Raw genomic sequence first — 72,089 nt, 5'->3', positions numbered from 1 at the left:
CTGTACTGTACATTTCTATCTTTCCCTATATATCTCAATTTCTCTAAGTCCACAGGCCTTACAAGGTTAGAAACAAGAGAGAGACCTCTGTTTATGGAGAAAAGTGAAACTCTTTTGTTCCCCCACAAGTCCTTGGTCCTATTTGACTACAATTTTGCAGCCCTCGTATATGTACTTTTCAATGGAAGATGACCCATCTGATGATGTGGACTCCACCCCATAAACCTTTCCCCCCCCTGAAAAAGTCAGGCTCCTTTGGGAAGGGGAACAGGTAATAAATAAATAAACAAACAAATAAATAAAGCCATTATTGTGCCAAAAAGGTTTATGGGGTACAGTCTACTTTATCAGATGCATGAAGTGTTAGCTTCAGTTGGAAAATATATATACCGGGGTTGCTAAATCAGTCTTTATTGTGCAACAAGACTTTACTTTTCATGGTCGAGTCCATATTTGATCCTAAAACCCCCAAATCCAGCCTGTTGCCCCACTGCCCCTCATGCCTAAACAGTCTATTGATTGACTGGGCATGTAATCTGCGTGCAGGTTTCATTTGTTCCACGCTGCTACCTCGTACTTATGAAACATGACGAGGCATGAGGAAAACAAAACAAATGATACAATCCAGTATACAACTGTATGTACTCTTGTAACTTTTATACATAGTGAGAAATATTTTTATTGTAGTGGTTCAGTTTCCTTTTGGTTTATGAGACCATAAACTGCACCTTCGAATAAATGCCACGGCTGGAGCCCAGGAGAGAGAGGATGCAACTCGGAGCACTTGCAAACACTTTACTGCCTCATAAACCCCAAGCCCAATGAAGTTCTTGTAATGTTACATTTTGCATATGAAATGCTGCATACATCTTCCTTCCTCCTTGTGAGTTTTACTCCTTTGCCACTCAATGGGCCTCCTCTTTGCTTGTACCCCATCCTTTTCTCCAATGCAGGTCTATGCACAGACATTTTGCTCAATAGCACTATAAGCTCAGTGAGTATTAAACTTACAAGTAATGCACAAACATTTCCGATAGGACTTGTAGCTCAGTGGTAGAGCATCTGCTCTGAAAGCAAAAGGTCCCTGGTTTGACTCTCCGCATTTTCAGGGAGGACTTTGAAGGATTCCTGGCCTGAAGCCGTGGGCAGCTGCTGCCAGTCAGTGGAGACAGTATTGAGCTACATGGACCAAAATAAGGCAGCAGCTTATGCCCTCAGTTTTGCTATGGAAACTGTCAGTTCACCAGAGAAATGGAAGGATTACCACCAGCAAGCCACCCACTTTAATATAGATGATCATCATAAGTGGCTTTTTCTTTCTTTTTAAAAAAAGACTATGAGAGTATAAGGTTTTTGGCATGTTGTTTCAAACAGGAAAAGGGAGCGATGTCTTGAAGTTGAGTGAAAGGAAACTTTCTTATTCCTTACAGTAAGCTCTCCTGAGTTACAGCATGGCAGCTAGCTAGAAATGGTGGGGATTGGAGCCATTTAACACCTTGCAATATATTGCAGGGTGTACATTTGCCCCCAAGTGAAGGAGACAGTGTTCTAATGGCCTCTTAATCTTTCAGTTTTATGACTGTTCATGGTGCCCCATTAATTACTTCAGAGTGTGTGACCTGACAGACCTTTAAAGCATAAAAGTATTTCATGCCTCCTGCCAGATCTGTTGCCATTTCTCTTACGGTCGGCAACTATTGTGCTGCCGTTGCACAAGGAGTCTGCAACGTTGTGGGCAATGCCTAGCTAACTCACGTTGAAAAAAGAGCGTTCTTGATAAGAAGTCACAAGGACATTGACTAGCATTTTTGATGACCTGGGCTTGGATCTGAAGGACTTTGTGAGAGGTTTCTGCAGTGTACTGGGATTTCAAATCTTCCTGTAGCATGCCAAGGTGAAAGCCAAATGTAAACATTATGGTGGGCATGCTGCTTTTACAATTAATTAAGCTTTCTTTTTTCTTTTTAAAAAGTCATGTTATTTTAGCACATGCATTCCAAAGCGCTCCACTCCCAAGGAGAACTGGATCAGCTGGTGAGCCAGATTACACAGGTCAAGTTGGACCGGAGCGTGGGACCACCCACCTGTCAATCACTGGATACCACCAAGAGACCCATTTGGGCCCGCATGATATTCTGACATTTTGCTGAATGTGTAGGTTGGCCCTGAAATTTGGCCTAATGTGTCACAAGACAGGTATTCACAATTATAATTCATGCTGCGTACCTGTTCTGTGCCAATTAGTAATTTTAGCACTGAAAATCCTCATCAACTGGCTATAGCTGCAGCACGCTTTGACTTTAATATCACAGCTTTATGTTTAAATGCTCCTCAGAGATATACATAAAAGTGTTATATAAAAGAGTAACTTGTGGTTTCAGGGTTTTGTTCTTTTTGCAAACAAACGCCAATTAGCATACTAAATGAACTTCACTGAATGCTCCAGGAACATTTTTTACATGTGTTGAGAACAGTTTGAACAAATCTGTTTTCTTCTGTTTTCTGGCAATATATTGTTTATCTATTTAAAATGGACTATTTGATTTATATTGTGCTCTGTCCATTCTAGAGTTTTAAAAATAAAGCTAGCTATGATGAAAATTAAAAAAGCATATACACACACACCTTGTTTAAAACACAATACTTAATTACTTAACAAATTAGTATGCTTATTCACACTTACTAAATGTTTGCCTCAACAACATTATTTCTTTTTTACTTCCTCTTCACTACCTTCCTCATCTTTCTTGGTGCCCACTCTGGCAAGCAGGGTCTATGTAATCTCCATCCACCCCATCATTCCTTTCACCTTCTCTTCAATTCTCTACGGCAGGGGTGGGGAATCTCAGTCCGTACCCATCATCAGATGGGTTGTTTCATTCTTCCCTAGCTAAAGTTTCAGAACCTTGAAAGGCAGCCCCATACAGAATGTATTGCAATAGTCTAATCTGGAAGTCACTAAATCATGAATGGCAGTGGCCTGATCTCCATCTTCCAAAAGTGAATGTAGCTGATGAATGTTGTTGTATCCAAGAGCCCATATAGAGTCCTTACATAGGTTCCCTATTGGTAGGAGAAAATAACAGAGGCCAACCAGAGACTATTGAGAAGCAAGGCAGCTAGTAAGCTTGATCTTTATTGATCTGTTGCAACAGGGTGCTCCCCTCACACGCAGGAGAGGAAGAGGACCCCCAAAATTGCTGTGCAAGGGCTTATAAAGACTTTTGAAATTCCCATTCTCTAGATCAGGACCACCCCCAGAAACATTATGCATACATCACAGAAATTTAAATGTTGTTTTTCTCCTCTCACAGTTTATCTCCTGTCTGGCAAGTTACTTGATTGGATTTGCCTGGGGTGCCTGGCCATTCTTTTGTAGTGCTAAAATACTTATTTCCTGGGCCAGGTCACACCTTATTCAAACAGACCTATCTTGTTAGGAAAGAGACAATGGGGAGGCTTTTCCAGTTTAACCTTGCAGAGAAAAGGATTTGGTCAGTTTAGGAATCAAAATGGTTCCAGGTTGGTCTTCCTGTGTTGATCTGTGTATGTGCAGTTATGTACATTACCATCTATCTAATACCATGAAATTCCTATCACAATGTTGGCACTTTGGAGCAATGCTGGGCCCAGTACTATCTCTAGGCTAGACACCTGGTCCTGACAGGAGAGTGATGCCACTTGGAACAGGTGATATTTGCACTCCATTATTCTGTTGCCCGAGCATACAGTGTCTGCAGAAGCTCAACAGGCGAGCTCTCAGTTTCTTCATGTGATTCATCCTAGACATCTCTCCTTTTTTTATTGTGTCCATGACGTGCCTTCATGATAAAGTCAAAGATATTGCAACTGAGTGCTCCCTCCATCCTGCTTTCTGAAATATGAATGAAGCTCAGTCAGCTAAATGTCACAGGTGTACTTTGATCGCGTTTTACACACCATTGAAATGCATAGCCATGATTGTGTGCAATGAAGGAAACCAAAGCATACAAAGAAAGAGCTGCTGGAATTAAGTATATTAACTTCGGATGCAAATGAATCTGAAATCCATGGATAATCCCTTTGTCTTCACCCCAGTGATTCCAAAAAATGAGAAATACGCCTTAATCCATTGTTGGCATCTGGAGAAGCACCCGAAAATAATGAGAGATTGTTAGCAGCACCCAGCTCTTTTCTAGAATTCCGTTTTAGGCTGGCACATTGATGAAACACTTGACCTAGGACAAAGCTCTTTCACAAAGCACTCAAAAGGCAATCTTGGCTAATACGAAGGTCGCCCGAGACATCGTCAATTGTGTTGAATCACTGTGGCTGTGACTTCCCCAATCCTCATTTCCAGTAAGCGGCAATTTGTCAGGTCAGATTATCTTTTCTCTGTGTAATGTTCTGTGTACTTGGTCTTCTTAGAGCTCTAGAAATCACAATGAATCTGCTTCAGAGAACATTTGCCCTTTGATGTCTGTTTACATTCTCTGTGTCAAGCTAACGGTGTACACTAATTCGCCACACACCTCTCTGTCTCATGGGAGACAAGGCCACTGTCACAGGGGATTAACCGCTGAGTTAATGTGCTGTCTGCTTAAATGACAACTGAGAGACATTTGACACCAGCTGTGTTTTGGAGGTTAGACAGCAAATGGATGTAGCACATTTTGTTCTTACGTTAGGTCAACCCTGGGTTGTTAACAGTCTACCGCAAAGAGAAGTAATGCAATGAGTCTGTTGACATTATTAACCCAGATTATGGTCCACTCAGTCATGTCAAATACCACATCAAATCATGTATGGAGATATGACAAATGGCCAAGCTGTGGTCAGGCTTAAGAATGGCCTGTAGAGGTTCTGTGTAGTCTAATTTAGGCCACACAGAATCTGTTTAAAAAGAAGCTGGATAGAGTTTTTGCAGTCTAAATTACATTACACAGAATGTCTGTTCAGCTTCTGGTCAATGCTAGGAATGTTCAAGGCAAAAGAGCCAGGTAGAAGGAGTATAATGGAAGTTCCTGATGTTTAGCTTCTCAGGACATCCTGATTATTGAACATTCATCTTGATTTGCTTGCACAAAGCTTACACAGAAGTTGGACTGTGTCCACCGGTTACTGACCATTCATTCCAATTTTTTTGCAGGGAGGTTAGATGACAATGAGCATTCATCTTGATTTGCCTGCATGGTGGTTATACTTCTTTTTGTCAATCATTTACTCATCCCACGCTTTTCAGCCTATTTCCCCATCACTTTCCTAACTGTAAAAAAGCCATTTATTTATTTATTTATTTATTTTTAAAAAGTGGTTTTGTTGCATCAGGGCAACAGTTACGGGGCACCCAAGAAAAGCAATTTGACTCAAGGCCTTTGTACGCTACAGGTTTTTAACTCTTGATTATAAAAATAAAATTCTTCTACCCATTTCCCTGTTGATGGAATTCACAATGTGGGATCTTAATCACCATCTGACGTTTGTGGCTGATGATGAGGATGTACTGTCTAGGCTAGGCTTTTTCATGTGTTGCTAGTACTCACTGTTTTTCTGGCACCACACATTACTTCATGCTACTTGCAACTAATTGCTCAATGGGCTATGCCTTTGGGCAGGAGTGATTTTGCCTGAACCATAGTAGCTCACGGGGAGCCAACATGCTGCCCCCCAGGTATTATGTAAACAAGTTTTTATAAAAAGCCGTGCAAACTCTTTGATGGATTTTGTCCATAGGGTGACAACAGCAGAGGGTATTTGGGGGAGGGGCAAGTTAGCTGACTTATTTGGCTCTAAGTATAAAGTTATCAAGGGGCCATAGTGAAGGAATACATGCAAGAAAAAGATAGCACTTGCAAAGCTTATTCACTAAGCTTCTTGCTGTGAATCAGTCATACTGGAAAATATTTCTGTTAAAAGAAAAAAATTATTCCTGTTCTCTCTGATTACACATGCATCCATTGTCATGTGACTAGATGCAACTGATTCCAGGAACTGATGGTGCTGCTCAGAAAATGTGTGGCAAATAATTATGTGTGCCTTAATTACTGAAAGTCATTGCTAATGCTGTTTGTTAAGCAGCAGGTCTAAACTTAATAAACAGTCCCAGGACCATAATTAAATGGCATTAGCAGGTTGCGGGGAAGGAGTCTGTAGTCTGCCATGCATTTTTTCCTGTTGCTTGGATGAGAATACCTTTGTTGGAGTGCATTGTCTGCAACTGTTTCCATCAACCTTGGAGACTCTTTTGCCTTTGTGTGAAGAATAATAATAAAAAAAATCATTGGCTACAGTTATAAGATTACAAGCCATATGTATAGCAATAAAAGAAGAGCGAATATGAGACTGTAGACTCCTGATCAGTCACAAATGTCAAAGATACAAATGAATAATGGGGGCTTTGCTACACAGGGATTTCTCTGCTGCAAAGCTGCGCAGAATATTCAAAGTGAATTGCCAAATAGAATTGATTCAAAAGGCTGGAATCCAGATAATAAAGTCCCATATGATTTCATGAGTGCACAAGCAGAGTCCTCATGGGCATTCCGCAAACAAATTGAATGAGCTAGCCAGATGAGCTGGGTACATGACTAACAGCTGTATCCAGGAAGGTTATGCCGAATCACTTTCCCCATGGCAGGCTCATGCCTCTGAATGCAGCTGGCAAGGCATTGCAAGTGGGGTTTATTGGAATATGGGCCTGTGGTAATGAAGGCCCAGGATAAGACCTCAACTGGCACATTAAGGACAGGTTTGCATCTTTGATTCAAACATCCAAGACTGCTCAGAAGTAAAAATGGGTGTTCGGCTCCCTTTTGCCATTGTCCCAAGACTAACCTTCTGTCATGTCTCAGTCTGCTTGGGCTGTACTGTGTCACCTTCCTGGTCTCCTGTCATCTAAAATATGCTGTAGATCTGCATCACTTGTAATCCCCTAAATGTGGTACCACTCTAGCTCTGTTCAGACATGATGACTGTTACATCAAGAGAAGACCAAAGGCATGGCAATGCCCCCTCTGCCTCATTTCGGGATGGAGAGAAATTTGATTCATTTCACATTTAAGGGTGAGCCTACGTCATCCACAGTTTCCAAAACAATATGTGAACAGAAACACAGCGATCCTTTGAAATCCGCACCTCTCTGGATTTTCTGGTGTCATTCTGCAGCCAAGCAATGCAATGGAAAAATGCACACACTAGAGTCAAATATGCATCAACATGCATGTAAGGTAATACATGCATGTATTAATGGAAATAATACACAAAATGTATTATATTAGGGGAAATGGCTTTGCAAAAACGTGTACTTTAGGATAAATTCACACTAAAATGCTGATGTATTTTCATGATATTTTTTTTTTAAAAAAATAAGGAAGTTGACAAACTGATGCAGAATTGTGGGGAACAGAACCAAAGATTGGATGTATGAGAAATGGAGAGAAACCAATATTTCTCCCATCCCTACTTGTCTCACTATCCAGAGCTCCTGCAGCTTCCATGTGTTGAGGGTCAAACCTCTACAGCAGTTCTACTGATGGAGGGTCCCGGTGTGAGTCCATGTGAGTAAAACATAGGAACACTTTAAAAAGCAATTTTAATAAGCACCTCAACAATTTCTGCCATAAGGTGGAATTTAATAGCCAAAGACTCCTCCAGTCCAGCAACCTGTTTTTACAGGGGCCAACCAGAGGCCTATAAGTATGCAAGTAGAACCGAAGTACACCAGTGCTCCCCCCACTTGTGATATTTGGCAAACTATTATTCTTACCTCCCCGCTCCCAAACCTAACTGCCTTATGAGGTCTTCTAGCTTCTCAGACCGCAATTTACCTTCCAGAATACAGATGGGTTAAATTATGATATGGCAACCCTAGAGCTTAGCCTGAAAATGAGGACCGTGCAGTTAGTTGTGTGTGGTGTGTGTAAATTATAGTTGAACTTCAGTACATAATAAGGTTAGTCAAAATCCCTTTAGTCACAACATTGGTCACCAGTATTTCACTTTGACATTTTAATCAGGAAACTTTACATGGATGGCTTGATGAAACCTTCTTCTTACAAGCACACTGCCTTCATTGGAATGAGCACTTACTCTCTGGGGCAGCGGAAGATAGGATATAGATGGATGAGCCTGCGGACAGACATATTGTTGATAGGTTTCCAGATCATTGTACTTTAATAGAATGGAGTGCTTTCTCTTGTTTCCAGAATTAGGAGAGGGAAGGCATTTGAAGACCTTATAAAGAAGCTTTTAAGATCTCATTCCATACTCAGTTACCCTGCTATTGAATGGGTGGCATCAATAAATTGACAGTCCTGACACAACAGTGGCTCACTGTCCTAAAAGGCTCAAGTAAATAAGAAAGATGTGCTGTGAGTCTGATGGAGGAGATCCATAGCATCTGCCACTAGATGATCTATCTATCCTTATTCATACATGGCTTCCATCACCCTTTGCTGGTAAAATACAGGAGAAAGAAAACAAAGACTGCTTGCCTCATCTTAGCATACTGTAGGGACAGCTATATTGATGCATATGAAGGTTGCAAATCTGTGAGTATTACTGCACATAACAGGGAAAGATGGGAGGACAATATGGATATTGTTACATGCCTTGTGTTGCAAGTCCACCAGAAATTATATTGGTTAACTGAAGACTAGGAAGGTGCTGGTTCAATTCCAGGTGGCTCTGACACAATGCCATTGTGCTGACCTCCAAAATCCCCTAGTCAGCGACATCTGCATGCAGCTTTTGGGAGAATGGATGCAGTTAATTAGCCACTGTCTCTTGAACAGCCTTCCCCTATCCCCCAAATCCCAAAAACAAGCTAGACCGTGCTTTAATGGCAGAAATAAAGAGGCAAGCAGGTACTGAAATCCTGTCAACACAAAGCTAAATAGTGCCGTTTTGGTTCTACCCCCCCTCAAAACAAACGCACAGGACGATGCCCCGGCATGATATCATCGCAGGACATCTTGCATCAGGGCACTGAGTCCCGCAGGTGAATTTCTAAAGGATGGCCTCCTTGGTGGGAAAATCATAGCCCTGGAGTTTCCAGCTGTGTAAAATTGCACCTTACAAACCTTTCAAAACATATGATAGTCGCAGCACGAAGAAACTAAAAGAGGGCACAAAGGCTTTAAACTGTATTAGCAAAACCATGCTGTAATCGGTCCTTGGCAGGAAAGAATAAGCCTGCTATTTGGCTTCCTAGCATGCAAAGCACAGCACCACTAGTAGAATAACAGGGAGTAATATATATTTTTTCTTATAGCAGGGATTAACATTTTAGAACTTTACAAGGATTTAGAAGGTGGGTTTTTTTGGTCTCCCAACAATGCTTTCTTTGGCAATTGTTAAGCATGATGAAACTGGATATTGCAGGCATCTTCTGAAGTATATTTTGGGTCATGCCCTGACTTCTTGAAACTTGCTGTTGGATTATGCATGGAGCAGATGGAGCAGGCCTTCTGGGGAAAAAGGATCAATGCCTGGGGTAGAAAAGGCTAAGGATCAATTCCGGTGATGTGATTTTCATCAGGTACTAAAACCTATGGGCTTGATGATGAGACAGTCACCATTTCTTTACATGTGGGCTGTGTCTCTGCTGGTTAGAGCACAACTGGCCAGCTAGAGTCCAGAGACCACATCTTTTGTGTGGGGGGGATATCGGTGGGGCATAGCTATTTGCTCCTGCTCAGCAACCAGTGGACTACCAATCCCAACTCAAGGTGTCCATGCTAGCATACAAAACACTAAATGGTTTGGGACCCAAGCATCTGGCAAAAGAGACCCTGTTGGTTAGGGTAAAAAAATGTTATTGAGCTTTTTTTGTGCGATAACCCAAAAACTTGTTGAGCTCTCCCCCTGGCTGGCCGGCGCCAAACCCAAGTCCCCTGTGCCCGCCAGAGCCCAAAACAGAGCCACAGCCACACACCCCACAGGTCAAGACAGACAGAATCTGGGTCGCCAGCTTTGCATATTTATGTACCATAGAACAACAATTCCCCACCTTTCCCTCCCATGGACAACTTGAACATTTCTGACAGTCTGGATGGAACACTGAATATTTCTTCTGCTTCTTCCAGCAATTGCAATGCACTGCGCTGGATGCCTTATGGCTTTAAATTGAATCAAGACTGAATTTCTTAATTCTAGCCTCCCATTAACTTTGCTGCCAGTCCTCTCCACTCCTTTCAACTGCTTCCTCCCCACCATCATGTCTGGTCTGCCCTGCTCATTCACAGCTGATGCCCCTACTGTTCTTCACAGACAGGCCACAGACCATCTGAATGAAGCTTGTGAACCACTGGTGGCCTGCAGACCACAGCTTGGGAACATCTGCTGTCAAAGAATGCAAGCCAAAAGTTGAGTAGGAAATGAAATAATCAAAGGGCTCCCTGATGGTACATGATATTCACATTTGCAAATATGTTTGTCACATTCACCTTGAAGTTTTTACGTGTAAAACATATTAGGTCAGAGATGGCGGAATTCTTGGCGCCCCAGATATTGGAGGACTCCAACTCCCAACAGCCCCAGTCAGCATGGCCATTTCTCAGGTATGATGGAAACTGCAAAGCAAGCCACATATCTGGAGTGACATAGGTTGTCTTCCCTCATGTTAAGATGTACATCTAAATATCTCATGTCTGAAGGAGTTCTAAGACTTGGAAAAGAAATGTTTGTACTTGCTGAAGGCTCATGAGAGGTTTGAACTCAGTTGCCAGCCACTTACAGTGCCCTGAGGGAAGATTTTTTTTTAAAGTATTGGTACGTAGGCAGGTTCAATTTAACATGCATGTAGCAACGTCCATTTCTATTGTTTGATGAAGAAATGAATTATAGCTCAAGGTAGAATGGCTGTCAAAAAACCAAGTTTACAATACTTCATGGGGCGGGGGAGAGATCAGATAGCTCACCTTTCTGCTGGAAGGCAAAACTTTTTTCTCCCTTGGGAAAGCTGTCACTGGAAATCATACGCTACATTGTTCATTCTCTGTACCAAATTATTGTTTTCAGGGAATATCTCTAGCTGGAAGGAGGTTTGAGACAGTTTCTGTTAACATTTCAGATTTGGCAATTTGTCTGCCTTTCTTGATCTTACTTAACGTGTACTTAACTCGAGAGGGTTTAAACTCCCAATCCAGCCCTAAATACAGGATTGGAAACACTATTTCAGTATTTGTGATCCCTGTAAGCTTTGGAGGTGGGGCATTCACACAGCCTCTTTTTTCATCCGTTTAGGCTGACTTTCAGCCAGCCAGCTTTTTGAGAGGCTGCAACTGAGTGACAAAGTGGGGTTGTGCTGAGCGTTCCCATGAGTAGGGGTGTAATAAGGTTTCCATTTTCATTCCAGTGTGTTGGTCCCTGCAGGGCTGTTTCTGTTGCATTGAAGTTTGGCTTTTGATAAAAGCCATGTTATTTGTGCAGAATATTGCACAATTAATTACGGTATTAATTACATTATCAGTATGTTATTCCACAATGTTGTTCATTTCAATGCAAAGGAAATACTATGCAACTTTGAGGTGAGGGGAGTCATCAATTACTTATTGTTTGTGGGCTGAAAACAACAACAACAAGAGTGAATACTGATTGTATTTGCTGGATAGATTTTTGTTCCACACATGTGATGGATAAGCAAATACCTGCAATTTCCACTTTTGTTTCCAGCAGAATTCTCAGCCTCCCTACACATGAACATATCAAAGAGAACTGTTGAAGTATTATTCATTGATTTTATTTATTAGAAGGGATTTGTACTCCTTCAGCCCCCCAAAATAGGCTCTCAGGCAGTTTACAAAGATCAGTGGTGAGACCGTCTCTGCTCTCAGGCTTACAGCCTAAAAGGAATAACACAGACACAGAGAAGCAAAAGGATTGGGAAAGAAGAGGGGAAAACCAAACCCAGGCACTAGTTCTTAGCTGTAAAGTTCTTATAATGACCAGCTGAAACAGAATGCAGTTCAAGGACAGAAGTCGAAAGCTGCTGGTCTCTCATCAGAGCCAATGAAGTGGCCCTGCTTTCCTTCTTTCTCTCTCCTATATAACCTGATGGAAAGATTGTTTAGGGAGGGAAGGTCCAGTTGAGCTGGTCCTTTTGTCTCTCTGCTACTGGCTGATGGCATTTTCTGTGTGTGCGTGTGGGGATCTTGTGGAAATAATAATTAATTAATTAATAATAATAATAATAATAATAATAATAATAATAATAATAATAATAATTTATTTATATCCCGCCCCATCTAGCTGGGTTTCTCCAGCCACTCTGGGCAGCTTCCAGCAAAATATTAAAATACAGTGGTCTGTAAAAGCTTCCCTAAACAGGGCTGCCTTCAGATATCTTCTAAAAGTCTGGTAGTTGTTCTTCTCTTTGACATCTGGTGGGAGGGTGCCACTACCAGGCGTAGTGCAGATTGGTGAAATGTAGGCTTTGTTACTACGGAAGTAGGCAATACTTCTGGAATGATGGGTCAAGAACAGAGAACTTGATGGCTAAGACTTGGCCTTCCAAGAACCCAAAGGAGCAGCTGAAACACTTCCGTATACACACAGGGACACCACATGTTTGAATGTCCTTCCAAGTAAACAAAAGGAACAAAACTCATTGTCTATTAAAACATAGCACTTCATATTGAAGGGTTGTAACCTAGTTTTCTCCTAGATGCGCTATTTTTCTAGGTTAAGACTTCCATCTACCCCCCTCCACCATGGAGGAACTTTCAACCATGAGACACCCCTCCCCACCTAGGTCTGTGAAACCTCCAGGCTCAGAAACAATATGTGTCTTAATTCCAGTTACTGGGGAACAAGAACAGGGGTGGGCTTTTGCCTTCAATCTCTGCACCTGGGTTTTCCAGAAGCCTCTTGTTGGCTACTGTGGAATCAGGTGTTTTGGTACCCACCCCAAGCACCATGGCCAAATCTCTTATGTGTGAACAGGAAGAAAGCTTTATTCAAGGCTAGCAACACTACAGGCTACAGGTATAGAATGCTAAAGGAACAGCTAGAGAGTTGACTGGATGAAGGCTGCAAAGATGCATCTCCCACCAGCTTTTAAAGTTTGCGAGACTCTCTTCATGAGACTGGTTTGCTTGGAAGCACTGGCTTCTCTGAGGGGTGTGGTTCTGCTCCCAACAGTGAAGTTATCGTCACATTCTTGGCAATGGGATGGAGGTCAGTCCTACAAGCTGCTCTTTCTCCAGCTGCCCAGACTCTCCTCCATTGCTGCCTTCTCCACGGCCTCTACATGCAAAGGGCTTTCGTCCATTCATTTGGGCTGCTGCCCACCAAGGATGTTCTCTGTTCTTTTCTCCTCCGTTTTTCCCTCCTCTTCTGACAACTCATTTGACAGCAACTGCCACCCAAGACAGTCAGGATCATTGGGCCTTGAAACCCAGAATGCTGGGCTAAGATGAACCTGCAAGGTGGTTGTTCACCGGAATCAAGTGTTAATGTCTCCTTATCCCAGTTTAATGGATTTTTAGTTTCATTTCCTCACATGCTTAAGTTTCCACTTTCTTATCTCCTACTTCTTTGAAACAGTTTGGAATTCAGTTTAGGAGTTTTAACTCCTCAAAGAATCAGAGCTGTTTGTACTTAAGAGTATTCGCACAGTTTGACTCATTGCCCTGAGCAAAGATGGATTGGCGGCGGCAGCAGCAGCAGCAGCAGCAGCTAGATGTATACAACACACACAGAGGACCATTTTAGGGCTTTAGCAAAGCAGCACTGCATTCAAAAATCACAAGCCAGATGTCAGCAGAATTTTTTTAAGTCTGCATTGCCCTCTGGCTCTGTTTCTAGCTCGTTAGCTAAACCCACGTGCCTCCCTTGGTAGGGACTCTGTCAATACCCTCCACAGAGCCAAATTAACCATTATGCTAAGTGAGCTGCAAGATAAGCCACCAGTCAAATTATCTGGAAACTCCCTAGCATGAAGAGTGCCCCTATCCTGTTATTCCAGTGCCATTTTTCTAGGGAAAGAGGTGCCGGAACTCACCATGAACATCTTCTCTTAGAATGACAATGGCGTTGACCTGAGATGTGATGGAACTGAGTTCCAGCTGAAAAAAAAGCCCTGCAGTGTTGTCATATCCCCTGTGGATCTGAACAGGGCAGCTGTTCAGAACATGGGATGGCATACGTGATGGAGTGTGTGCGTAGCAGAGCAGCTGCTTTGCTGGAAAGCTAGTATAGCACATGGTGGCTAAAAGTTGGAGGTGCGAGCTGGGAAATCGCACATCAGCCTCCACCTCACTAGGTGGCCTTTTGTAAACCTGCTATCTTTAAGTCTTACGAGGACAATAATTATGGCACACTTTGTAGGATCACTGCAGCAAGTTTATAATAGCCCATCTCAAATGTTCAAAGTACTTCACAAGCATCTTTGTGAAGTATGGGTTCTTTGAAATGGGTTCTAGCAATGTGAAGGGTAGAATCCAGTTGGCGCTCTTCATCCAGCAAATGCTCCCATTAGCAGCAGAGGTAGGTTTTTGCTAATTTCTACTTTCCCTCTTGTAACACTTCCCTTTGAATTGGTTCTAGAGAGTGGCAGGACCATCCAGAACAGGGTGGAATATAGGGTGTGCAGGGAAAAGGGTGACCAGCAAATTGCTTCCCTGCCTCTTTTGTTAGCAGATGCCCCTACTTGGTCCAAAGGCCTTCTGTGACCACAAGGATTCTGCCCTAAGTATTATCTTCACAATGGCAGCTTCCAGGAATGAGATGGATTCTCATTTAGTTCCCCATTGAGAAATGCCTCTGACCTCCCAGTGATCTGGGCATGATTAAATCTACTAGTTATGTCTTTTAGAGCCTGAGGCCACTGGCAGTTTATCAGACGTCCTGTTGCACAAGCAGAAACCCGTGTGCAGACAGGACACATTACTCAGCGGTCCTCTGGATACAACTTAGAATTTTTAAAGTGATTTTCATGGTGCTGATGTTTTCTTCTGTCACAGTGGAACTGGTTGCCTTATTAACTCTTAAAATAACAATTTAAAGTGTCAAATCTTATCTTCTTAACATTGACAAGTTTTTCAAATACACACTGGATTCTGAAGGTGATATTACCATTATGGCAGTTTCTTGGGGTCATGGATGTTTGAATTCCCTCTCTCTCTCACCATCTTGTCTTCTGAGTCCTGTTTGTTCCTGCTGTCTATGGTCTTGAAGAAAGCTATGGTATCTTTGTTGCCCTTTCATCTTTTTTCATCCTTAGATCACAAAGAAGACCACTGCCTCTCCCTGTCATTTTGTAAATTAAACCACAAAAGATTTGGAGGGGGCAGATTTCCAAAGCCACCACAATATCTTCACTGCAACTTTTTGATGACAGCAAAACATTACAACGAACTGCCAATTTGTCCTCTTCTGAGAAGAGCAAAAAGAGATGCTTTTTGGTTTCTTGAAGACTACACCTAATGCAGGATGAAACCTCAGAAACTGTGAGAGAGAGAAAAAGAAAAGAAGAGGAAAAGGAACCGATAATTTCAGGCAACAAGAAGTACTATTCTGCCACAAATACCATTATGACGCTGAAAGTCACCACCCAAATGCATTTGTGATCTCTTTGTCATCGGCTTCTTCAAAACAAATTTTCATGGTGCCATGATTTGCACATTACCCTTTGAAGTTTTGAAAAATAGTTTCTGGAATTTAAATTCACAAACCATGCTGTAAATGCAATTGGTTCAGCTAGAGGATGCTTTAGTAGGCTACAGGTGCTCTTCCTGGATGGATGGAGGCAGTTGGCCGTCTGCTTTGGCCCTTGCCATGCATCACAGACATCCACTGATAGCCCATTGATGCACAGTCTGCTGTGACTTATGGTTATATTCAATGTACACAGCAGGCGACGAAGGTAGGTTGTTTGTTAGCATGATTTTCCAGACCACTGCTTGAAGAATTTTAGCAGCCGTCCACTCAGCTCCCCGGTGTGCAGTTTGGAATGAATAAAACTCTGCTTTATGATGTTTACAAGAGTCTCTTTCCCCCATTGCTGATGAGTCATGGAAAAGAACGAATTCCTAGGGCTCTTGGACAGGTGCATAGGATGCATATCACATTTGTTGTAGAGTTTAAAATTAACAGCGAGTTGTTTGCTTCCCTCTTCCATTGCCATGCAGATTTGCAAATGGGGAAATAGTATAAATCCTGGGCCCTCTTTCCAGCTGCTCCCACAGCCATGTGGTTGGATAGAGGCAAATTCTTGGCAACTGTTCAGGCCTTCATGGGGTTTTTTTATGACCCTTCTTCTTTTTTTTAATGTGCCTTGTCTCATTATCTTATGAACTTTTCATAATGGTTGTCACCAGCAAAACCTCATTAACTTGCTGCTCTTCCTTTGTGTATCAGATGTTCGGTTGTTTCTCTTTATGCCTACCCTTCAGATGACCGGCTGGTATACTTTTCATGCTCTCTATAATGACAAGCTGAACTTTCATGCTTACTGGTCATCTCCAGGGTCTTATTCCAGCCTGAACATTAACTCACACTGTTAATCACAATGCTCTCTTTTTTATTATTGCCGCGACAAGTCTAGAATTGCTACTGTCTTATCCAACTTTATTTTGTATAGCTAATTTGTAAGTCAGCCGTGGAAAGGCTAGCCCTAAATCTCAGAAGTTAATTAGTAGGTAGAAGAAAAGCCTGTATTCCACTGGTATAAATGAATGGCAATGAACTTGGATGAATGAGCATACATAGTGGCACATCTGCAGGCCTCTCTAGATCACAGTCATAGAATCATAGAATCATAGAGTTGGAAGAGACCATCGAGTCCAACCCCCTGCCAAGCAGGAAACACCATCAGAGCACTCCTGACATATGGTTGTCAAGCCTCTGCTTAAAGACCTCCAAAGAAGGAGACTCCACCACACTCCTTGGCAGCAAATTCCACTGTCGAACAGCTCTTACTGTCAGGAAGTTCTTCCTAATGTTTAGGTGGAATCTTCTTTCTTGTAGTTTGGATCCATTGCTCCGTGTCTGCTTCTCTGGAACAGCAGAAAACAACCTTTCTCCCTCCTCTGACAGTCATTAAGTGTCAAGGGGCATCTCTCACATCTGCAGATATTACTGGGCTTTTCTCCCACTGAGCCACATTATAAGCTGGTTCTGAAAATTTTCTCTGGATGCACATGTGTGTGTCAAAGCATGTGGCAGTGTAATGCAGCAGACAGAAAAGTGGAGTGAATGAAGGAACAGAATCATTGTAGAGTTGGAAGGGACCCCAAGGGTCATCTAGTCCAACCTCCTGCAATGCAGGGATCTAACAAAAGCATCCAAACCAGGCATAGGCAAACTCAGCCCTCCAGATGTTTTGGGACTACAACTCCCATCATCCCTGACCACCGGTCCTGTTAGCTAGGGATGATGGGAGTTGTAGTCCCAAAACATCTGGAGGGCCGAATTTGCCTATGCCTGATCCAAACTCTGCTTAACCTTCAAGGAAGGAGAGTTCGCAGTAAGAGTTCCATTCTCGTGGAGCTCCATTCTACTCTCAAATCGCCTTCCTTGTAACTTGAATCCATTGGTTTGAACCCTACCCTCCAGAGCAGGAGAAAACAAGCTTGCTCCATCATCTTGGTTGTCCTCCCCTGCACACTTTCCAGCTTGTCAATATCCTTCTTAAACTGTGGCACCCGGAACTGGACACAGTATCCCTCTCTATTCCAAGGCAGAATAGGTAAAGGTAAAGGGACCACTGACCGTTAGGTCCAGTCGTGGATGACTCTGGGGTTGCGATGCTTATCTCGCTTTACTGGCTGAGGGAGTCGGCGTACAGCTCCGGGTCATGTGGCCAGCATGACCAAGCTGCTTCTGGTGAACCAGAGCAGCGCACAGAAACACCGTTTACCTTCCTGCTGGAGTGGTACCTATTTATCTACTTCCACTTTGACAGGCTTTCGAACTGCTAGGTTGGCAGGAGCAGGGACCGAGCAACGGGAGCTCACCTCGTCGCGGGGATTCGAACCGCCAACCTTCTGATCGGCAAGCCCTAGGCTCTGTGGTTTAGACCACAGCACCACCCATGTCCCTTAAGGCAGAATAGACAGGTACTATTATTTCCCTTGATCAACACAATACTTCTGTTGATGCAGCCTGGAATAGCATTAGATTTTTTTTTGCTGCTACATCACACTGTTGACTCATGTTAAGCTTGTGGTCCACTAAGACCCCTAGATCCTTTTCACATGTACTACTGGTAAGCCAGGTGTCCTCCAGCTTATAATTGTGTAGCTGGTACTTCCTGCTGAAGGAAGTGGAACCTTACATTTGTCCCTGCTGAGATTCATTTTGTTTGTTTGGGTCCAGTTCTCCAATCTGTTAAGGTCATTTTGAATCCTGATTCTGTCTTCTGCGGCATTAGCTCCCCCTCCTTGTTTGGTGTCATCTGCAAATTGGATGAGCATCTCCTCAATTCCTTCATCCAAGTCATTTATAGAGATGTTGGAGAACAACAGGCACAGGACACAACCCTGTGGCACCCACTTGTCACTTTTTTCAAGGCTGATGAAGAACCATTAGTGAGAACTCTTTGGGTTCTGTCAGTCAACCCGCTACAAATCCACCTAACAGTTACCTCGTTCAGCCCCTATTTTACCAGCTTCTTCTCAAAAATATCATTGGGGACTTTGTCAAAAGCCTTACTGAAATCAAGATACTCCACATCCATATCATTCTCCTGATCCACCAAGCTTTATAACAAAGAAATGAGATTTGTCTGGCATGACTTGTTGTTGAGAAACCCATGCTGAGTCTGAGTAAATACAGCATCCTTTTCTAAGTGCTTACAGTCTGACTACAAGACTACAAAGAAAGAAGATTCCACCTATACATTAGGAAGAACTTCCTGACAGTAAGAGCTGTTCGACAGTGGAATTTGCTGCCAAGGAGTGTGGTGGAGTCTCCTTCTTTGGAGGTCTTTAAGCAGAGGCTTGACAACCATATGTCAGGAGTGCTCTGATGGGGTTTCCTGCTTGGCAGGGGGTTGGACTCGATGGCCCTTGTGGTCTCTTCCAACTCTATGATTCTATGATTCTATGACTGTTTAATTATCTGTTCTAGGACCTGTTCAAGGACCAAATTCTACAGGATTCTAGTTCAAGCTTGAATTTTGGGCTTTTAGCTTTCTATCACAGTTTCCACTTAGCAGGTGCTAATCTTGCTGAAACCCTTTTGTTGCAGCTGATGTATTTTGTATAGTAGCGTCTTGCTGAGGTAAATGGTAGTTTATGCTTGGAATACAGCCACACCGCCTCAACTGCACCGCAACTGAACTGTTCCTGCATGACAAATCCAAGGTGGCAGGATTACAACAGTATTACAAATGCACACAAAGATCCAAGATTGCAGAATCCATAAGGGAAAATGTGGCATGGTTGTTGAGGGTATGACTGAGATATATCTGAGGTACTCCTGAGGTTAGTTTAGCAAATAAATAGCCATTTAGGGTGAAGATAAAGCAGACCAGTGTTGCACACAGACACAAAAGCGTCAGAACATTCAGGCATCGATTCCTGAGTTGTGTTACCCTCAGATTTCAGGAATCTGCAGATTGTAGTGTGCTCTGCAGCACGACTGCAGACATGCTTTAGACAAAATCTGTATGCAAGGTGTTAGAGCCATTTTGTTAATAAATCTTGTGCATTTGATGATCCTTAGGAGTTATATCTATTCTGGGGAGTGATAACTGCTACATATTAACTTAGCAAAAGCCATTGTCTCTAGTCTCCGGAGCCACAAATACTCTTAATTAGCCTAATTTAGCCTTACTTGTGTTTGCATGGCTACTTACCATAAGATACAGATAAGGGAGCAATTTATAGCCTTGTTATGAAGCCCATGGGAGAAACCATAGCTGGTATCTACCATTAAGCTTCATGCCTTAAATCTCCAAGCATTCAAGCTGACTTCTTGGCTGTGGCTAGTAACAGAGATTTACAATTTAATGGTTGATATTACATCGCAAGGAATTACTTGAATATTAGATGCTTCTAATCTTGCACTGGTCTCAGCTTTATCTGACAATTTGCCCATTACAAAAGGGATCCGTGTAAGTCACTTGATTCAGCTCTCCTCAGGAATGCATTCTGTAGCTGAGCTGGATTTCTTTCTCTCTCTGGAAAATGGAGGGAGGCAGTGAAGAGAAACAGAATGTAAATACAAAAATCATTTTAATTTAACAAAAAACCATCAGTGGGGGGGGGGGCGTGTGAAACCCCCCCCCCTTTTTGCAGGGGTGAATCAATTTTTTAAAATTCAGCTGGGGTGGGGGTTTGCCCTCAGAAGAATAGACAGGAGGAATGAAAAATAACTACTGCTTCTATCGATCATTTAACTGTAGGTGGCTGTAAAAGACAAACAAAGCAAAGGGTTTAAAATAATGGCTGTGTATACTCTCTGCTGAGAACCAACCCAAGATGTCACACGAGGACTGTAGCCCAGGTCAGATTTGGGTGGGGTGTTTGATGGGAGGCTGACTTGACGACATGCACCAATACAGTAATACAGAGCCAGCTATGTGCATACAAACCCTTGCTCATGTTTGGCAGTGCTTTTTAGAATGGGATTGAAATGGCTCAGCAGGAAAGCTGGTGGGGCATGCTTCACTTGCTAAGTATAAGATGCTGTCACTGGCAGGTGTAGCTTCCTGCCCAGTACAGCATTGTTTGTCAGTCAAATTGGGGTTCCAGTCATATTGAATTCCTACACTGGACTAAACAGATTTTTATATATGTATATAGTTTTAATTCTGTCAATGTTCTTTGTTTTTAGTGATTCCTCCAACATTTTTAGCGATTCTTGTTTTTATCTGTAAGCCTCCTTGAGTCCTTTAAGGGGAAAAAGGTGAGGGGTATAAATGAATATATAAATATAATAATATAATAATACTGAATAAATGTTAGGAATAAATGTTTGGGTGGTTCCATGGGCTCCCTGTCAACTTGAAATATGCAGGAAGGAGATATATATGAATTTGCAACAGCATATCCAAGATATTACAACTATTTCACATTGACTATTCTTATGTCAGTTCTCATTTTCAAATAATAAATGTACAAATGTACAAATCCAGGCCTTCTAGCTCTCAGGTTACTTCAGAGGCTGCCTTATCCCTTATATACCCACTAGATTGCTACAGGCTGAAAAGAGTTTGTCCTGCAAGTTCCAAAGATCTCAGGAGCCCACTGTGTAGTTACTCAGACCAGGGCTTTTAGCATGGCTGCCCCTATTCTGACCGCACCACGGTGGCCTATGCTGGGATGCCCACTTGTGCATTGTGTGTGAGGAAGGGATGTGTACTTGGTAAGGTGCTGTCGCAGTCATGTTGGCATGGTTGTCGTATATTGATTGGGGTCTTCCATGTATAACTAATATGGCATCACCACCACCAAGCAACGTCATGATTGGTGAGTGGTGGTGGAGTTACCAGTGATGTTGTGGGAATGATGTTCATAGTTGAAACATAAGCTCCTTTCTCCCTGTAGCTATTGTTGTGCTTGTGATTCTGTTGCTGGCTGACAATGGAGCTGTTACATTATCTGGGCCATAGTATTCTTATCTGGGCCATAGTATTGGCTTGTACCACACAACCCACTGAGCTTCCAGAACTGGTTTTGCAATTCCTTGCAACTCCTGTTCCTTACCTGTGTTCAACCAAATGTCTCTGTCTGTGATTTCACTAGACAATTCAAATCAGTCAAACTCATGGATCATTACAAGAAGTTAACGGAAAGAGAATGGACTTACTGAAACTTACGAAGGACCCACAAGAAGCTTTAGACCTGCACCTGTGCTTGTCTAAAGCATGTTACACCTCTAATTGGAATGGCGGTCCATTTGTTCTGCTTAAGATGCCATGTTCTCAAAGCGAAGCTGGTATTCAGAAGCGTGACGTGAATTATTTGGCAGTTTAGTGTGAAGTCTGCCCATTAGCTTGATGCAGTGCACATCACTATTTGCATAGCTTTGCCATGTCAGTTTGTTTCAGCCCATTACGTTTGTTCAGGCTTAACAGCAAAGGTTTGTGGGATTGTGGAAGCAATATTAGCCATTAGCATAAAGCTGAAGCTGGAAACATTATTCAAGGGGGAAAAAATTAAAAAGAAGGAATAGCTTCTCCAAGGTAGATCCTTGTGCAAATCTCATTTGATACATTACAGGCCACAGATCACAAAATCTGATGCATCCCTTAGGGGCAGTTGGCATGGTAATTTGGAAATGGAGACTGGTTGCCTTTTGAAAAGTCCAGACGACTTACAGGTGATTAAGTCGTAAAGTGCTTGCATGGCACTTGGACCATGTAAAGCACAGTAAAGCAGAACAGAGTCTTAAGATAGATTCTGGCATTTTATGTGTCTGTGCTTTTTTTTTTTTTTTTTACATCGCCCTCTAATTATACAATAGTTTCAAACACAGGCAGGCAGTTCATGTTTCACTGTGAAACAAAGGATATAGCTGGCCAGGTTCCTTAGTGTGAGTATCACCCCACCTTTGGTTTGTGGATTAGGGTTAGTCTACTTAGGTAGGTGAACTTAAAGTAGCTCACAATAAAGACATCTTAACAGATCAACAGTGTATGCAGCTTATGTCGGAATCCACCAATGCCAGAAGTGACCACTAGGACAGGGTACAGATCTCTTAGCCTCTTCCTCTGTTGTCCATGTGCGTGTTTTTCCATTGTTGCTATACAGTATACTCACAAAACAAGTTACACTTGGAATCAACAGCTTAACAAATGTAATTTGTCATCCCTGCCACATCACTGCCTTCAGAGTGGGGGGATTGTGTGTCAGAAGTTGCTCTGTCCTCCTGGACCTTGGTACCAGCTCTGCTCCTAGATTTGATATAGAGGGAAGAGTGCTTGACAGGAGGGGCTGCTTTCTATAACACTATCAAAAGCAAGACAGTTCGAGCCACCACCAACACCAGCTTAGCTTTAATAATTGAAACTTGTGCTTGAGTTACTTCCCCCTCCTTCCTCCTGTTCCCTTTCTCCCATGTGTCAGACTGTGAGCCTGAGGGCAGGGACAGTCTTTAAAGTGATATTTGTAAGCCACTTTGAGAGTCTAAATTTGGCTGTGGGGTACAAGTACTATAAATAAATCTAGTATATGTTTTGGGAAAGTTGTCCGTTTTCCATGCATTTGGACATCGCAACCATATTTTGCACAAGGGCTCCTGAGAGCAAGGAGCAGGTTTTCATCTATTTTTGGATACAGCTGGACACAATTTTGCCTCAAAATGGTGGACAGAACATTTCCAAAGGGCAATGGTTTTTGGTTTCTTAGAAGCAACGCCAGGTACAAGGCTGCTGGTCACTTAATTAATCAGTCAGAAACAAACACCCAAACCTGAATCAGATGCTCCATCTACCAACAGCTTTAAGTACCATGTTGCCTGAAAAGGGCTAGCCTGATTCCATACCAGCTTATAAACCCAGCTTTTCTGTATTCAGTGAAGCTCCCTTTCAAGTAAGCTTCTTTCTTTCTAGAGAGCAGCTCCTCCATACCAAGTGATTCCGGGAAGTTCCCCGTTCTGACTCCTGACTTGAGTAGCAAAGAGGACATAATTGCAGCATCTTTCCTAGAAGCAAGTGAACACAATAGCCGCAATGAGGCCGGCACTTAACGCCTCCAGCACCCTGCTGTGTTAGATCCCTAAAGCACCCTTCATGTCTTCACGCTCAAGCACAGCATTTCATCAAAGTGACTTTTAAGATGATGCTGTGAAGTTTTAACAAAATATTATTATTTGGGAAAGTGACAGAGAGCATTTGAGTTGATTTATTTGTGGCAGTAATGTCCAAAATGCCAGCTCACTGCATGCTTTTTCCTTAAGCAAATGTCCCCTGTCAGTCTATTGTTGAATGACTTTGTGTTTGCGCTGAGAAGCTAATCCATCACTTTTGGCAAAGGAAAGTGCACAGAATAATAACAAAAAAGGAAAGCCTTAGAAACAATTAGATATCTAGGAATAGGGATATTCACAGTGTCTATATGCAGAAATATTCAGGCTAGGCGCGTACAAAATGCAAGTGTTTAAAAGTTATAATATATATATATATATATATATATATATAGATATATATATAGAGAGAGAGAGAAAGCAACTTCATTTTGATTGAACCAACTAACATCTAGCAATGAATTGATGGATGCTGTTTGCTGTTGCAATAATACAGGTATTTTCAAGTTGGTTTTAAATTGGTGGTCCAATTTTATTGTTTTTTAAAGCTCAGATATCTGTGTTGAAAGCCCACCTTGGGATTACAACTGATGAAGGGTGGTTTAGAACATGACTGAAGGAGAAAATGTATTGCATGTAAGATTATATATCTCCAGACAAAGGCAACTGCAGCCAGTCATACCCTAATGGGTTTTAGGTGTGGCTACAGAGAGGCCCACAGAACATGCAATGGTGTCTGTAACTGTTTTTGGATTGCAGCTCATTCCTAACAGTGAACTGAATTGCATGGAAAAATGGAGGAGACTGCAGCCATGGAAACCAAGGAAGGGAGCATATTTCCTCCAGGCTGCTGAAAAATTATTCAACCTTTTTTCCTGGATGTTGATTATACAGTTTAGATGGCTCTGCTTTAATTCTACCTATGTCTTTCTTTAGTTTCAAAATTTGCACACCTTTATTAAGTTAATATCAGAATTAGGAGATAGCAGCACCATGTTTTGTTTTATTTCGGACACATATCGCCCAAGTGTTCTGTGTAACTGGATTCTTTCATTTCTTCCCGTGGAATAGTTAGAATGGGGTGGGGTGGTGAGAGTACCACTTAATTCCTCTAGAGCAGTGGTTCCCAACCTTTTTTGGGCCATGCCCCACCTAAGCATCTCTAGAATCCTGATGCCCCCGCCGTGACATATAATTCTTATTATTCAAAAAGTAAACTCCTATTCACGTGGAGGAAGCCTAAAAGGCCATTAACTGTTAACTCATTCTCTAATTTCCCCCCTTAAAAATAAAATCCCCCGCCTGTCGGGCGTGCGCCCCATGTTGGGAACCACGGCTCTAGAGGAATTAAGTTTCTGCTCAAGTTTCTCGCCCCTAATCATGGGAACACTCTCTTTAATGCTTTGGCTTGGGAAGGCTATCTTACGTTGCTTTGACCAAATGCTTTCTTGCATTTCATCGTCCTTTTATTATATCTTTTGTTGCATTCATATGTTGTTCGTGGCTTTAGGGGCCTGTGGGCTGAAACAACAACAACAACAACAATAACAACAACAACAACAACTTTACTTTTGCAATTTTATTTCTGCCTGTGGGATCAACATGGATTCTGCTTTGGTCATTGTATATCAGTGATGCAGGGCACATGGGTAAGGAATGCAAGAGTTAGCCAAGTGCTATATAACCAGAGAAAATGACTCTAGTGTTGTAGATGCCTTAGGGACCACTGTGCAATTAGTCCTGGCAAGGCTGGGGAGTGTTACTGATCGATCATGTTCTCTGAGTGCCAGGAGAAGAAGGGTCACATCAACAGAGGGAGCTGAGGTCTCACTTGGTAATGAGCATAGGCAATTGTGTTAAATCCTAATATCTGAAAAGCAGCCATGGGGCAGGACATAGGGCAGAAGCAGGACCAGGAATATTACAGGAGGTCCAGAGCTGGAACAGGAAAGCCAAAGTAAGAAACATGGTATGGAAACAGCAAAAAGTAAACTGGAGTGTCTAATCTGCTACCGCAGATGGAATGAAATTTATGCATTCTGTTTTAATAAGGGAAATATATTATCCTTTAAAACAGGCGTGGTTAACCTGTGACCTCCCTGACTGTCAGCCACGCAGGCTGGGGCTGATGGGAATTGGAGTCCAATAATATCTGGGGTGCTGCTCCTGCTTTAAAAGTTTCCAAGTGTCCTACAAGGAAACCACTTTCATGTTAGAATGGAAGTTGTGTGTATGTAATCATTTTGGCTACACATGGCTAGGGATGGCAGAGAAATTCAATTTTTGTAACTTCCAGTGAGCACACGGACCTCATTCACTCCTCCTGGACTAATGCGTAGATTGGAATGTAATTAGCCTTTGGATTTTTTGCTTCACTGAATTTTGCAATACAGTTTTCATCTCAATGAACTACTAAAATGTGTTAAATGTATAATTAAGAAAACACATTTAAAAATGCACATTCAATATACATTTTTCATGCAGTTTATAAAATTGCAGATTATTGTTGAAATGGGATGGAACAAAATTTACATGGACTCACAATAGACTGATCTATCCGTTGCTAGAAGTATATTCATTGGACACATATTAAACTTTGTGATGGAAGGATCTGTAAATTTAGGTTTTCTCCATTTCTCATTTTCCAATATTAAATTCAGTTCTTCACATTTATGTAGCAATTTGTCTTTGCTTTTTAAAATACTCACAAAAATCACCAGCATTTTACTGTAAATTTCTCCTAATAAACACAATTGTGTATGTTGTTTTGCCTAATGTGCACATTTTTGCAAGCATTTTACTCAGTATAATGTATTTGCATATGATCTTCACTAATACATTCATTTTTATGCACAGTGTATGCATTTTTGTAGACATTTGTTGGAGAACTGCCTCACAAAATATGTGAATTTTGCAGGATAGCTGTGTTTCAGTTCTCTCATTGTTTCAGAAAGCGAGAATTTGACCATTTGCCTTTAAATGCAAACTGACTCTCTCTCCTCCCTCCCCAGTCTCTAGTGTTCACACAGTGCAAAAATGCATACACTTGAAGCATGTGTGATCATTACCATTGCACATGGTTCTGATCCTTTTCTTTCTCACACATTCTTTCCATGTGGGAAATTTGAAATGGCTCTGAGACTATGTCTACATGTCTAACCCTCTGAGAGAAACTGTTTGTTAGCTTTAATTATTTTGACATCAACAGAAAGAAAATATTTTTTCCCCTTCTACCAAATTCAGGACATGCCTAATGAAACATGGCACACATCTGTGTCCACAATAGTGACGCCACATCACCTCAAATTATGCTGATCTTATCCTCTGGGCAACATGCAGAAATAAATTAAAAATAAAGAAGACTGCAGGAACAATACCAAGAAGATTTTATCAGTGCTTTAGTAGGGTTAAACGAAGAATGAAATATACAGGTGACAGCTTCCCAAGGCAGGTTTAGATTCAAACATGAGCTTCTATTAGTCCCAGAAGTAAAGATCTTCTAAAGAGAAATTTGCCATAGAAGGAAGGATGAGCCTGAACTCCAACACTTTTCATAGTCTTGCTTACTGAAGAGCAAGTCCCACTGAACTGGGTGATTACAAGATTTTAGCCCGTTATTCTACTGTACTCTAAGTAGACTTGTGCTGGCAGAGTAGTGTGAGCTGTAATATATGAACTGGAGGTTTCAAAGTTGTGCGTTCCCCCCCTTAATTTTTAAACGCTACTCTTCTTGCAGGGAACTCAAGGTGGCAACTATATCATACCTTCCAGCACCTTGACAGCAAAATCCAGGACGCTATATTCCAGGACACTATCTTCCTGTTTTTTCTTGTGATAGAATGGTGGCCATTTTAGATGCTGTGGTATTGTGTGACCCCCCCCCCAAAGTGTGTTTTGGGGTGTCATACGAGATCACAGCATAAGCAATGGTCTTGCGAGAAAAAAAATGGGATATCTTGGTTTGATTGGTTTTTCCGGGACGCTATTTCCAGGGTATGCTATTTGATTAGTTAGGTTAGAAAGAGAGAGAGAGAGAGAGAAAGGCTCAGGGTCATATAGTGAGCTCCATGGCCAAACAAGGATTTGCACCCTGGTCTAAATTCAAAACACTGACTAATTTTCTACGCAGGCTGTTTAACTTTGTAGAAATATATTACTCAGGCTCTTGGAAGGAGAGGCCTTAATGTGCCTAGGGTTATTAACTTTCTCTGGAATAGTAGCAGAGTGGGGAGTAGTCGAGGAGTGCTTTACCTCATGGGGAAATTCTTGTTTACCTGTTTCAGCTTAACAAGAAACTCACGTACTTGACAGGAAAGCTTTGGAAAATGAAAAATACCAGAAGCTATGTCATTAGACTGTAGGCTGCCCAAAATGTTTTGCACACAACCCCTCAGAAGTTAGATACTGCAGACAGAGGAAGGTAATTTGATTTTTATTTATTGAATGAGTACATTTATACCCCACTTTCTTCCATCATGGAATTCAAGGCAATGTGTATGGGGTTTCTAAGAAGTCCCTCATCAGACCCACAAATACATAAGCTTAAGCAAGCTGGCTATATCGATGCATGGTTTGACTCTGCTTGACTCTCCCACAGAAATGCACGGAGCTTAAAAATACTTTCGCTTTGGCTGGGTGTCATCCATTAAGGCTAGGTATTATTTGCAAACACAAACTCCATCTCACATCAACTATTCAGAAACCTTTAGACCTTGATAGTCTGTCACACTTCCTTCATATTGAGACAGAGAGTATCTATATCCTTTTTTTAAAAAAGTCAGACATGAACTAGTGCCTCCCCATTTACTGTGTTATTGCAAGGAAATACAGAGCCACATAAACAGGGAATTAACAACAGTGGGGCATTTTGAAGATTGCATATTTTAAAAGGCATAGAAATGGGGCATGCAGAGGACATCTCTGTTTGAACAGATTTGCCTCGTCTTTCTGTAGTGTCAAGGCTATCTTTGTCACAGTGGCAGAAGCAAGAGAAGTCTGCAGGTTTTCATCCATGCTGATATCCTAAAGGGACAGCTGATTTATTCCATGGTCACTTTCTGTCTTTCTAGACACCCATCAAGGTTGCTCGGTTGATAAATCATTCTGGCTCTGTGGAAGGAAACACACATAGGGTCCTTCACTTTTAAGACTTTGATATTAGTTCCTTGTTAAGTCTGCATTGCTGTTAGTGACTAGAGTAGCCACGCATTTTTATGTATGACAAAGAATTTGTAGCTGGATGAAGAATCTGGATGAGGGCAGTACTATTTTTTCTAGAAAAAGAGATGCCAGAACTCACCACGAACGCCTCTCTCATTCTCTTAGAATGGCAATGGCACCCACCTGAAAAGTGCCAGAACTGAGTTCTGGCAAGTTCCGGCAGAAAAAAAAAAGCCCTGGATGAAGGGTATTCTAATCTTATAACCTTCAGTTGACTTTTTGCAAAATGAAATCTATGGGCCAGATCCAGACATGCATACGCAAATGCAATTCTGGTGTTGTTCTGCAACCTGTTGCGCAAGATTCAGTGTTACTTGACAAGTAACTTCAGTTCCATTGATTTCAATGAATCTAAGCACAACTGCATCTGGATCAGGTCCTTTGAGACCTTCTGCAAGAGATAGTGGAACACCTTTTGCTAGCGGACCTTGTGTGAGAGAGATTGCGCAATGCCTTATGCTTAGTCACATCTTGAGATACAACAAGATGTGTTAACACAGAAGCAAACTACTGGATTTCTGTTCTCCTTTCTTGTGCAAGGAGCTGGCACTCAGTTGTAAAAAGTCCTTCTGTTTGCTGAAGGCCACCTCTGATTCCAACCTCATGTTTGGTTTCTAGCTCCTGGTTTGAAGCTTGCTGACTACTGTTAATTTTATTGTTCACGTCATTATTATTTCACTCTCCTCCAGAGCTGAAAGCTCATGCAGGCCACATCACTGACAGCACCATGAATTTGAGTAATTTAATGTTAAAACTCAACGAATTTTAGACCTGTCCTCCCAAGCCCATATCAGCAAACATTAACAACCAGCCTCAAGACAAAAATAGTCACAATGTTCCTTGAATTATTGTACTTTATTATATTCAGTTGTTATAGGCGATGGGAGGAATTTAACATAGTGCTATGGCAAAAAATCCACCAGTTCAAGCATCTCAGCTTGGTAGACAGAACAATCTCCACTCTCTTCCCCATCACATACTTTTCTGGGGGATTCTTAAACCACTTGAGGCAATTTGTGGGAAGCATGGGGGAGCATGTGGAAGAAGGGGGAAGCCCCATTGCCCTAGCAGAAGTCCTTGTGCAGGTTTGGCTCCTTAGCTGAATCTGGCTGTAGCTCTTTTGCATTTCATTCCCATCTGACCTCATTAATTATGTTTCCCCTGTCTATTGCACTGCACACCCCTCACGGGTTACAGATGCTTCAGGTTACAGACTCTGCTAACCCAGAAATAGTACCTTGGGTTAAGAACTTTGCTTCAGGATGAGAACAGAAATTGTGCGGTGGCGGCGCGGTGGCAGTGGGAGGCCCATTAGCTAAAGTGGTACCTCAGGTTAAGAACAGTTTCAGGTTAAGAACAGACCTCCAGAATGAATTAAGTTCTTATTAACCCGAGGTACCACTGTGGCCTTAATCATGGGATTGCAGCCTTTTTTTTCCTTTTAGCTGGTTGAGATTTTAGAAATGACAGACATGGGCAGTTTGTGGAAGAGAAGTGATTTATACATTTTATAAATAAATGAGGTGGAATTGAAGTCGGGGCAGTGCTTGAGGTTTTGAGGGTAAAACTGAAAGAGCCTTTGGCCCTTTTAAAAAACGCTGGCAGCCCTGGTACACACTGCTTCATCTCTATGCAACCTGACTGCCTGGATAGTCAAACATCACAGATAGGGTGGCCTAGGCATTTATCTAGGCTGTCATAACCAGCCCTGGCCATGCTCCCATTCAGGATCTCATAAACCTCTTAACTTCCCATTCACAATCCCATAAAATTGCTGTCAGTACCGCTGCAATTGCTTCCATAGAAAGTTTATTGATTTCTAGCTGACTTTAGCAGGATTAGTGTTCTATCCTGTTTGAAAAATAGTTAATCACACTGTCTACGTCTTCTGTTCCTTTCATTTCATCCTCCCATCTGTTCTGTTACTCTCAGCTGGATATAAGGATGGAGGAGCCAAGTCCGTCACACCAGCAAGCTCAGTGCAGATCATCAGCAAATTCTTCATGAATCACAGCTGGGGAATATCTAAATTAGAAGGAGCATTGACATTGAATGTGGTTGAATTATGACCTTGAGTGGGTATGTGATGTGTGCCATACAGTAATGTCTTTCAAAAATATTAACCTTATGATACAAGAAAAACATATTCCATGCATGGGGAAAAACAAATAATTAGCCGCCTTCTCCCTGTGTGACATGGTATTTTCTGAATATGTTTGTGTGGCTTATTAACACATTGACTCAGAATGCAATTCTATGCACACATATTTGGGAGTTGATGAATCATACCTAGGGATAGCTGAATCTCCCAATTTTGGCTTCTCAGTTTCTTATTTTCACAATCGTAAGTACACGTTGACCCATGACCCATCAGTTTTCATTATTTAAGTCTGCATTAAATTCATATGCATTCTGTGTACATTTCGCATAATATATGCAATTTTGTCAAACACACACACACACACACACACACTTTAGTATGTTATTTTCACCAATATATACACCTTTCCACAACACATGCCTTTTTGTACATTTTTGGGTTGAAGAACTGCATCAGAATATTCAGAGAAGTGCAAATTTCAAAGGACAGCTATATTTTTGTTTGCATATTGGTTCTGGTGGAAGTGCAAATGATGCAGATGTACATTAAAATACTAACTGAATGAATTCTCCCCCCCCCCCACTGAAACCCCACCGAAACAAATGGAACTTACTTCCAAAACAACACAGAGAATGTAGGAAAGAACAGGCCTCAATCTATTTATAAGAGAATATAAAGCAGCCCTCTCATTCTTAAGTGAACTTTCATTTCACCCTACTGCAGATTGCAGAGAAATGATAAGAAAGATGTTGAAGTCGCCACATGAGAGCGATCTGACTATTTCTATAACAAGCAAAAAGCAGGTCTAGGAACAAAATGGTTCCTGTTCTATGAATACACAATTCAGCTGCAGGGTTTGCAATTTTCCTGTTCACCTGGAGCATTGCAACAACTGTCCCAGGTGATCACCTGAGTAGCTCGACACACAATGCCTTAAAGAATCAGCTGAGCAACATGCACAGCTGGCTGTAAGCTGCCTGACGAGGAATACATTTCACCTGGATATAAAAATAGCAGGCTGTAATGGTTGCCAGCAGAGTAAGAGCTCTTGTGTGTGTGAATTGCCCCGTTCATTTAAATGGAGATAGCAATGCCATGGTAACAAAATAGTTCATATGTGGAATTTCTGCCCCATGTCAAATAAACTGGGGTGGAGGTGAAGGACAGGTTATTATTGTGGACCAAGGGGCTCCAGTCCCAGCATTTAAAGAGGGGAACTGAGTTTTTAAAAGTTCATTTGATTATGACAGAGGTTTTCAACCTTTTTGAGTCCATGGCTCCCTTGAACTACATTCTTTCTGTGGCACCCATGTGGAGCCCAGTTATGTCACCCCTTGCCTGCAGAGCTGGCAGATTCTCACCCTTTTTTGAACGCCTTTCCTTGTGGAGTGTTCCCTCAGCCTCCTCCCCTCTCCCCTTTCCTTGGGAGTCCTCTGGGCAGCCACTGCCCCTAGTCTCTGAGCTTCAAAGAGACGTGTCTCCTCACGCCACCCCACAGAGACCTGGGCAGAGGATACCCCAGCCTTAGTGGCCCAATGGAGACTGACCAAAGGTGAACGTGAGGCCAATACCTTACCTTGAGAGGCATCAGGGCTGCTGCCACAAACAGCTGTGGATGTGTTGGGGAGGCAGAGACATGAGAGGGCATTAGAGGAAGGAGGGAAGGAAAGAGGGACAGAGGCCAGTGTTGCCTGCAGCACTCCTGACCATCGTTCAATAGTCATGGCAAACTGGTTGAAAACCACTGGATTATGAGCTTGATAGACTTTGTTAAACTTCCTCTAATCTTGCTAACAAAATGAAACAATGATGTGGTCAAATTTGGCCTGAAATGCAAAGGTATGAAATTGACCTCCACAAGAGATGTATTTAGAAGCAAAAGTTCCAGTGGGGACTTCTGGTGGGACTTGCTTCCACACAAACCTATGCATACTTACTTGGATGCAAGTCTTATTTTGAACAGTGGCATTTGCTTCTGAGTAAACATGCATAGGACTGCAGTGTAATTTACTCTATTTCACGCATGTTATACATGCTGGTCTCTAGGAATCCTAGCCAAATCTACTCAGATGTAATTCTTACTGAATTCAATGGATCTTACTCCCAGATGAGTGGGCTTGGGACGGCAGCATTATTTTAGCAGAATAGGAGAGCAGTTGGTGGGCACCCTGCTCAATTAAGCTTCAAATTTACTCTAGTTTCAGAATGGTAGCTTTAAAAAAAAAAAAAAACCCACTGGAAATGCTATCAGTCATCTAACATCTCCTCCCCACCTAGCATTTGAAAGGGATTAATTGAAAACTGCAGTGAGGTCAAAAGCTGGCCCAGTGATTGAGGAGATATGCCATTCTTCCTAAAGCCTTTAAATGTATTACTTGGAATTCTCAGACATTAGTAGTCCCTAAGCTATTAATAATCCTTGGCAAAATCCTGACTGATGCAGTTGTTTTGCTGCCTTGTTGGAGCCATCATAGTCATTTGTGTGTTTTTCATCAATTCTGATTATCTAATTCAGAAGACTTAGTGAGAATGCAAAATTCTGATTCATGTAGAGCAGAAAAAAAAGAGATCAAGGAAATATTTTTAAGTGCCCTTTATCATATGGGGGAAGGTGGGTTACAAAATCATTTTTGAGGTGGAAAAGCCAATGTTCATGTGAATATGGTGGCCTGGAGGACAAATCATGGCAACTCATCATATTTTGAAAAATGATTGAAAGCAACCATTTCTGAAGATACAGGAGATACATCATGCAGGAATGAAGGGGATCACTTTCATATAAGAGGGCAGAGCTGATAGGTGTGTCCCAAGCCCAGATAAGATCAGTCAATGGCCCATTTGGTCCAGCAGCTGGCTAACAGTAAATTGCATTTGCTGCTTTATTCCCATCCACTCAGTATGGAGAGATCCTTTTGCAGCTCTTCAAAATCCCCTTTTGTTTTAGCTTTTAAATATGTTTCTTGTGCCCACACAGTGGAAATTTGCTAGACATTCTGTAGCAAACAGTTTTGGCATAACAAAAAAAGCATCTGGCATGTGACAAAAAACCCACATGGTGTCAGAGAGGTAGCTGAGGGCTTGTCCACAATGCCCCTTGTCCTATCCCTAGAAAGCATGGGTCTGAGCAGTTTTCTGCTTGACCCACACTTTCTATGGATGGGTCTGTGTGGTACACCCCATGGCCCCGCTACTTTCCCAGGTAAAACCCACTCTTTAGTGCTAAATTGGAGCAAACATCAATCTGGAGAAAACATGGAAAGCTGTTTGTTCTTATTGAGCAATAAAGAACAGTTTTCCCCAGGGGAAGAAACAGTGGCACAAGAGGAATGTCCCAAGAATGCTTAGGGCACAGTTGTCCATGTACACAGGACTTAGAAATTAACAAACCATACAACCAACCACTGAATATTAATTCTGAACTGAGGTGTAACCCTATATATATAAAACAAAGTTGAAAGTCAAGGGGTGACTTTGTTGTGGCTAGGCATGGAAGGATCTGCCAATTTAGGCTCTCTGTTTCCAACCTTAAATCCAGTTCTCCATATTTTGCAGCAATATGTGAATGTTAAAAAATCCTCATGAAAATTCCTCCTAATGAACACGTTTTTATATGCAGTTTTGTCTAATGTAACACATTTTTTGCAAACATGTTACCCTGATGCTTTGTATGTTGTTTTCACCAAGATGGGTACAATTATGTAAACATTGTTTGGTTGGAGAACTGTATTTCACATACTCATATTGTTTTACAAAGTGTGAATCTGATTGATTCAATTCAAATTTAAAGGCAAATCTAAGTTCTCTATCCTTAGTTGTGAATGTCAAAATCTCATTGGTTAGAATCGCCTCTCCCCCCCCCCCCCCAATTCTTGGCTTGGTTTTAACTTCCATTATTTATTATGGGCTTCTTGCAAAAAGAAGCAACCACAGTAAGTTAGCGGAGTATAAGAAGAACATATGGTGCATGTTTCATATACATAAGAAGGATTCTGAGCTCAGCAGAACCTTTAATGAAACATGGGGGCCCAGGGAGGAAATACCAAACCAAATGCAAATATCTGTTTCCATTACAGCTCTTCTATAATCAAATAATTTACATCCTTAATTTGGTCAATCAAATACTCAATGGATGCATTAATTATCCAATTACTTAGCTAGCAACTTCCCAACTATGAAAAATCAATATTGTAAGTCAGACGCGGAGCTTACTTAATACTCTCTCTCTCTTCTGTTTTAATGGCCATGTTTCATCAGTAGTAGATCAGCTATTTTGCATACGTAACATCCCAGGCTCAATCCCAAACATCCTCAGGTAAGGCTGGGAATGGCTCATATCTGAAACCTTGTAGAGTTACTGCCAGTGTCAGCAATACTTATCTAGACATGCCATTGGCATGACTCTGTGTGAGGCAGTTTCCTAAAACATCCTGCACAATCACCGACTGATTTTGGTCAGCTAAAAATAAAAGCGTTACTGCAACCAACTGTTAACCATTCTGCTTCCATGGGCTGCTAACTGCTTCCATGACACCTGTCTCTTCAGTTGTTTTTTTTGCTTTGTAATTAACCCAAGGTGAGGTGCATTGGCTGTAGTTTGATACTGTCTCAAGAGGATTCTATTTTTCTTGCAATCAACATGATAATCTTCAGCAAACACACTTTGTCTAGCTGCTAGGAAGGTGGAGTTTATAGGATGAACTAGGCTCGAAATGCAATGTATAAGCTTTTGTGTTACAGGGAGAAGCAGTATGCTTCTGAATACCAAATGGTGGAAAGAGCAGGAGGGGAGACGGCTGCTATGCTCATGTCTGGCATGCTAGTTTGCCATAGGCTTCTGGTTGGTGTTTGTGAGAACAGGATGTTTGCCTAGATGGGCCACTGGCCTGATCCAACAGGCTCTTCACAGGCTCTGTTGGGAAGGGCTGTGATTTAGTTTAGGGATAGGGTGAAGATGTTTTTATGGCCAAGAGCTGCATTGTTCTGATGGAAAGGTGTTAGGAGTGCATTACAAACACCAAAGCAGGGAGGGCCTGGCTCACACATAATCATACTGTTGCACATCACCCCAGTCTCCAAGTGGTGCGAGATTCCAAGGGTCCCTGGAGCTTACCCAGGGTTCTGATTCCTATGGGATGATGGACAGCAGAGACTGTGATGTCTTTATGAGATATGGCTCGTTTACATGATAGAGGGACTCACAACATTCCCACTCCAAGAGGTTCTTGCTTCTCCCATAATCACAGCCTTGGATTCCTTTTCTGGCTCTTCCAGCAACTGGATCTATGATGGATGCGGGAATTAAAGGGACTCAGGCATATAGTCTACCCACCCCCCAAACACAACAAATATCCAATCAGATTGTAATTCAGTAATCCCAGCAGAAGAATGCAAAAAGGAAAGAAATGAATTGCACAGCTGAACTGTTAAGTCTTGCTTTACAGCTGTTCAAACTTCAAAATGCAATTGTATCCCAAAAATTACAAACATGCAATTGCAAAATGCATGGATTACCTTTTGCAGGGAAGACAAATCTACCTCTGTAAACCACTATGTGCAAAAGTGCACTGCGAAAAATGATTGCTGTATGTTTCAAAAGCTACATGTGTAGGCAGCCTAAATGGTACCTTAAAGAGACTATGAAATATATACGCTTTAATTTACCTCTCATTCATTTTAAGTATCTTTATGCTTTGCTCATCATAATAGTTTAATTGCGGATTTCCCCCCAAGACCAGTAAAGGCTGGTAGTCTGGATATACCCTATAAAAAATGTAGGCGCAGCTCAATGTTACAGACACAACACACACGTATCCATATACACGAAATCTATCCCTTTTACAGGAGTTGTTTATTTTCAGTAGCGGAAAGCTTCTTAACTTAAAAATAAATGCTTTTATTTAACTTGATACCCTTCTGAGGCTGACAATTCAAAAATACATATAAACACTTATTCTTGCCAAGAGGGTATAAAAGTTTATGTTGATGAGGCGGAATCACTGATTTTCTATTCACTTCTTTGAAGTCTCGGCAAAAAATGTCGCATTCCTACCCAGGGAGGCTGGCTGGCTGGCTCTCATTCCGGATGACTCCATCACTAATTGAATCTTCCACTTTGTTATTGGCGAGAACAAAATCCATCAGTGGAGGGGGAGAAGTGTGCTATCATTTTGAAGTTCATTGCATGATTGATTGTAAATTTGCTCTTTGAGGTTCGTAGTTAGTGGCGTGGAAATAAAAATATTTCTGCGAATGAACAAATGAATGATTATTTGAATGATCTTTTCATATCAAATGTATATTGCAAGGCATAAGCTTGCAAGCTTGCTTCAGAGACATTTGCCTTCATCTCACTCCTTTCATTCGCTCGAGAGGTACTGCGTTAGGTCAAGCTAGCCTTTGAGGATTTTGTGTGCGTGTGAGAAAAGAAAAGCAGCCAGTTTCTTTGAACTAATATCTTCAGTAGGCATAGGCATGATAGCAATTGCAACTGCAAAGAGAGCCAGTGTGACATAGTGGGTAGAGTGCTGGACTTGGGCTCATGTCAGGGCTGGGTCATGGGCAGAATACTGAGATGAACCAGGAATGGTGGAAGCAGCAAGAGTCAAAGGTTAACACCTACAGTTTCTGTGAGGTCACTTCCTCCCACCACTATCTTACATCACGTCTCCTTTTTCGGTGTGGACAAATGAGGCTGGCCCTGACACCCTGTAAGAGGTCAAAGAGCAAGAGTCAGTTGGAAAGCCCTAATTGCTGATGGTAAAGACAAGGAAACAGAAGTTTCCTTCACTGATTATTTGCTGAAGATACTGCGCCAGTTGGATATCTGGTGGGAGCGTTCCATTCCCCTGCACCGGGGTGGGAAACTTCAGGCTTATGAGCCAAATGCAGCCTCTAAGTCCCTAAGAGGCAAGTTTGCAGTGTACGGTTATGATATATTTATTACAACTTGAAGTAACCAGTTGCTCAAGTGCAGCCCAAACCACCCTACCTGGCTTAATCACCATTAATTGAGTGATGGAAACATATTCTCTCTCATATCCGGGAGCGGTGGGTATTTTGGCTTGACACCTCATGCACCCCATTGTGTACATTCAGCAGGGAACACACACCAGGCCCCAGAGCATCAGACAAAGCCACCCCCCACAGCTTGTCAGTAATGCATGTAGGTTGGTGAAATGCACTTCAACGTAGGGTACTTGCTTGTCATGTCCTGGCCAATCAACACCCCTATTGGAACTAAATACCTAAAGAAAAATGGAACCCAAACCTCAATGCCTCAATGGCTTCCACAATGGCTCCCACCATTCAACTCAGCCTCCTGAGGCTAAAAAGGCTTCCACTCTAGGAAGGGTGGGTGCAGCGAAGAAAGAGGTGATACTTGATGTGGCTCCAGCCTTTGTAGGCCAGTGCCAGTTTCATTCTGATTGGCCTGTTATGGCCACCAATCTCTGCTCTTCTTTTAGGAGAAAGTCTCTCAAAGCTTCCTCCTCCATTAGAGTGGGGCAAAGTTGCCTCCATCATAGCGACAGGGGGGGTGGCATTCTGCTCCTTTCACTTTCAGGAGCTTTATTTCCTTTCAGAAGGGTGTGGAGTTTGGGTCCTGAAAGTGAAAGGAGCAGAACTTGTGACTTGTCACAAGTTGGGTCACTTGTCACTCCCAGCTCCCAAGCCGTTCTGGCTCAACCATGTAGGCAGCCACCACAGTTCCCAGCACACAATTATTCCATATTTATATCTATGTATGGGTATCAGGTACATCGGAGGTGGGGCAGGCATACCGGTTATGCCCCACTGCTATGTGATCAGATAAGCCCATGGTACAAATGGACCTTGAATGTGTAAACTGACTCCATTGAAAAACACTGTATCTGAGGTTAACATGAAAATTTTGCCTGTGATGTTGCCCCTGCGATGCCGCGTTCATAACTGCAAGTTGCCTTTTGATGTTGCACTCCCAAGGTAATGACCATGGATGTGCGAACTGCTCTTATCTCTCAGCATGACCTATTGCATCAATGTGCTGAAAGGATAAAAAATGGGATCCCTTATAATACATTGCCTCGAGCTCCTTGAAGGAAGTGTAGAGCGCAAATATAATGAATTATAAACCTGCAATTTCCATTCTCTTTCGTTAAGAGTAGTCCCATGAAATCCAAAAGCACTACACAAGGATAAATGGTCAAATGTGTCTAGGGTTGCCAGAATCATTCTGCTGGTGTAGAGGGGGGGGGGGGGAATATATCTATCGATTCTCACAAAGTTGATGTACTATAGTTACACTCTTTTGTTTTTTTGTCTTCCAATATCATTTTGGGAAAGCTACTAGCACAGCAGGAAATTTATAGGAGAACAGCAATCCGAAGCTATGCACATCTCCCCTTAACTCACTTGGTGCCACAGGCAATTTTATCAGCCTGACACTTGTTCTTAAAACCTTGGCTTGATTAAATCAAGCATGACAGATCTCCTCTCTGAGTTGCGGCACCATAAAGGTGCTTGCTACAGCATGGGAGCACTTCACTGGGAAAACCTTTTAATAAGGTTTCTGGCAATGGGGGGTGGGGAAATAGCGAAGGACGAACTCTTAGATGATCAGCATGGTAGCAATGGTGCCTTGAGGGTGTATCAAAACAACAAGCAGGGGGCTGTCCTTCAATGGTAGAGCTGATGGTTTGCGTGGGAAAGGACCCAGGCTTAATTTCCTGTTAAAAAAATTGAGTGGCAGGGCTGGGAGAATACCCCTGCTTGAGACTTGAGAGAGCTACACCCCGGATAGAGCAGGGGCAGCACTGCCTGTTAGAGACTGTTCTGGCCATCCCTGACTGGAGCACCACAATGGCTGTCCCCAGTTTATAGGCTGATGTAAATTAGGGACAAGCTGAGCTTCAAACCATATTTTGCGCTCTCCTCTTTCACCCTCATTAGAAGGTTCTTTAATTCCTCCTCACTGTCTGCCATCAATGACTTGATGGCAGAAAGTGAGGAGGAATTAAAGAACCTTCTAATGAGGGTGAAAGAGGAGAGCGCAAAATATGGTTTGAAGCTCAACATCAAAAAAACAAAAATCATGGCCATTGGTCCCATCACCTCCTGGCAAATAGAAGGGGAAGAAATGGAGGCAGTGAGAGATTTTACTTTCTTGGGGTCCATTATCACTGCAGATGGTGACAGCAGCCACGAAATTAAAAGACGCCTGCTTCTTGGGGAAAAAGCAATGACAAACCTAGACAGCATCTTAAAAAGTAGAGACATCACCTTGCCAACAAAGGTCCATATAGTTAAAGCTATGTTTTCCCAGTAGTGATGTATGGAAGTGAGAGCTGGACCATAAAGAAGGCTGATCGCCGAAGAATTGATGCTTTTGAATTATGGTGCTGGAGGAGACTCTTGAGAGTCCAATGGACTGCAAGAAGATCAAATCTATCCATTCTTAAGGAAATCAGCCCTGAGTGCTCACTGGAAGGACAGATCGTGAAGCTGAGGCTCCAATACTTTGGCCACCTCATGAGAAGAGAAGACTCCCTGGAAAAGACCCTGATGTTGGGAAAGATGGAGGGCACAAGGAGAAGGGGACGACAGAGGACGAGATGGTTGGACAGTGTTCTCGAAGCTACCAGCATGAGTTTGAGCAAACTGCGGGAGGCAGTGGAAGACAGAAGTGCCTGGTGTGCTCTGGTCTTTGGGGTCACGAAGAATCGGACACGACTAAATGACTAAACAACAACAACAACAACAACAACAACAACAACAACAGGAATGACATGAGTAACATAGGTTGCTCTTGTGGTGTTGATTTTTCTCAACAAACAGCTGGCCTGTGTGCACGGTAGATGGATTAGGACCATGGGGCCTGAACTGGAAGGAAAACTTCAACTGGTGCCAGTTGGAACTTCCTTCCCATTGTAAATAGCAGATGTTATGGGGAGAGAATTCCAATCAGGGTCGTAACGAGAGGGGAAAGGTTTAAACCCTCTTCCGCTAATGCCGCAGTCCAATCCAGCTTTCACACTCCCTTTCCTCATGCTGGCTAAACGCTAAAAGAAAAATCAACATGCCAAGGCAAACTATGTGACAAAACATTACATTTAGTTTGCCTCTGAGTATAAAGCAGCTCTTAACTAATTCTGGGGATCTAATAAAGAACAAAAGGATATTGATTTCTCCTCTTTCCTTGGAAGTTGTGAGTTAACTTAGAACCTGATGCAGGGGTACAAAAGTTATTTTTTGAAGGCATGATTCCTGCTCTTCAACAATACTGTGATCACTCCTGCAGCATGGCCAATGGTCTTGGGATGAAGGCAGATGGGGAGGCGGGTGGGCTGTGTCAACTAAATGCACATGGGATTGTACATTTTCCTCATTCAGTAGATATAAGGCAGAAGTAGGGATGTTGTGGTCCTTCAGATATTGCTGGCCTCCAACTCCCATCATTCCAGATGATTGGTCATGCTGTTGTAGCTGATGAGAGTTGGAGTCAACAATATCTGGAAGGTTCACAGGTTCCTCAACCCTGATATAAGGCATAAGAAGCTCCCTCATACAGAGTCAGACTATTGGCCCAACTATCACAGTACTGCCTTTTCACAGGCAAAGTCCACATTCTGTAACCAGACAATGACTTCTCCCTAATGCACATTCATAGAAGTGTTTTTTTTAATCCTATGAAAAAGGTTCAATCCTAAATGTCACGATGAACAAATTCTGTTGGATTAAAAAAAAGATATGACCATTATTTCATTGCGCAATCTTGTAGCGGAAGGGCCCCATCATGCCATTATAATGTTAGGAATTCAACTCATGTAAGCTTTACTTACATTTATTTACTAACCTAAAGGGAACTGAATAAAATATCTGCACATAGTGGGTTTGCAAGTTCTCAATCTAGTGACTGTCAATGTCTCTTCATATCGCACTGATTCCATTGTGAATTTTGCAGTGCTTGCTCAGTAGCAATTTTAAAGACTGAAATGTGATAAAACACTTTTCACATCATTTAAAGGTGGAATTCATATGTTCAGTGATATGCACCATGTGATTGCTTGACATACCTTATGATGTTTTTAAAGGGTATGGGTGACCTATGAATTCTCATACCTAGTATTTGGAAAGTTTTCTCCCCCCATTAATATTCTAAACTAAATATTCTTCCAAGCACCTACACTGTATTGATAATGTTCTTTGGTACCCTATATGGAAAACATAATTCAATCATCGCTACACATATTTGTTAATTATACAGTTGTTGCCTGTATTATACACATTCTTGTCTCATCAATCAGCCTCCACTTAGACCTTATTCTGGTAAATATATTGTGCAAGTATTGTTTCAAATGCCACCAATTTTGCTTAACTGCGTAGAACAGAAATTAACTGTTTAAGTCAGACATTAGATACTGTTGACATTCACAGTCCTTTCGCTTGTCAACATTGAATGGGAAAGGTCTAACTTCAATGTCAACCATCTCCAATTTCTGTCCTTCACAGTAATATATTTGCTAATGCTTTTGATTTCAACTGATATATTACAGTTTCTTCTGTGGCCACAATAGAAATGGGGAATTTACATTGGTGGGTATAATGAAATCACAGAACACATTCATTCAAACAAACATAACACACTCAAAACAATGACAGAAATGGTTCCGGGATCCATGATCTTGCAATCAGTATTGGTGTTAGAGTTTATTTACTTGGAAATGAGGTAACTATGGACCCAACTTTAGGTGTTTTGTAAATGTTTCATTGTAAAGCACTGTCATTAATTATCTGGTGGTGAGATTAAGGAGTACATCAATTAAATCTGTAGGTAATTTACATTGGCAGCTTTTTGGAACGGCAACAAGGATTGAGCAAAAATCCAAATTATCCTAGAAAATGTACATAAAGTAACAAAATGAAAATTGATTTGCAGAACTGCAGCCATGCAGACCGTGGGGGAAATGTAATTAATCATACAAGGAAGAGAGGAGATTAAATGGATGACTATACAAAGATGAATAAACTGTATTGTAAGGGCTGATTCATATGGTACTGGAGTGATGTAGTTGCCAATTCCACATGGTTTGGGCCCAAGCAGAATATGAAATGGGAATAATGCAGGATAGCCAGATCCATGGGATGCTTTTATGGCGGTTTCACAATTTTCCTGGTGTAGGGGCATATGCAGGTGTTCACTCCAACACTTTGCCACTCTCCAGCATCTCTTGCCTGAGGCAGCTGCCTCACTCTGCTTAACGGTAGGGCCTTCCCTGAGCCTGTCTCTTCCACAGGGGAAATAGCTGTCAGAAGCAACCTGGCCAAGTTTTATTCTGCACATGTACTTCTCTCCTAGGCAAGTATGTCCCTTGTTTTGAAAATAACTCTAAGCTCTCCCCACCATCCCTCCAGTAGTTTGTGTACATTTTTTAAATGGTATTTACCTGATTAAAGGTAAAAGTACCCCTGCCCATATGGGCCAGTCTTGACAGACTCTAGGGTTGTGCGCCCATCTCACTCAAGAGGCCGGGGGCCAGCGCTGTCCGGAGACACTTCCGGGTCACGTGGCCAGCGTGACATCGCTGCTCTGGCGAGCCAGAGCCGCACACAGAACGCTGTTTACCTTCCCGCTAGTAAGCAGTCCCTATTTATCTACTTGCACCAGGGAATGCTTTCAAACTGCTAGGTTGGCATGCGCTGGGACTGAGCAACGGGAGCGCACCCCGCTGCGGGGATTCGAACCGCCGACCTTTCAATCGGCAAGCCTTAGGCGCTGAGGCTTTTACCCACAGCGCCACCTGTGTCCCTGATTAGGCTTTTGCAATTGAAATCAGGGCTGTCAGAGTTCTTTCTGCCTTCACACTCCACAGCTGATGATATGACCGAGTCAGGAATACTATAAAGTGTAGAGATTTTGCTTGAGCCACAGATGATGGGATTGCCAGATGCCAAAGCTTTTTCTGCCACAGCAATATTCAGAAATAGATGGTCCAGGAAATTTTAATTTGCTTCTTAAGACAGGAAAAGAAATGCAGTGCAACTGAAAAGCAACAAGCAGTGTAAGGATGCTTCCTGCTTACCCTACCCAACTCCTGGATGACCATTTTATGAAGAAATCCATGATGACGTGGATTTGATTTTTTGTTGCCGTGACCCCAAAGGACATTTCGCCTCTATCTGTTCTAACAGGAATTGGGTTCTGTTGGAGCTAGTCTACTTAGCAAGACGTCAAGGCAATATAAACCTGGTGCCTCATAGGAATATTTAGACAAAGGCTTCCAACTGGATTCAATGGGCCCTCTCAAACCACTCTCATGCCTATAAAGATGAGCAAAGTAGTGTTTCAGTCCTCAGGAATCAGGCTAATATAAAACATATTGACAGACAGATATTACATCTGAATGGGATTTTGGGTACCGGTAGTTTAGATATTATACACAATTTTTGTCAGCACACCCATAAAGAATACTCAGGAAACCATACTGTGATGAAAAAATTCTATATTTATTCCAAATACAACAAGACAGAGGATCTGCACTTATAACTAATTAGCTAAATCAAAATATAGTCAGTGCAGGGAAGTTCCCTGTGGTGGTTCTGTGTATGTTTGTTTGCTGAGTGAGGAAAGTATAATGGTGTCATGTGCTTGTATAAACATACATTATTGAACATATAACTTCCCCTGCTTTTGTATTTATTTATTGTTGAAAACCCAATAAAAATTACATCAAAATTAATAAATGAAATAAATACAAGGGTCTGCCTTCTCAAACAATACCGTCAGCAATTCCATCATCTCTCCACGTTGAAACTTTTTGTGAAAAGAACCACTTGTTCTTTGTATTCCTAGAACATCTGCTTATTAAGATTGTAAGTGTAAAAAACTTTCCTCTTTTTCTACCCCTCCCAATAGTTATCAAGAAAAAATAACATTTCCACCCAATCTATTGCTTAGGTGGTCTGTATTGCTGCAACACACAATTTCAAACTTGGATGTAATCTGCACCCCCCCTCCCTGCTTTTCATGAGGCTGAATCAGCCACAAGAAAATGAGCCCTAACAAATCAATTTTCAAAAAATACATCCATTCTTCTGCTGCAAAAGAATTGTTTTCATAACCATTAAGCATAAGATTCCATTATTGAAAGCAATGAGTATGTGAAGGCAACCCACTGCCACTGTATTGATGTCACCCCGCGCAAGCTTAATAATAGATATAGTGAATAATAATAAATCATGTGCCCACTGCAACCGTCATGTGTGTCGTGAACACTCACTAGAACACATGAGCAAAACACTTGAGCAAAACACTGTTTAACCTGACAGTCCATAGGCCAACATGCAGAGCAAACCTATGTAGCTCTGCTTAGAAGCCCCAATGGATTCAGTAGGGGTTACGCCCATGGAAGCATGCATAGGATTGCAGTCTGATTGGTCTTGTTAAAAAGCATGTGTTAGATATGTTGGCAGATGGGCTACTACATTTTTTTTTTGGGGGGGGTCTGATTTAGCATAAAGTTTAACTTGTTTGCCTGCTCTGCAGCATGGCAAATAAGTGGTGCCCCCAGCAGCAGAAAAATGTTTAGATTCGGGGCTGATCACAGCTGGAATACTGTACACAGTTCTGGTTGCCATATCTGGAAAAGGATATTGTAGAGCTGGAAAAGGTGCATAAAAGGCAATCCAAATGATCAAAGGGTTGGAGTAACAGCCCTAGAAGGAAAGGTTACAATGTCTGAAGACCCTCCAAGTCTCCCTATTTTCTAGAGACAGTCCCGGATTTACAGAAGCTATCCCAGTTTTTTATTTGATCCCGAATGTCCGGCTTTTCCTGAGGACATCCCTATTTTTATGGAGAAATGTTGGAGGGTATCGTGTTATCGCCCAAGCCAAGATGATAAGTAATTATGCAGCCTTTAGAAGACAGTTGAAGGCAGCCCCTGTATAGGAAATATTTTTTTAATGTTTAATGATTTATTATGTTTTTATATATGTTGGGGCAACCCAGTCAGATGGGCGGGGTATAAATAATAAAATTATGATGAAGATGGAATAGGACGTCCCTATTTTCATTGGAGAAATGTTTGAGAGCGTGGGTCTGAGGCTTTAACTCTTTTAAAAAAGGTGAGAAAGAGGGCATGGTAGATCTATATAAAATTATGCAGGAGGTGGAGAAAGTTGCTAGAGAGACTTTTTATCCCCTTTCCATATTATTAGTACCTGAGCCAAACAATGAAGCTAAAGGATTTTGTGATGCAGGAGAAGCAAAAGAAGTATTTCTTCAAACAGCATAGAGCTAAACTGGAATTGATGGCCTCAAGATGGTCACAGACTAGGCCAGCTATAAAATTCATGGAAGGCTATCAACAGTTATTAGTCATGATGGCAAACCATCATGCTGAATACTGGTTGTTGTGAACCATGAGCAGGAGAGAGCTACAGAGCTCATGCCCTGTTTGTGGGCGCCCAACAGACATCTGGCTAGCCACTGTAGCAGCAGAATTCTAGACTAGATTAGCCTTTAGTCTGATCTAGTGGGTTGGCTTCTCTTACCAGCTGAATTTCTGCTTGCTTAGGTGACAACTGGGAAAGACCAATGTGATTGGCCCATGTTGCCAGTAGGGGATGCTATGGTTTTAAACCAGGTATCACATCATGAAGAGCAATCGAGGATAGTTATAGTGTGTATATATTATGGTCTTTTTTTTTGCTTTTTCACCTGTAGTGGAAATTTACTTCAATGGGTTTGTAAATTACCTGCTAAATGTATGTTTTATATTCATTTCCAATTAATCATACCTACATAGGCAGAGATGAAAAACTCATGCTGATATTAGATCAACTGCAAGTCAAAAGCTTTGTAGCATAATTCTTCTCTTGTAATTAGTGCATGTATAAAAATAGCAACTTAATTTCATCCCACACCAATTAAAGGCTTGGATATTTTGCAGCAAATTCCAATATAGTAGAAAAGTACAGTAATTAGTGCTTCATTGGTTGTGTAATTTGAAATTATGTAAATCATATAGCTACTAAACCACAGTTAGTGGAACTTAAGAACCAATTTAAGCTTAATTAACACACAATAAGAGGATTATTAAATATCCACATGCATATCTGATATACATTAGCAGAAACTGAAACAGCTTAGTTTCCTAGGGGCAATATTTTAAGGGGAGGCTTGTTACTTGGAGAACACATCATTAAGTGAAGATGAACACACTAACATCTGAATTGCGTGTCCATAAGTGGAGGGGGTAGATATTTGGATGATGCCTCAATAAAAGTCACACTGCCTCAGAAACTTGCTTTAGAAGTCTAGGACATGTGAAGAGCAAAGTATATTTGCAAGAAGAATGCCTTGGTCTTAATCCAGCATGGTTGGCTTTGAATCCTGCTCTTGATATCTACTGCATGTGAGGTAGGCCCTGCTGCTAAAGTAGCTACAGCAGCAAACTCACGATCCAGCTCAAGCTGTGACTCAAACCTTGCTATGTTATGATCAGATGACTCCAAGCTATATGCTGATTTGTTACTGCTCCTATAAATCTGCAAATTTCCCCATATTTCTTTCAGTTAAGCAAGAACAGGCTTCCTCAACCTCAGTCCTCCAGATGTTTTTGGCCTACAACTCCCATGATCCCTAGCTAGCAGGACCAGTGGTCAGGGATGATGGGAATTGTAGTCCAAAACATCTGGAGGGCCGAGGTTGAGGAAGCCTGAGCAAGAGGTTCCTAGGACACAAGTCTCAGTAGGACCAGAAGCTCTCCTAGGTGGAATCTACACACATATAAGAAACGCTGTGAAAATGCTTAATTTTTTTTAAAAAAAATACATTGAATTTTTCATAGCTCACTGTCACCGTCTAGTGTCACATTTGTATCTTGCACTTTACAACACATTTAAAATGTTTTATTTGCAACTGTGTAGCTGAGTCTCCACTTAGTCACTGTAGGATAGCTGCTGGTTTGTTGACCATAAATGAAGAACCTTTGTTTCATGTACCATCTGTGTACTTGACCTCTTCAGCCTCTGTCTACCTTCAGGTTGTGAACAGCTCACTGGGGATGTTGCCATTCTACAAATATACGTAGGAGCAGCTGCAGCATCCCACTTGCTAACCCAACCTTCACTAGAAGGCATCTCCTTTGTTAAAGGGGCTCAGCTTGGTCTGGTAGTCTACACTGACAGAGCAGCAGGAGGGACTCTGGTGTCTGTGCTTCTGTAATGAAGTGCAAGGATGCCAATGCAAGATCCCCTGGCCTGAGCACCACTGGCACCCATGTTCATCTCGTAAACACCTCTCTCCATGACTGGGGCTATAGGAGAGACTAGGCTATAGGAGACAAGAACTCTGATGTTGCTTCAGCAACAAATTGAGACTGAGTCCTATATAGTAGTAGCAGCAGCAGCAGCTGTGTCCCAACATGGTTGCCATATTCTGAAGAGTGAAAATGAGGATGCTATGATGGCCATTCAAAGCAAAATTTACCCCTGAAAAAGAGGGCATGTACCGGAAAAAGAGGACAAACGGCAACCCTAAATCCCCTGAAAGGTATTTCTTCAGTTAAAGGCACACAGTCCATTCAAGTAGTCTCCTACTCTGACAGAGAATGAGAAGCCATTTTGGTGTGTAAGTGGCACATAACCAAACAAACAAACAATCTTGCGGAAGCACTTTTTGGGCTGGCCTTATGTGGCCTTCTGTCTTAGAATCCTTGATCTCATCCCCTGAAGGTGGGGATCTGCCTCCAGAGTCATGAGACCTGATGGTGGTATGGGCCAGGGCAGGGCAGGGCAGCTGTGAGGTTGTGACTATGAGAACACACCAGCAGGAACAATGGATTGATCCTGTCATTGTGCCCTTGTAACCCCATCTTCACCACCACCCTGCCCTGTCCTTGCACCACCTAGGAAAGCCACAGGAAGGTCACTACCGGGAGGGTGGTTCAGAAACACCACCCATCATGCCATTGACTCCTGGGTGTCAAAGTACTACTGAAATGATTCAGAACAGTTTAGAAGCGAGAAAGCCATTTGCCCCTCCAAAACAACCTTCTTGTTGCTGAAAAAGGCTTAAGTCTGAGTTTCAGTCACATTGTAAACATGCAGTTTAATGTGGGCGGTAGAGGGGGCTTCCCACATGAGCTTAAAAGATGAAAATAAACAGACGGAATGAACAAAAACAATGGTTTTTTATTGAATCAAGCTACATTTTAAAGTCTGGCTCTCTTGCAACTTACTGCTCACAGTGTTGCTTGGAGAAAGGGCAGATCTTTGAAGTTGAACAACTTGTTTCTTATCTGTTTTCTTATACGTTTTTTCATGGTGTATTGATTTCCCTGGCAGAAAGTGATGGTTCAGTTTGTTGTGCGCATTTCAGTGGTTATTGGCTGAGTAGTCAGGACTTCTGGCAAAGCTGAGGATTAAAGAATACTGGGTGCCAGGGAAAATGTAGACTCATAGAATTGTAGACTTGGAAGAGACCCAAAGGATCATGAGGATGTTTTCTTCTTCTTCTTCTTCTTCTTCTTCTTCTTCTTCTTCTTCTTCCAAGCAATGAACAATGCAAAACAACAACAACAATGGACAGAACAGAATTAAAAAAGAATAACAAGAATAATAACCAATCATTGCATGTGAAAATCCTGGGGTAGCCATGTTTCCCCCCATCAATTTCCATGGGGAGCAATGGGTTGCCATCAAGTTCCATCATTCCCTGATTAGCTTTATGTGCCTCAAAGTAGCAGAAACATGAAGCCCCACATGCTAGCTGCGCAGGCTGTGGGTGGCTAGTTGCATTTTAAAGGAAAACTATTTTGAGAGAGGGAAAGGAGGCAGCATGCAACCCTCGGACCACCTCACTACTCCCTTGTAAGTACTTTTAAATATGTGTTTCGGGAGTGATTTTTTAAAACAATGATTTCTCACTAAAAATCTACCTGTAAATGAGATAGACTTAGTCCTTTCCTCTCTGAGAACTGGTCTGTCCATTCCCACTCAGAATCAAATCCTATTGAATTCAATAGTTCATGATAGGATTGCACTGTGACTCACTGTGTTTTGTCCTTTTTATATGGTGGGATACAAGAAGTCAAACATTCACAGTACTTGATTCAGGCCAGTCTATATAAAAGCTTCAGGAAGCTTTTTTTTTTACTGCAAAAAACAACCCCCACCCCATGAAGCAAATCTCCAGGGGGAGATATTTATACCTTCTGTTTTGCACATTAGCTTTTCTGCCGTACAATCTGTTTAAACCATTTTCATGTTTACCTCTAAATCTGCCTTTTTCGTGTTTGCATCAAAACATGAAAATAAACATGCATTTAATGCAGAAATTTGCCAGAAAATGATAGGAGGCTGAACTGGATAATAGTTTCCTCTTCTTTCCATCATATCTGATTCTGCTCAGATACCCAAAGAACGATCAGCATTCATATATCTGAAAGGAGTAGAAAGAAGAGTAGGAGAGCAAAAATAATTTGTTGTACAATAATAGCAAATGTCACCCTTGCCACAATGTAATCATTCCAGTCTTATTACTAGAGCCACTTCTCCATTCTCACGTACAGCCAAATGCATTTCAATATGGTTAGCTAAATATAAAGCTTAGCTTCAGTTGCAGCACATGAGGTGAGGCCCAGCTGCTGTGCCACCTCTGTTGCTTCTGCTGGCCACAAGGATGGGGATGTGTCAGGGTAGGGCAGCACCATGTGGTTGGTGGTAGGTCTAAATGTGGGTGCATTTGTGACTGCTGTCCCAAAGGCCACTAAGATGTGGGTGAAGGGGGCGTTAATGTATCAGGCCTACAGCCAACAGGGACCCAGGCTTTGAGCTCTCATTTTATAGATGCTTTCATTTTAACTAAGTTTCTAGCTTGCCTAGAATTAAAGTTATGAATCAAAATGTGCAGGTACGAGTGATTTCTGTGAGATGAGCCAGCTTGGCTGTTCTTGATTTCCACCGTTCTTAACCAATGAGTAAAGTCATTGATGGATGAGTTGTTTGAACACCAGGTGATAGGAATCCCTGTGGTCCTAAAAAGCTGCTGTTTCTTCTTTACATCTCAAAAATGTCATTCTACTTAGTATCTCCATCTGAGATCTCTTTCTTGACCCCATCAGTGTATCTGAAGTCAGGATTTTTTGTCGCAGTCTGCATTACTTTACACTTACTTCTATTGATCTTCATCTGCCATTTTGTTGCCCATTCACCCAGTTTGGAGACATCCCATACTGATAAATTTTAGAACTGCCACGGCTATCTTTCCTTTTGCTCTCTGCCTAACCAGGAACCTATGTGTTTCTTTGAAGGTTTCTTTTTAGGTTACAAGCCAGAGTTTTACCTTCTCAGAAATGGCATGCAACCATTGCTTCTTTATCCCAGAACCTGAGATCTGTAACCTGAGATCTGTCGCACCTGGGGGGAACGTATTCAACCTGCATTCTCCATCATGGAGCTGAATTTACATGCTGACTTCGTGGCTATAACATCCAACCTAATTCTGGTATTTTCTTTTCAAACAAATCATTGTCCCTCCCACCTGACGAAGAGTTCTTCTGCCGAACATGGAAGCGTGCCACAATTTTGTTAACATTCTAGTTGATCTTTATGAAGCTGTTGCCCAACTGTGGATTTTGGAATCCTATGACAGGATCGTAGAGTTGGAGTGGGCCTTGTAGGCTATTTAGTCCAAGCTTGGCCTAGTGAGGAAATCCAGAACTAGAGCATCTTGAACAGATGGCCGTCCAGACTTTGTTTCAAGGCCTCAAATGACAGTGTCTGAATATGTATTATTTATCAGTGTTACTCTGGGGGCAACACACAGTTCAGTGGCTGCTTGTAACGGTCTATGAGATTATCTGCCCACAATTCTCCACAGAATTCTGTTGAAATAAATTATTGGGGGGTTTTTTTCTAATTAGAGTTGAGGAAGGCAGAGCTTTCTGTACCAGGTCAACCCACCATGGATCAATTATTAAAGAGAGTGATTTAAATCAGATGCATGCTACTTATCCTTTCAAAACTTGGCAAGTGTTCATTACTTCATTAGAAAGATCACTGTTTTCCAAAAGTAGCACAGCGATCAGTGTCTAGTATTTCACACCAGCAACATTCTGAGCCAGTTGTTTTAAATGAAATGCATGTCTCATAGCGAGAATAAAATATCTAGAAATGCTTGACATGTGCTGCCACTGAATTTTTCCAGCTTTCAAATTTCAATATTGTATTAAACAGCAAATGGTGCCTCCAGTCAGCGTTAACAACTAGGTTTGGCAATCTACTGCAGTCTTGGCACCTGCATGTTACCTGTTTTCTTTACTGACTGTGACTTATCAGTGCAGTCCTGCAATATGAATCTATAGTCTTGCTTTTTTTGCATGTATTTTTAAAACTCTTTTTTATGTTCATTGCTTTTAATGTTTCTGTTGAATTTACTCCCTATCTCAGGGTCTGAAAGATACTATAAAAATAATTTTAATCAATAATTTGTGAGGATGAGTCATATGTGGAGATCTTTGGTATGGCAAGGCAGCAGAATAGCATGTGCATAAAACATAGAGATCATATGCTTAATCTTTTCCACCTCTCTTCTTCCATCACTTTCATGTAAGCTGAGCCAAATTGTACCCCGATGCAACTCCCATTCCTCAGTTACCTTCCACTGCCTGTCACATTGAAGCAAAATATCAATGCTTTCTCTAATCTCATTAACAGTTTAATTCTATTGGCCATCTTTCATAGGCTACTGCAGACCTAATCAGATCTATAAGTGAGACTAAGAAGGTTGTGGGTGTCTCACATGAGCTGAGACACAATGGATGACGAATCAATTTAAGAAAGTGAGAAATAACAATAACAGGAATGGATAAACTCATTCTGAAAATGAAGTTTCTTAACATGAAGAGGAATGTCACATTTTGGTTTATCAAGTGAAACTATTGTTGTGATCAATTGACCCTCAACTGCATTTCAGACATGATATTCAATGCACATATATTCCCAATAAATATTTACTACTAAACCATACATGGCAGCTTTTTTTTTAATAAAAAAAAACCAGATTCTATAAAACATTAATAAAACTATAATTTGAAATAGTAAGCTTCTTTGTTAACTTTCCTTTTGGAAGATCATAGCTGGTTTCACTGGAGCATAAAGCTGTTTCCCAACTAAATCTTGTTTATTATAATTTATTTAAGCATTTTTATGTAGCTTTCCCATGTTCAAACATTTTTGCCATTCTTTTAAAATCCATGAAAGTCAACTGATAAATTATTTCACACTTCTACAATATGTTTGATCATACAAATCAAATGTTCTGGCTTTCCTAGTACAACTTTTGAATCATAGAATCATAGAATCATAGAATCATAGAGTTGGAAGAGACCACAAGGGTCATCGAGTCCAACCCCCTGCCAAGCAGGAAACACCATCAGAGCACTCCTGACATATGGTTGTCAAGCCTCTGCTTAAAGACCTCCAAAGAAGGAGACTCCACCACACTCCTTGGCAGCAAATTCCACTGTCGAACAGCTCTTACTGTCAGGAAGTTCTTCCTAATGTTTAGGTGGAATCTTCTTTCTTGTAGTTTGTATCCATTGCTCCGTGTCCGCTTCTCTGGAGCAGCAGAAAACAACCTTTCTCCCTCCTTTTTGTGACATCCTTTTATATATTTGAACATGGCTATCATATCACCCCTTAACCTCCTCTTCTCCAGGCTAAACATGCCCAGCTCCCTTAGCCGATCCTCATAAGGCATTGTTTCCAGGCCTTTGACCATTTTGGTTGCCCTCCTCTGTACACGTTCTAGTTTGTCAGTGTCCTTCTTGAACTGTGGTGCCCAGAACTGGACACAGTACTCCAGGTGAGGTCTGACCAGAGCAGAATACAGTGGCACTATAACTTCCCTTGATCTAGATGCTATACTCCTATTGATGCAGCCCAGAATTGCATTGGCTTTTTTAGCTGCCGCGTCACACTGTTGGCTCATGTTAAGTTTGTGGTCAACCAAGACTCCTAGATCCTTTTCACATGTACTGCTCTCAAGCCAGGTGTCACCCATCTTGTATTTGTGCCTCTCATTTTTTTTGCCCAAGTGCAATACTTTACATTTCTCCCTGTTAAAATTCATCTTGTTTGTTTTGGCCCAGTTCTCTAATCTGTCAAGGTCGTTTTGAAGTGTGATCCTGTCTTCTGGGGTGTTAGCCACCCCTCCCAGTTTGGTGTCATCTGCAAATTTGATCAGGATGCCCTTGAGTCCATCATCCAAGTCGTTGATAAAGATGTTGAATAAGACCGGGCCCAAGACAGAACCCTGTGGCACCCCACTAGTCACTCTTCTCCAGGATGAAGAGGAACCATTGATGAGCACCCTTTGGGTCCGGTCAGTCAGCCAGTTACAAATCCACTGAGTGGTAGCATAGTCAAGACCGCATTTTACCAGCTTCTTTACAAGAATATCATGGGGCACCTTGTCAAATGCCTTGCTGAAATCAAGGTAGACTACATCCACTGCGTTCCCTTCATCTACCAGGCTTGTAATTCTGTCAAAAAATGAGATCAGGTTAGTCTGACATGACTTATTTTTCAGAAATCCATGCTGACTATTGGTGATCACAGCATTCCTTTCTAGGTGCTCACAGATTGTTTGCTTAATGATCTGCTCCAGAATCTTCCCTGGTATTGATGTTAGACTGACTGGGCGGTAATTATTTGGGTCCTCTCTTTTCCCCTTTTTGAAAATAGGGACAACATTTGCCCTCCTCCAGTCTGCCGGGACTTCGCCTGTTCTCCAGGAATTCTCAAAGATGACTGCCAGTGGTTCTGAGATCACATCTGCCAGTTCTTTTAATACTCTTGGATGCAGTTCATCTGGCCCTGGAGACTTGAATACATCTAAACTAGCCAAGTATTCTTGTACTATCTCCTTAGTTATTCTGGGCTGTGTTTCCTCTGCTGAATCATTTCCTCCAAATTCTTCAGGTCGGGCATTGTTTTCTTTATCGGAGAAGACTGAGGCAAAGAAGGCATTGAGGAGTTCAGCCCTTTCTGTGTCCCCTGTTTGCATTTCACCATCTTCTCCTCTGAGTGACCCCACTGTTTCTTTGTTCTTCCTTTTGCTACGAACATACCCATAAAAGCCTTTTTTGTTGCTTTTAACCTCTCTAGCAAGCCTGAGTTCATTCTGTGCTTTAGCTTTTCTGACTTTGTGTCTACACGTGCTGGCTATTTGTTTGAATTCCTCTTTGGTGGTTTCCCCCCTTTTCCATTTTTTGTACACATCCTTTTTTAATCTTAACTCAGTTAAAAGTTCTTTAGATAGCCACCCTGGCTTCTTTAGGCACCTTCCATGTTTCCGTCTCATTGGTATTGCCTGAAGTTGTGCTTTTACTATCTCCCTCTTAACAAACTCCCAGCCATCATGAACTCCCTTTCCTTTTAGTATTACTGTCCATGGGATCTCACCCAGCACTTCCCTAAGTTTTATGAAGTCGGCTTTCTTAAAGTCAAGAAATTGAGTCCTAGTATGCTTGGCTGCTCCTTTCCGTTGTATAGTAAACTTCAGAAGAGCATGATCACTTGCGCCTAATGATCCTTCCACTTCTACCCCATTAACCAGGTCATCGACATTGGTTAGGACCAGATCTAAAATGGCTGTTCCTCTTGTTGCTTCTCCCACTTTCTGGACAATGAAGTTGTCTGCAAGGCCAGTGAGGAATCTGTTTGACCTTATGCTCTTGGCTGAGTTTGACATCCAACAAATATCTGGGTAATTGAAGTCCCCCATTACTACTATCTCCCTTCCTTTTGCATGCTTGGCCATCTGTTCCAGGAAGGCATCATCTATGTCCTCCGTTTGGCTTGGGGATCTATAGTAAACTCCCACAATGAGGTCACTATTATTCTTCTCTCCCTTAATTTTGACCCAAATGCTCTCACTTTGGCTTTGAGGTTCTAAATCTTGGATCTCTTCACAGGTATACACATCCCTGACATATAACGCCACTCCTCCTCCTTTCTTGTCTGGTCTGTTTCTCTGAAATAGATTGTATCCCTCCATTTTTACATTCCAATCGTGGGACTTATCCCACCAGGTTTCAGTGATGCCTATTATGTCATATTTAGTTTGCTGTACCAAGAGCTCAAGCTCATCTTGTTTATTTCCCATGCTTTGTGCATTAGTGTACAGACATTGAAGTCCATTAGTCATTCCCCCGTGTCTCTTATTTAAGGATTTTTTCCTCCCACCACTAGGTCTGCTTGCTGTTTGCTCCATTTGGTCTATGACATTTGGATGATCATCTTCATCAATTAATAGACTCCTACCTTCAGGAGCACTGTCTCCCTCCCCCACATTAGTCAGTTTAAAGCCCTCCTGATGAGGTTTCTTAGTTTTTTGGCAAAAACATTCCTCCCAACTGTTGTGAGGTGCAGCCCATCGCTTGCCAGAAGTCCATCCTCAAGAAACTGCAGTCCGTGATCTAAGAATCCAAACCGTTCCTGTTTACACCATTTGCGAAGCCAGCTGTTTACTTCCACTATTTTCCTCTCTCTCCCTGGGCCACGTCGTTCAACTGGGAGGACAGATGAGATGACGATTTGTGCATTTAATTGCTTCAATTTCCTGCCCAGAGCCTCGTAGTCTCTTTTGATCTTCTGGAGGCTATTGCTTGCAGTGTCATTGGTTCCCACATGAACCAAGAGGAAGGGGTATTTGTCAGTGGGTTTTATGATTCCTTGCACTCGTTCAGTTACATCTTGGATCTTAGCCCCGGGGAGACAGCACACTTCCCGAGACATCTTGTCAGGCCCACAGATCACTGCTTCTGTTCCCCTCAGTAGGGAATCCCCTATCACCACTACACGCCTTCTCTTAGGTTTGGTCAGGGTTCTTCCATGAGCGGTCCGTTCCAAGGTCGCCTGCACATTCCCTGAGGACTGACTTTGCTGCTCATCTTCATATACGTGATCGACTGTAATGAGGGAGAGATCCTCAAATGGAGTCTGCTCTTCGTCTTCCATGCTAGGGGAGAGGACCTCAAAGCGATTGTGTATTTCTAGACAATCAGAGCGAACCCTGGGCCTCCTACTTCTTTGAGTCACGTTTCTCCACATATCGGGCTCCTGTGTTGGTGAACTAGCCTCCTTCTCAGGGGAGTCCCCTGTCTCCTCCTTGGTGGAGACGGTGTGCTCTGTTGCTTCCAAGAAGAGCTCCAGCTCTCTAATTCTTTGGAGCGTAGCTACACGTTCCTCCAGTTGCTGGACTTTGTCTTTTAGGAGGGCAATCAACATGCAATTGCTGCACGTAAAGCTGCCTGCAACCTTTGGCAAGATGGCAAACATTGCGCAGGAACCGCAGGCGACTGCAGCTGTTCCCTCCCCCTCCATCTTGGGAATGTGTCGTTGGGCTTGAGACTTGCTCCCCTAAATCTAAAAGATGGTTCAAATTGCGCGCGCCGCTAGGCGCGCGCCGCTGCCCTGCAAACTTGAACTTAGACCACGGCCACTACCATCACTAGTCCCAGTGGACAGCACAGAAAATAACTATAAAGCAAATTTAAGTTTTGAAATATATAGGTCAATAAAAAGTTTTATCATTATACTGAACTTAATTACCCACACTTTCTGGTTAATTGAGCTCCCCATAGACTCAATATATAATCTCATAATCAAAATGCTGTCGTATATGTATTCCCATATACTCATATTTCTATGGACCATCTCACATTTTTGGGTGTACACTAGCATTTGAACAGTGTGTGCTGTGGTAAATGTAGCATGTGAAGGAGTAATGAGCATTCCCAAATACACAGCTTATGCTCATCAAGAAACTGCAACCAGTCATGGTCTGTATCACATTCCCAAACTTGAAATGACTCTGCTGGTAAGTAGAATCTTGTATGTTCACAATTCTCAAATGTATAATGAACCCTGATCTTGATCCAACAAACCCTGACACTTTTAAAACGTTGATTATGAGTTAATTTATATTTTCTTTAACTATGTCATCTGTATAGTTATAGGGGAGTCTCTTGACAGTCATGTGAGGAGATGTAGGGTCTTTAAAATCATTTTCTTTAACCTTTTAAGATTTTAAACAGCCATCTTTTCCTCTGGAAATAATCTTACCCAGTTACCTAGTGTCCAGATCTCGTGACATTTCTGATTCCATTTCGAAAGTGTGCAGAAGCAGCTGCACTTAGTTCATTTGGGTGGTGCTTTGGATGTGAGGTCAGAACTGGGTTCATCTAGGAAGCAGGATTCATCTATAACTAGGTGCAGTCAAGTTTCTTTGTGTGTTGAGAAATGCACAGAGTTGTAAGAGGCAGAGTCCAGAAGGGTTTCAGAGCAAAAAGTGTTGATCATATTTCTTTGAGTATCTTGATTAACGATCTATGAGAAAAACCAAACATCATTTTAATTAAGGGTAGAAGTGCAGATAAAGTGGAAAGCTTTGCAAACATGCAGGAAAATACTGAGAGGTACTGAGAAGAATTTGAGACGATCCAAAGATAAAACGTGTAACATTATGAAACGCAGCTCAAAACAGCAGAATGCAATACTGGCCTGTTTCCACAGAATTGATTATGTTATGGACTGAGGAAGTAAGAGTCATTATTTTACATCTAGTTAAAAAGTCTTTTATGGGTAGCTCATCTCCAAAGTGATGGTGATCAGTTTGCCTTGCTGTTACAGTCAAGCTGGCATAATGTATCCATGAGAAACATTTAATTGTGAGGAAATGTTAAGGGTGTGCTTCCTTATAAAGCACACTGTGGCAAACTCATACCATGTAGGGCAGGATGGGGGCTTATCCACAAACTCACTTAGCTTTAGACATGCCACCATCTCTGTGAAATATGGAAATATTACAAACATATTCCAGCATCTAGGATTTCAGCCAGCCACACACCCTTTTCTAGAATACTCCATTCCACTTCCATTCCTTTTGAAGTTCTTGCAGCTAGCGGCGCGGATCAGAGACAGCGTCCAGGGGCACCGAGATCCACATGAGGGCATTCTGCCTAGTGCCCCCATTCCCACAAATTCGGGGGTGGTATAGGGCACAGCAGGCAAGGGCAGCCCCCGCACAATCTGGGGGGGGGGTAGGGAGGCTATTTACTCCCATCACAGCCTCCTAATTACCCCCTGTGGGTCGGAGAGATGTTATTGTCAGCCATCTTCTGATGCGCCCCTAGTGGCCCCTCCCGAGCAGGCGCCCTTCCTTCCTTCCTTCCTTCCTTCCTTCCTTCCTTCCTTCCTTTCTTTCCTTCCCTCCCCCTGGTTATGTAGAATTCTAGCACTCCATATTTTCCTCCTGCCCAATATATTTCCACAGGGTGTGTTGGGCATAACTTTAAGAACCATGCCATTTTAATGCTGAAGCATTCTGGGAAAATGAAGATTGCAAGCAGCTGCACTCCTAGCCAGTGCTTTGCTTTGCAGTGTGTCAGCCATTTAAACAACTTAAAGTGGTATCAATGGCCATTCTCTTGACCATGTGATGTGTCCAGTGTTGATGCTGGACCTGGTTGCTTAGACCGTATCTCCATATTTTCCCGTTTCCCTGAAGAACCTTATAGCCTGTGGCTCTCCAGAAGTTGGCACATTTTGACCAAGCTTTTCTGTCACCTAATCCTTTAATAAAAGTAAAAGAGGCACTGAGGTAACTTGACTATACGTATCTGGAGGGGAAAAAACAGATTAATGTATGCTGTAGCAAAGAGTTTGCTTCATGCTCCTCAGGCCCACAGTAGTCATATGTTACTTGCTAAGCAATTGCTAAGTAGGATGGGTCTCCTTTAGAGACCTTTCTGGGAAACTTTCCAACTTCTTTTCTCCCTGTTTTGATCTCAAGGTTGTGCTTAGAATTATGCGGTGTTATGGAATAAGAAACACACAGCACATTACATCAGTCCTTTGCATGGAAAAAGCTGCAGAGTGAGAACAAACATTTTCTACAGGGACACTCCTAAGCTGGTTGGCAGTTGGCATCTCACTGATATTTCATTAGGTGTTAATGTGTCTCCTTTGCCCAGGAGACACATTAGTTATGGCTGATGAGGTTTGATAGGTATTACACAGGAGGATTTGTATACACTTTTTTCTTTTATGTTAATGTTGTCTCCATCCTGATTAGATGTGAGGCAACTGCATTTTCTAAGTGCAGTCCTCAAGCTAGGACAACAGCATGAAGCAGAAGCAGGAGCACTGAGCCAGATGGTGCAAGGAAGGTAGCAGTTGTGCCTGAGGCTAATCTGTCCTTTATCCAGGCCAGGGTTTTAGAATGCCTTGGGTTAAGCACAGATTAGTTCACCCCAGGACATATACTAGCCTGGCAGGGCAAGAGGGATTCTGGAATGAAGAGTATTAGTCTGCTTGTGGTTGAATGCAAGGAAAGAAACAAAACTTTATACCTACTATGCTTAGTCTGAATCCAGATTCTTATTTCTAAGAGCCCCAGGCCTCTGAACACAAGTTAAAAAGAAGATGAAGAAGGTTTGGGCACAGCACTGGGTAAAACAGTTTCCCACAAAACCCAACTTATCCTTACAAATAAAAAGCCTCTCACAATAACGATAAACAAGGTTAAATAATAATAATCTTCAGCAGTGCTTTTTTCCTGGGGGGGATGCAGAGTTACGCACACCCCTAAACATTTTGTGAATCTAGGTTTGGCCTCATTGAGGGGCAGCATTTCAATATGAGCAGGAAAATGAGAGTACCCCTAAACATTTTTTTTTTTTTAGTAAAAAAGCACAGGTCTTCATAATCTGGCAAAAGCCAATCAAAGATGGAGCCATGGGCTTAGATGTTTCCTATCATGGGTGCAGCCACAGAGAAATGGCATTCCTGTTTATTTGGCATAACTGTCTATCAAAACACTATTCAGATCAGAGAGAAAAAATGCTTAACATAAACTTTTAAATATTGTTACTTTAAAAAGGACAGAACCTTGCCAAACTGTGTACTATGGAGCACATTGGCTGGTGCCCCTCTTCCCAGGCAGGCACTGCCCCTTGCCTCTCACTCTTTGGATCATCTCTGTCATCCTGTCCCTTGTCTCTTAGAAGCAATCATGGATGCACCATTCCCCTTTGAGTTGCGGCCCATGCCTATGTCAAATGTCTTCTTTCCCTTTGAGCTGCGTGGCCTTGTATAGAGAAAAATAATTGCTTAGCTGTGCTTTGAAGAAAGTCTGCTAAATTCAGCCAGCCAACTGGAATACAAATGTTGATATTCTACCAAACTACTTTGAAATCAATGTAATGTTACTGATTCATGCCGTTTGGGGATCAGGCTCAAATGCTTTTTGAGAAGCTTTTACCTCAGAAGCTTACATTCTGATGTAGTGTTAAGACTTTTTAAATTCTCTTTTTAAAAACAAAACTAAAAAATTCTCCCTTCTCCCTGTTTTCTAGTTTACAACTTGGCTGCCTGAGGCAAAATATCATCAGCAACTTTCCAAGGTTACAGAGTGAGTCAGTTGCTCTTGACTGGGTTGGAATTCAAATTGCCGTGGCTTTCAGTTATTACTTAGGCAGCCTGGGCACTGCAGCTGCCTGTGTTGGCTACAGTAAAAGAATTTATGTCAAGTTTTAAATCATGCAGCCAGTCTCTGCTCTAGTGGATTTTACTATGCACCCTTAATTTTATCTGTTTGGTTTGATGGAGTGCCCATCCTATGCTAATGGCTTGATGTGGATTTCAGAAATTGGTTTCATGAAATCTGAGGGAATATAGGCTTACTCTGAGATTTCTTCTAATGGGGAATTCAAAGTGAATGTGAGTATTCTTCCTCAGGCAAAATATCTGAGAAATCTGAAGAGAAGACAGAGGTGTTTCAGTAAGACTATTAAATTTCCGGGAGTGGGAGAGGTTACACAGACTTCTGCGGCAACATTTCCCATATGTATCCATCTGCTTTGTGCAACTCCCATTCATTTCAATGGAGTATGAGAAGGACCCGTGGCATTGCTCGCCACAGCCAGACATGATTAGTCACAAGCCTCCCCTTTTTGTCACATGCTGCATCTTTTTCAACATGTTTAATTCCTGATCTGCTGAAGTGTAATTGGAATGGAAGGTCTGATTATCATCATTTAAATTGCTGCTCTCTACATGCTTGAGGAAATATTCACGGAATCTGAATCTATTTTGGAAGATTATGTCATAATGGAAATAATCCTTTCCACTCTAATACTTAAGCAGCTTATTTGCATTCAGGTATTTGAGCAGAACACCTACAAACATTACAGGTTAACTGGAACATATCTCTTGTTGTTATCTTTATATAATTCCAAAATGCAGATCTGTGCACAGGTATTATAGAAATGAGTACAAAACTTTATCAGGGAGGGGGAGTTTCCTGGTTCTTTTTTTAGTATAGAATTGTTCAGTTTTCAGGGTACTGAGTTCTTGAAAGAGAGAGTTCTCTTTCCACTAATGGATGCATGAAAGAGAGATGCTTGAAGATCTCTTGTCACAGTTTTAGTGGAAAGTAATATCAAGCTGTTCCATTCTAGTTGGTCAATACCATAACTCTGTAACTAAGAAATAGTGTTTGAACTTGCTTTTATTCTCTCCCCTCCTCATTCCTTTTCCTTTCATGTCATGTGCTTGTAAGCCTTATCGCTGAAATTTGTAAGTTGCTCTGGGAGTCTCTTTTCTTTTCTTTTCTTTTCTTTTCTTTTCTTTTCTTGAGAGTGGGATAAAAATGCTAAGAATAACTATGTAAATAGATAACCACCAAATCTCTCTACCTTCAAGGTTAGGCATAAACAGTTGTGCTCTTGATACTAAACTGTGGTGGACTACTGCAGAGCAAGCCTTGTGGTTGTTGAACATTAGAACTTCGTGTGTGAATGTCAATATAGGGTCAAATATACCGTTTCCTTCCTTCTCAGTGCTAATTAAAGGCAAACAGCAATGTGAAAGAAATTTTATAATTCCATTCAAAGTGGATTGACATTGGTTATTCTATAGAGACATTTTCCAAAACAGTAATTGCTTTAATATGCTTTTCACAGTTTATGGTTGCTGGGGGGTTGTGGATGAGTCCTTGCTGTGTGGTTGGTCTCCATGCTGTTTCCAAATGTTCTTGGTGGCTCTGAAGGAACCACATGGAGTGGAGTCAGGTCAGCACTTTTGTGCTGGTTACTGCATGGGAATAAGAAACGGCCAAGAGTGCAGAAAGAGACAAAGCCTTAAACTAAAAGGAGCAGTGTAAGAAGCAGAAGTAAGGGAGCTCTGAGCTGGCAGAAAAAGAAACTGATGTGCTTTAAATTATAGATAGCACTTCATAGCAGCCATTTCTGAAGGGAGGCTTATGTGTAGGAGGACTGTAAAGCTATGTAGTGATAAACTATTTGGGAGTAGAGGAGAGTGAGAAAGAGACTGAAGCAGTGAGAAATGAAAAGAAAGAAATAGCCGTACTCGGTCTGCTTGGAGATGCACAGAAGTCTGCTGAGGTGTAGCTGGACTGAGGAAGAGACAAATAAGTACAGCATGTTAGCTGCTCACCCCAAATGCTTCCATCTTGCTTGTTTCCATGTATTGATGTGTCAGGGTCTGACGACTATAATACTTTGTTTCCTGGAGCAGAATCCAGTCGATTCTCTTCCACTCCCAGCTTTGGCTAGTGCTTTAACATTGCTTTGCCTCTGTCCCTACCACCAAAGGGGCTGCCTGAAGCAGGTTGTTTCCCTCAACAGCAGAGCAAGGATGATTGAGATGGACGAATGTGTCAAGTTCAGTTTCTCTGTGTTTCTCATTTCTCCAACTTTGTGTCAGTTCACCATTTTGTGGGTTAAAATATTCTTGGATTTCCTGAACTGAATATTTATTCAATAACATTTTACTGCCCATTTCCCCTAAAATACTTTTTTTGCAAGTAACTTGTCCTATATAATGTACTTTTGTGTGCCGTTTTCACCAATCTATGCATTTTTAATGCTCACTTTACACTATGATATGTTTCTTTTTACACATTTTTCTTTCTACAGAACCCTGGGAAGTGTGAATTTCCAAGAATAGCTGCATTTCAGTTTGTATATTGTTTTGGGATGTGCAAATTGGGTAAGTTCACAGATAAAACAGCAGCCAAATGCCTATTGCCACTTTTAGATGCCTTTATTATAAACCACAAACTAACATATTTGTAACCCAGAGCTGCGGTTCAACATAATGCTGCCACTTTCTTCTCTTGTTTGTAAAGTTTTTTATTATTATTTCATGTTATAAAGTATATGAAACAGAGAGAACAATTATAATAACAGAAACAAATAAAACATGAAAAACAAAACTATAAAATAGGTATGTAGAATGAGTAGTTGCACCCGAATTAAAATAACAAAGTTCAAGTAAAGACTATCACCTTTATCAGATCATCTAGTCTTTGTCAAAATCTCAAATTATGCATTATTTCCTCCATTTTAGATATATTCCAGAGTGAGCGGTACAATCATCCAGTGTAAGATTCTGGGCTGCTTTCCATTAAGTTACTATTGAATTACTATTTCCATTGAATTACTATTTGTGTTGCCAAGGTAATATATAAGACCAATTCTTTTGACAATGTATTTACATTGGTGTAATAATAATAAAAAAATCAGTAACATTAATTTTGGGCAACAAACAATAGTTTCTTCAGTAACCGCTGCTTTCTTTCTTTTCCATTTAGACTGGCCAGCTAGGATTCTATTAGAGATTTGTAACAATATATAGACCATTTTCCAACTCCACAGTTCTTTGATTTATTGAGCCTACTGGCTAGGTAATCCCTCCTGGAGTTCGGTATCAATAATTTTGTACCAAGAAAGACTGTTCTGCTTGTTATGAGTTTGGGCAGGGGGCAGACTTTATGCCAAGACCCTTTCTAATTCCTGGAATAGCTGGCCTAGCTTCCTGGTGAGGTAATGGGCTATTAAGAGACAAAAGGGAGTGGCTCTGTGCCAGATGGCAAATACTGATTTACTGTACGGATCTTTCTTGAAGGTTTTGTCATTGCTTTTTGAAATGCTGATGAACTGTGCTTTTTGCATGTTTCATGGCGATGGGAGCAACTTAAGGATTTTTAGGAATTGTTCCAATAACTGTGTGTGTGTCTTAGAAAGCTACTCTGTGGTATAGTAGCCCAAGGGAAAGAATGAGCAAGGCCTTTGGGTAATGCAGCTCTGGGACTGAGGCTTGCACCCTGGCTTAAAGATGTCTAAACTCACCATCTTTGACTGCCAAGTGTGGGGGACTGGGTAAGCTACTTTGGACACAGAATTGGGAGTGTGCAGCAAGATGAAAGAGGAAGAGATCACGACGAACTGGAAACTTGCTTGAAAGGAATAAGCTGTCACAGTACTGGTGTTGGGTTAAAAGTGGAACTGTGTCTGGCTATCTGTTTTTGATTAGGTGTGTTTTAATGCCTTTGTTAACCAGTCTGCTGTTTTTTCCACAAGGAAGCTGTATTCTGCTGTTTAATTGTACACCTGGGGACAGGTACCTGGTTGTTGCGGGGAGGTTGCGTTATGCATTTAGAGGGCCTAGTAGGCTGTACAGTGGTACCTCGGGTTAAGAACTTAATTCATTCCAGAGGTCCGTTCTTAACCTGAAACTGTTCTTAACCTGAGGTACCACTTTAGCTAATGGGGCCTCCCGCTGCTGCCATGCCACCACCGCACAATTTCTGTTCTCATCCTGAAGCAAAGTTCTTAACTATTTCTGGGTTAGTTGAGTCTGTAACCTGAAGCTTCTGTAACCTGAAGCATCTGTAACCTGAAATACCACTGTACGCCGAGACCCTTCTAATTCCTGGAATAGCCAAATTAGCTTCCTGGTGTGGCAATGGGCCATTAAGGAAACAAAGACAGAAAATGGGTGGGACTCCCTTCCCTCAGCGCACTGTTTTTAAGAAAGACAAAGGCGAGAGTGGAGAGCTGAGTTGTGTGTGTGCGCAAGGTGGAAGCCAGAGAGAAAGAGACATGCCTGATTTCTGAATCCAAGGCTGAGGCTATGGTAGAAGCGAGACCCTTTTGGGGTGTTAATGAAACCTTGGGTAAACGGCTAGAACCCCTGCAATCTTGCACCGCACAGAGACTGGGGTGGCATGCAACAATATATACAGTGGTACCCTGGGTTACATACGCTTCAGGTTACAGACTCTACTAACCCAGAAATAGTACCTCGGGTTAAGAACTTTGCTTCAGGATGAGAACAGAAATCGCGCTCCAGCGGTGCGGTAGCAGCAGGAGGCCCCATTACCTAAAGTGGTGCTTCAGGTTAAGAACAGTTTCAGGTTAAGAACGGACCTCCGGAACAAATTAAGTACTTAACCTGAGGTACCACTGTACTTATATGGTCAAAGGAAGCAAGTTACTAGGGTTATTGGCTGCCTCAGCATTTAGGGGTTTGCAATTATGCGGATCGTAATTTTCTAGAACAATGTGGCTGTGTAGCGGGTGGGCGGGTTGTGACAAAGAGGGTGCAAACATATGGTTGTGCTGGCCCCTCAAAAGCAGAGGTAATTATTCTCGACTGCCAAGCTCACTAAGACATGAGACAGGAGGACATTTGATTTTACAACTGTATGATAGCTTTCATGAAATATTTAATGGCTATGTCGGATAAATTAGATCTCTCTCTCTGCATAATGCAATCAAAAAGAATAGTACGGTTAATTATTTACACAGCAAGCTGATGCCATTTCTCTCTCCCAGTTCGCCTTGATGGTATTTGCTTCAGGTTGTTAAAAGTTAGGAGGTACGAAGAAAGCAAAAACTCCAAAAGTGTCTGATAATCAAATGTGAGCTTGACATTCAGGAACGAGCTCAGGGCCAGAATAATGGTCTACAAGGGGGGGAAATGGGGGATTAGGTGAAAGAAGGAGGGAAATGTTAAGGGAGCTGCAAAAAGATCCCATTTCCATACAGATATAACTTGGAACTCCTTACAATGAGGTACCGAAAGGAAGCCTTATGGCAGCATTATCTCAATTGGAGATACTTCAGAGGATCCATTAAACCGCAGGCCGAGAGGAAGAAGTGTTTATAGAGGCACCCAGCTACGTGAACAACTGAACAAGCACTGTAGGGATTGTAATTATAATGCCTCTTTTATGTATTAACAGCCCATCTAACCTAAACAACCTTTTAAAATGGGGGAAAGGTTGTTTTCCTCCCCCTCTGGTTTCCTTTAACTGAAGAAGGATTTAAAACTTGGCGAGCAGTTGGGATGTTCAGATAGCTCTCACTTAAATTTAATTCTCCTCAGGAAACATGCCAGGGGATCCCACTTACATATATGTAAGTGGAACATTCTCAAGGAAGTCCAACATGGTCTCATTTATGTTCAAAACAGGATTAATTTTTTTTTTTAAAGGGTGCATTAGTTAAAAAAAGAGGTTGAAAACTTTTAAAACGGCTGTTCAGTAGCATTTAATATATTGGAAAATATTAAAATTATATAATTCAGGCAGAGAGGGGTGAATCAGGCAATTTCCAGTTTAAATCACTTCTACATGTTTCACCTGTAAGTGTTATGTCCTCTTTCTGCATTAAAACTATTTAAATATGTGTTTCTAAACATTTTTTCTTTAAAATTATTTCATTGTTTAATGTATTCCCCCCCCCAAAAAAATATGTCTTTAAAAGTTTGTGTGTATCCATACACACACACAGAGAACTGTGCCAAAATGTTTAGGAAGTGTGAAACCTAGTTAATGACATACTTCCAATATGCAGAATAACTTTGTTCCAACTTTAGTCTAGGAAGGTATTTCTAAATTTGGGAAATGGATGATGTTGGTATTGTAATGTTCTAAAAACTGATTTTTAACATGTGGTGGAAGTAAAAATAGCTAATAGAATCTGGAAAAATAGCAGCCTATATTATCAATATACTGTTTCTTTTACAAGTACATCTAAACCTTCATATTATTAATCATATTTATTATTATTTCTTCTCAGCTATGTTAAAATTATGGCATGTTATATACAAGAACCAGTTCGTTACATATTAACCTTGACACTTAGAAATAAGCAGCTACATAACATACTAATTACAGTAGCACCTTGGCTTATGTAACCCTCTGGTTACGTAAACTTCATAGAATCATAGAATCATAGAGTTGGAAGAGACCACAAGGGCCATCGAGTCCAACCCCCTGCCAAGCAGGAAACACCATCAGAGCACTCCTGACATATGGTTGTCAAGCCTCTGCTTAAAGACCTCCAAAGAAGGAGACTCCACCACACTCCTTGGCAGCAAATTCCACTGTCGAACAGCTCTAACTGTCATGTTATGAAAGCGGCAAACCTGGAAGTATTGGACTGGGTTTCGTCATGTGTGCATGTGCAGAACAATGATCCTCGGGTTGTGGAAACCTCGGGATCTGGCCGGACCTCTGGAATGGATCCTGTTCGCAACCGGAGGTACCACTGTAGTTCCTTAATTTTACAGCGCTATCAGCTCACTAGAAGTTCAGCATTAGATATGGGAAACTTGTTATTCATACAGAATATTTCCATATTGATTTTGATTATTTAAATCTACTTTATATTTTATTTTCTCCATCATTTGTTACAATGGTACTGTTTGATGTATTTGTTCCCTTTCCTTTTCTGTTTATTAATATATGTTTTAATTATTGTCAGGGGTTCAGGAGCAGAGGCACAAGAAAGGGAGGAAATAGAGAGCGAGGGGGAGGAGTCCGAAGGAAATGTTAGCGATGACAGCGGTCCGAGGTCTCTGAGTCTTTCCAGCGAATCGGAAGATTCACAGAAAGGGGCGCCCATGGTCAGAGCAAGGGGGGTACCTAGGGGGGCACCCCAGGAAGAAGGGGCCAGAGGGGACTCAGAGAGCAGCAGTCGGAAATCAGGACCAGCGTCCACACCAGAGTGCAGTAGGGGGGAGGAGTCCCAGGCATCGGGATCAGGCGGCGCACTGCCAGCGGGAGGACATGAGTCAGGATTGGCCACGCCTCCATCGGGGAGCGAGGAAACGGTCGAGAGGAAGGTTGAAGGCTGGGCGCGCGCGCCAAGTTCAAATGTACAGGAGGGCGGCGCAGTTGGCAGCCCGGATAGGGAGCCAGGTCCCAAAGCCCGCCGAAAAGAGCGGGAGGAGTCAGGGGGGTCAACGTCAGCATCAGAAGAATCCAGGAAGGAAGGGACCCCGGGGGGTAGCAGAACCTAGAGGAGAAAGGAGAGACGGAAGAGGTGGAGTAAGGCTAGAATCTTAAACTGGTGTACAGGGGGCGGAGATTCAGATGGAGCTTCGCCGATCTAAACCCTAGACGTAGAGCTGGGGCGCTCCGGCTTGAAAATGGAAACGGTACTTCAATAAAGACCTTTGTGCATTACTACCGGCTAGCATTGGTCCTCTGTGAGCTGGGACCTGGAGCCAGCTCTGACAATTATGTATACGTTTCCCCTTTTAAAATTAATAATAACAAATCTTGTTACAGTTGCAGGCTGGGCCACAGCTTTTGTCAGGCAAACTTTAAAGGGCCATTACTGTTTATGATGGGAGCTAGTGGTTAGAAATACATCTGGCATCTCTGCACAATGGAAGGCAAAAGCCAGGGCTGAGCCAACTCATTTTGCCGCCTGAGTTGAAGCACAAGATGGTGCCGCCATTCTCCAATCCATATACACAAGTGAAGCAAATGGGTAGTTATTTGTTTAATTTATTGCAGCTATTTGCAAAACAACCCTTGACCTGAAAGTCTTGGGGCACAGAGAAAAATACCCAAGTGAACAAAACAAAAAACAAAACAAAAACTTGTGAATATCATATGATACTGATACAGAATATCAGTATCAAAAATACCATTCATAATAAAAATCCCAGATAAAAGTATCCACAGGTGGTGGAAACAAAGTCAGAGCAGTCTCAGTCCACACAGAACTGAATCTTATTTCAGCGCTTGGGACGTGATAGCATCCTGTACCACATTTGAGGCAGCAGGCCAGGTTAGAGGCCCTGTGTGGCAACAGAGGGGACTGGCAAGGGGTGCTTAGAGGGAACAGCTGTGTGTTGTTGCTCCTGCCCCTCAGGACCATCAGATGGTGGAGCCAAACACGGCAAAATGCGTCAAAAGGCGACATGCCCTTCTCTTGATCTTTGGGGAGGTACATGATGTAAGTGATGTGTATGTAAAGAAAAAAGACCTTTGAGGAAGGTAGATAGTGAGATAGAAAGAAAGAATCCTGTACGATCAGGGTTCCAATGCCTGTGACAGCCACATCCCTGGCTCAGATGTGTGGATGGCAGAGGACAGAACTGGGGAGCCATTCAACCCCAGGGCAAGGCCACTGGTTTCAGTGCACGGATCTCTTTCACATAATTAACATGTGTCAGAGCTGGCTCCGGGTCCCAGCTCACCAAGGACCCACGCTAGCCGGTAGTACAGTATCAAAGTCTTTATTGAAGAATAGTCTCCATTTCCAAGTCTCAGCGTCCCAGCTCTACGTCTGGACTTTAGACCGGCGAAGCTCTGTCTGAGTCTCCGCCCCCTGTGCACCAGTTTAAGACTCTAATCTTACTCCACCTCTTCCTTCTCTCTCTCTTCCTCTGGGTCTTACTACCCCCCGGGGTCTCTTCCCTCCTGGACTCTTCTGACGCAGACGTTGACCCCTCTGACTCCTCCCCCTCTCTTCGGCGGGCTTTAGGACCTGGCTCCCTACCCGGGCTGCCCACCTTGCCGCCCTCCTGTACATTTGAACTTGGCGCGCGCGCGCGTTTAACTTTCCTGATGACCGTTTCCTCGCTCCCTGACGAGGGTGTGGCCACTCCTGCCTCACGTTCTCCCTCTGTCTGCGTGCTCCCTGATCCCGATGCCTTGGACTCCTCCCCCCTACTGCCCTCTGGGGGGGACGCTGGTCCGGATTTCCAGCTGCTACTCTCTGAGTCCCCTCTGGCCCCTTCTTCCCGAGGTGTCCCCCTGGGCACTCCCCTTGCCCTGACTATGGGGGCCCCTTTCTGTGAATCCTCCGAGTCACTGGAGAGACTCAGAGACCTCGGACTACTGTCGTAGCTGACATTTCCTTCGGACTCCTCCCCCTCGCTCTCCGTTTCCTCCCTCTCCTGTGACTCTGCTCCTGAACCCCTGACAACATGAAAATGAGGCTCAGCACCAAGTGGAATGGTCCCTGTGCAAGACAGTTCTGGGAGGGAAGAGGAAAGTGCTCATGGGTCCTGCACAAGCCCAGCCTTGGATCTTCACATCTCCCTTGGACACGGCCAGGTTGCAGAGTTGCCCTGGTTAAATTATGAACCAAGGCTGAGTCAAATGCATGTTGAATACAGTGTCTATGGTTACAGCAGTCGCTCCTCAACAGAGTGAATTTGCAAAGCGCATTGTCCCTACTGTAATAAGTCAAAGTGAAGTCATCAACATGCCCATTCAGGTTAAGAGTTTGCCTATGGCTCTGTGAAATATTATACAGATATCCTGCAGTCAATGAAATGATACATCAGGCGCCGGCTTGACACTGACAAAGAGCTTGCGACTTGAGGAACTGTTGGATACATAATTCACAGAGCACATTTGGGACTTAGAGCAGAGGGGGAGGGGGGGAATGAGCAGTAGAACCCTTCTTCTCATTAGTATACTCCCACTCCACTTCTGTATGAACTACTGCAAGAAATGGATCTAAATAAGAACATAGCACTACCACATAAAGGACTTTACAAATATTTAGAGGAAGGAAAGAAGCAGGAGCCTGGCAAAGATTTATGCACCCTTGAAGGAAAAAGTAGAATGCAGAATGTTTAAAGACGCCTGGTAGCTTAAAAGATTTTCATAACTCTCTTTTTTTTAATGAGTGATTAAGTGCTCTTCATTTTAAAAAGGCCATTGACTGCTTGCTCATTCGGTATTATTATACACATTTCGAAATGGCTAGTATGATAGGAAATATATGAATGAATGAACAAATTGAACATTGAAAGGCTTATTTTCCAAAATGGCTTACATCTAAACCTATTTTACAACACTTAAAAATAAAACTTAAAAAAAATCCAGCGAAAACAGGAAATCAATTTCAGATAAAAAAGAAAACTAAGCACAACTTAACTGGCAGCAGTAGTAAATACAAAACTAGTACAGTGGTACCTCAAGGTA

The sequence above is a fragment of the Podarcis tiliguerta genome (assembly GCF_965153285.1).
Source record: "Podarcis tiliguerta genome assembly, chromosome: 3".
Lineage (NCBI taxonomy): Eukaryota > Metazoa > Chordata > Lepidosauria > Squamata > Lacertidae > Podarcis > Podarcis tiliguerta.
Note: the sequence above shows the minus strand (reverse complement) of the source record.